Genomic DNA, 72,089 nt, shown 5'->3' with positions numbered 1-72,089 from the left:
TTTTATGTTTTACATTTTCTAAGTTTTGTTTTTATTGGTTAAGGATCACAGCCCTCTTTCAATTTATTATCTGTTCATTTTTGCATCTGATAGTTCTGAAAGTTAGGATTTGAATGATTTTTTTTATGTCCTATACAGGCTTAATGCCAGACATGTCAAACAACCAATTACTCCAAAAGCTTAAGCTGTTGGAGATGGCGTTATTTAATCTTTGATTCTTTAAGAAGACATGCCAAAATTCTTCTATTTTTTGTAATCTTAACAGAAATTAGGAGAGTTTTTTCACATTTCTTGCCTGCCAAACTCCACAGATCTTTTTGGTGTAGACCTCAGATGCTTGCGAGAAAAAATTCAAGAGTTTGAAAAAATGGGGATATCTGTTTCCTATCCTGGAGCTGATTGTGATGATATGGATGAGGAATCTGATGCTCTTATTGTGAGATCCATTGGTTTCAATGGAGACGATGTGAAAACGACATATCGATCAGTCAGTTTTAATGGCCGAGATTGTGAAGCCACCATACTAGAATCTTCTGGGTCTGGAAAGATGGTCATAGAAGGATCTGGGAGTTTTAAAAGAAGGAAGTTGGATCCCCTCCATTTGAAATCCATGATTTCCACAAAGACTCCTTTGTCCAAAGAATGTGCAATGAGATCTGATAGCCTCAATGACCGAGAAATCAGCAATCGGTTTAAGAGATCCAACAGTTTAATCGAGGGCATCCCGGGATCACCCACATTGGGCTTGAACAGCCCAAAACATGAAGCTGCAGTGAAGTTGCAGAAAGTGTACAAAAGCTTTAGAACAAGAAGAAAGCTCGCAGATTGTGCTGTTCTTGCAGAGGAGTGCTGGTATGTTTCTCCGTGTTAAATTGTAAAAAATTAAATAACGCCCTCTCCAATGGCTTAAGCTTTTGGAGTAATTGTTGTTTTACATGGTATCAGAGCAATTGGCCTAGGTTCAAACTCTTTAATATTAAAAATCCACATGTGATGGTCAACCACAAAAAAAAGAGGGCCACACGTGAGGGGGAGTGTTAAAGTATAAAAGATTAAATAACACCATCTCCAATGGCTTAAGCTTTTAGAGTAATTGGTTGTTTTACACTTTGGATCTCCTGTTTATAGTTATCCCGCTCCTTTTGTTCTTCAACATTTTAAATGATATACTTTTAATGCCCTATTGTAGGTGGAAGTTGTTAGATTTCGCAGCACTCAAAAGAAGTTCTGTGTCATTTTTTGACATCGGTAAACCAGAGTCGGCTCATTCTCGCTGGTCAAGGGCAATAACCAGGACTGCCAAGGTAACTCTTGATGTGCTTTCTGTCGTTGAAAGAATTTGACATGTGCTTTTATCATATATTTCTTAATTTATTCCTAGAGTGTAAGCTTTTCTGCTCTTCTATTGCAGGTTGGGAAAGGTTTATCCAAGGATGACAAGGCTCGGAAACTTGCTTTACAACATTGGCTTGAAGCGGTATGTCTTGGATTTAAAGACTTTAACGTGCTTTTGTACATATTTGTAAGTTTGTATTAATGTAGATTGTCTAAGTGTAATGTTTTGGCTTTTTTCTTCTGTACTTAGATTGATCCTCGCCATCGCTATGGGCATAATCTCCATTTCTATTATGATAGTTGGCTACACTGCGAGAGCAGGCAACCTTTCTTCTATTGGTAAGTTGAACACAATCCCCATCAGTACATTTCGAAAAAAAAAAAAAGGAAAAAAATCTGTACGCAGGTGTGTGCCACTAGTCATTCAATTGAATCTTAAAATTTGTGACTCGTGGAAATGAATTCTGTATTTTTCAGGCTGGATGTGGGAGAAGGGAAAGAGTTCAATCTCGACCAATGCCCTCGAGCAAAGCTTCAACAACAGTGTATCAAATATCTTGGTCCGGTGAGTCGTCTTTCGTAAGTCCAATATTCTTGTAGTAGAATTGGAAACAATTTGTTGAATGTAAGTGACTTGGATCAAGTCTCTTAATGTATTAAGGTTTTGGGTCCTTATATAACTTACTATAAAGTTTTGGCTCATATTGCAGAAAGAAAGGGAAGCCTATGAAGTTATTGTGGAAGATGGAAAGTTTCTCCACAAGCAGGGCAGGAAGCCCCTTGATACATCCGAAGGATCCGAAGATACAAAGTGGATCTTTGTTCTCAGTACATCCAGGGCATTATATGTGGGGCAGGTGAATTTCTTTTCTCCACACAACCACACAAATATGTTTGAATGGTTTGCAAGTTTATTTCATCTGTTTATCTTCTACATCTTGCAGAAAAAGAAAGGCGGGTTTCAACATTCAAGCTTTTTGGCTGGTGGAGCAACATCTGCAGCTGGGAGATTAGTAGTTGAAAATGGAATCTTAAAGGTATAAATTCCTAAGCCAATTTTCATAGATATTCACAGCTTTATGGGTAATGAATAAGAATACAGAATACTCATTTCACATCTTTGAACAGGCTGTCTGGCCACACAGCGGACATTATCGCCCAACCATAGAAAATTTTAAGGACTTCGTTACGTTTCTCAAGGAAAACAAAGTGGACCTCACTGATGTCAAGGTTATAATATTAACTTAGCTGCCTTTAATTTCAAGGGCAAAATATACATCAACTAATTCATTTCCTCCTTTTCCATAATATTCAGAATAGTCCAACAGATGAAGGGGACAATTCGTCAAACAAACTTGGGAGTCTTAGAAGGAGCTCGTCTGAACAAGACTTGCTTGGAGAGTTGACTGAGATGTCAAGCGATAACCCCAATGAGGAACAAGAACGTGAGTTAAAGCAACTTCATACCACACAGACACAGATTACTAACATTGCAATACCAAAAAAGATGAATTTATTTGAGTGTTCAGAGAGTGAATCTCAATCGGGCGCTGATGAAATAGTAGAAGAATCATCTAATCATGAACAACCTTACATGTCCCACAAGTTGAATTTATTTGAGGATGAGGATGAGGTTGTACCAAACGAATCGATCCTCCGTAGGATCAATTCGAAGAAAGGAATGAATTCATATCAGCTGGGGAGGCAGTTGTCTTTCAAATGGACAACTGGAGCTGGACCTCGGATTGGGTGTGTGAGGGACTACCCTACAGAGATTCAGTTCCGTACTTTAGAGCAAGTTAACTTGTCTCCAAGAAGTGTTGGGAACCCAAGAGCTTTCTCCCCTCGAAGCATGGCAATGCCCAGTCCGAGGGGGTTTGCGTCATCTTTGTCAAAAGAAACCAATATCAGCAGAAACAGCAGCAGCAGCAGCAATTGTTAGATAAAGGACCTCACCTTTGATTCATATATTCATTTGTGTGAATAGTGAAGATAGATAATTTCATTCTTATTTGTTTTTGTAGATCCTGTTGTGAATATGGGCATTAAATTTGTATAGTATTGGTGGGTCTCATGGCCCTTTTAATAATAAAATACATTTCATTTTGAATATGGACATGAAATTAATTTCTTAAGTAATCGCTGTTCGTTTGTGTAAGCGCCAAGTCTTAAAGATCGGGTCGCATTGCCTTTACGAGTGAAGCATGTCACCATATCACATATTCAAAGGAAGAATTGACATTTATAATGGTACTAATTAAGAAATAAGATTAGATCAATGTACTTAGTTTTCCACATTTCTTCATGGGTACGCTTGGATCAAGAATAAGTCTCCATGATAAGGATGGTGATGGTGATACCTAGCATTCAACATTTGATTGGGATTTGTTGGCAAAGCCTTATTCTGTCTTGTACTCTCATTGGATCTTTTCTTGGGGACCAAGTCTAAGAAAAACTAGCTTTGTTTTATCATACTATCAGGTCATTGAACTTTGGCCTTGAAAAAGAATTCCTCTACAGAGGAATTCTAAGTCTTTTTTCTCTTGTTTTGACCATGGGGAAAAGATGGTTTTCTATAACAAATCAGCATTACATAAAAAATGAAAAAAAAAAAACCTAGTACTTCCATGGTCAAACACCAAACACAAGGTACCATTTTCACCGCACCATGCTGAAGTAGAGATACTACAATCCAACTATATATTGGAGTTAGCAGCTTTCAAATATATATGAAAATGAGGCAGTGATTCTGTGTAGCTCAGATCTCAATGAGAAAAATATCATAATCTCCTTAAAGACAAGGAGTGACCATAATGTCAGATATAAAAAAACTTTAAATATTCTTCTTGAGGGTCAATGTTCAATCCATGACACAAAAATTATAGAAATGCCCATGTTTTTTTTTTTTTGGGTAGGTAATCAGGGCTTAAACCCACAATCTTGTGGTTGCAACACAGAACACCTTCCAACTGAGATATTGTCCCAAGCCTTATGCCCATCTTGTTGTATACAGTAAAACAGAAAGATATAGAGTACAGGAAAACGATGCCCCTCTTGTTTACAACCTGATGGGGTGCGACAACGCAGCAGCCTGTTAGCTTCCAACACGTGGCTAGAGGAGGGCCCACCGCAGGACCCTCGCCAGCAGGGGTAGTTTGGTAATTCCCTCGGGGTAGGTGAACCTGAACCTATAGCTGGTCGACACCTGCGTTGGAGGCATTAACTCCTTACCTACCCCAAACCTTCCTTATAAAAAGGCTCAAAGCTCATAAATCGGGTATTGAATTCTCACCCACCACTCTTAAAATACCCTCTTCACTCCGGCTCATACTGACTTGAGTGTCGAAGGGCCTGTCCGGAGTACACTCCGGGTCGGTCATTCTGACCTCGTTTGCTCCTGTGCAGGACACAGATCATCCGGACTCTACATCCCTCCAGCTCGGCTCTTACGTCACTGCCATATCTGTTAACCGATTTTGGGCCTAACAGATTGGCGCCATCCGTGGGACTCCTGAACTAAAGGCTGTTCCAACCACTTCACAAAAATGGCAGGACGCAAGAGTGCGCGGGTGCCAACCGCACGGACCACCCGAGCCGTGCTACCTGACAGGACTCGAAGTGAGCGACTCGCCTCGCTGGTAGTTGCAGCCTCCGCCACGGCTGAACAGAACCAGCCTCGCTCCGTAAACCTTAACCCCATGCCGACTCCAGAGCAAGTCCAAGCTCTCTTTCAACAGATGACCGCTCTCGTTGGTCAGTACCAGCAGCTGCTCCAGGCGCCTCCCCAACCTCCTCCGGAAGCTCCACAACCTGTCCTAGAAAGGCCAGAAATCCACAGGGGAGGGTCGTCGCGCCGTAGTGAAGACCGGACTCACCATTCCCCCAGACAAGTCCGTCACCCCATAGCCAGGCATGCGCAGACAGAGCCGCACCACCGTCGGAGGTCTAGGTCTCGCTCTGCGCAAAGGCGCCGAGCTCATGAAGAGCACGCGCCGCAGGCAAAATCAGGGTCCCATCGTCGAAGTCCGGAGAGCCACTCCGGCTCCGCAGCAGGCCAATCCGCGGGGAGAAACAGGTCATCAGAACATAAAGACGACCCGGTGATGCGAAGGATAGAAGAGATGGGCCATAGAATTGAAGAGCTGGCTAAGGATCAAAGCCGGCCTATGTCTAGGGCGTTCTCGAGCAGAACGCAGTTCACCGACGATGTGATGGGCGCCCCTGCGCCAAGGGGGTTTAAAATGCCAGCTATCCCGCAGTACGATGGGACCACGGACCCCGTCGACCACTTGGAGACGTTCCGGACATTGATGCTCCTCCACGGTGCGTCAGACGGTTTCCTCTGTAGAGCATTCCCGACGACCCTCACAGGTGCAGCTAGGGATTGGTACTCAAGGATCCGATCGAACTCCATCAACAACTTCGATGACTTCGGGGAAGACCTGGTCCGCCACTTCATGAGCAGCCGCAGGCCAAGGAAAACAGCAGCATCCCTGATGACCTTGCGGCAGGAGGATAATGAACCTCTCAAAGCCTTCGTCAGCCGCTTCAACAGGGAGGCACTCCAAGTGCCAGATTTGGACCCCTCGGCCGCTACGAACGCGCTTCTCGCGGGTGCTAGATCAAACGATTTCCGCCGAGCAGTGGCCCGCCGGAATCCTCACTCCCTGGCAGACCTAATGTCCGGGGCGGAGGAGTACATATCTGTAGAAGAGACACTGGCAGCTCTGGATTTGAGTCAGAGGAGAACCTCTGATGACAGGAACCAAGACAGGCCCCATGCTAAGCAGCGCAGGGACGATAAGGTCGTCAGAAGGGACAAATCCCCGCACAGGAGGGAGGAAAACTTCACCCCTCTCAACACCTCCCGAAGGCATATCCTGGCAGCCATCAGCGGAGAAGAGTTCATAAAATGGCCAACTCCAATGATCTCCAAAGGAAACAGGAGAGACAAATCGAAGTACTGCCGGTTCCACAGGGACCACGGACACGATACAGACGATTGCCGACAGCTGAAGGAGGAGATCGAGCAATTAATCAGCCGGGGCTACTTGAAGAAATATGTCCGGAGTGACACCCGCGGGAGTGACCCCAAGGAGAAGGGTCCCCAGGGCCGAAGCCCTCGGCGGTCTCAACCGCCCCCAGTCCGAAGAAAATCTCCATCGCCGCCCAGTCCACCGCCAAAAGCACAAGGCTCCCAATCAAGAGGAGTCATCAGCACGATCATGGGCGGCCCGGCGGCTGGAGGCACCTCCTCCGCTGCTTGGAAAGCATATGCACGCTGAGTCAATGCCGTGCACGCATGCAGTAAGAAAGCGAAGACGGAGAATGAGATCTCCTTCTCGGACGCGGACCTTGACGGCCTGATATTACCACATGACGACACCCTAGTCCTGACTATGCTCGTCGCAAACTGGGAGCTGAGGAAAATCCTGGTAGACAACGGGAGCTCAGCCGACATTCTGTACTATCACGCCTTCGAAAGAATGATGATAGGTGACGACCGCTTAAAGCCCGCGAACTCAGATCTTTTCGGCTTTTCAGGAGAAGTAGTCAAGGTTGAGGGACAAATCGAGCTTCCTGTCCTCGTCGGAGAGCCGCCCTGCCAAGCCTTCGCCATGGTCAACTTCCTAGTAGTGAGGGCAACCTCGGTCTATAACGCTATTTTAGGACGGCCTGGCCAGAACATGATCCGCGCCGTCGCGTCTGCTTATCACCAGAAGATGAAGTTCATAACGCCCAATGGCGTGGGAGAAGTTCGAGGAGACCAGCCGCAATCTCGGGAATGTTATGCAATGGCGCTTAAAGGCAGAAATGCGACGGAGTCGTTGCCAATCGAGCTACTGGACCTGAGGGACGAAGCTCAGGGAACTCAGCCCGCCGAAGACCTTGTCCCCGTCCCCCTATGCGAGAATGATGATGAAAAGGTAGTCCAGATCGGCTCCTCTCTGGACGACGGCGCCCGGCGCAACCTCACCCAGTTCCTCCAGAACAATGCGGATGTCTTCGCATGGGCCCCCACGGACATGCCCGGCATCAATCCGGAGGTCAGTTCGCACAGACTAGGTGTCGACCCGACCTGCAGGCCGGTGAAGCAGAATAAGAGACACTTCGCCCTCGAAAGGCAGATGGCGATCAGAGAAGAGGTGGAGAGACTCCTAAGAGCGGACTTCATCCGAGAAATCCAATACCCAGACTGGCTGGCAAACGTAGTCCTGGTGAAAAAGGCCAATGGGAAATGGAAAACCTGCGTCGACTTCACGGATTTGAATAAAGCCTGTCCCAAGGACAGCTACCCGCTCCCAAAAATCGATCAGCTCATCGATGCCACCGCAGGTCACGAATTGCTCAGTTTCATGGACGCCTTCTCTGGATATAACCAGATCAGAATGTATGAGTCAGATATCCCGAAGACCTCCTTCGTAACGGATCAGGGGACCTACTGCTACCGTGTCATGCCCTTTGGCCTGAAAAATGCCGGGGCCACGTATCAGAGGCTTGTAAACAAACTCTTCCGGAATCAGATTGGCCGCAACATGGAAGTATACGTCGACGACATGCTGGTGAAAAGCCTAAGCTCGCAAGATCATGTCTCCGATCTAGAAGAAACGTTTCAAGTCCTGAGAGACAATAAGATGAAACTCAATCCCACCAAGTGCACTTTTGGGGTCAGCTCGGGAAAGTTTCTGGGGTTTATGGTCAGCCAGAGAGGGATAGAGGCCAATCCAGAAAAAATCAAGGCCGTGGTGGAGCTCGCTCCGCCGAAAACCATCAGAGAAGTGCAGCGACTGACAGGGATGATAGCCGCGCTGGGGCGCTTTGTCTCAAAATCTGCAGAGAGGTGTCTCCCTTTTTTCAACGCAGTCAAAGGCCTCAAAACCTCGCCCTGGACAGAGGAATGCCAAACCTCCTTCGAGGAGCTGAAGTAATATTTGTCCTCTCCACCACTATTGACAAAACCGGAGCCCGGTGAAGAGCTAATCTTGTATCTATCTATAAGCCCCCTGGCTCTGGCTGCGGTCCTAGTCCGTGAAGAGCGCAGCCAACAAAAATCGGTCTACTACGTTAGCAAAGCCTTGCACGACGCCGAAATAAGGTACCAGCGGGTCGAGAAATTGGCTTACACGCTGGTAATGGCGGCCAGGAAGTTGAGACCGTATTTCCAAGCTCACATGATAAAGGTCCTAACTGACCAGCCGCTTAGACAAGTCCTCCACAAGCCAGATACTTCAGGACGATTGGTTAAATGGGCCGTGGAATTGAGTGAATTTGACATCCGGTACATGCCCAGGCCCGCGATCAAGGCTCAAGTATTGGCAGATTTCGTAGCTGAATGCTCCATCCCCTAGCAGATCGCCGAACCTAAAATCGCCCAAGCCCCAGCAGCGAAAGGTGCTACTACAGCCGGAGAACCAGCAGAAGATGGAGCCAGAGCAGGAACCATCCCCCTGCCACCAGTTGAGCATGATCCTTCAATCGCCGAAGCACTTTGGGAAGTGCACGTGGATGGATCCTCAAACAAGGCTGGTTGCGGAGCCGGTCTGGTTTTAACCGGGCCGGACGGTTTCGCACTAGACTACGCCTTGAGGTTCGGCTTTCGCGCTTCCAACAATGAGGCTGAGTATGAAGCACTCCTCGCCGGAATGAATCTTGCAGTCCAGACCGGAGCCCAGAGATTGAAAGCTTACTGTGACTGCCAGTTGGTCGCCAACCAAATCCAAGGTATATACGAAGCCCGCGACGAGCGAATGATTAAATACCTCTCCCAGGTCCGGCAACTATCCTCCAAGTTCAGAAGTTTTGAGGTTGTCAGAATCCCCAGAACGGACAACACAAAGGCAGATGTACTGTCCAAGCTGGCCGCATCCGGATACACGACTCTCGGGAATATATGCATGGAGTTCCTACAGGCCTCCAGTATCGAAAGAAAGGCTGCTGAGATAATGCAGGTGGAACACGAGCCCTGCTGGATGGATGAGATCGTCGACTACCTGCGTAGTGGGAAACTGCCTGAGGACAAGAGAGAAGCGCGCAAGGTGATCCAAAGAGCAGCCCGTTTTTCACTTGATGGCGAGAACTTGTTCAAAAGATCCTATACTCTCCCATACTTAAAGTGTCTCCGGCCCAGCGACGCCACGTATGCCCTGCAGGAGACACACGAAGGTATTTGCGGGGAGCACCTGGGGAGCAAAGCCCTGGCGATCAAAGTCCTCCTTAGAGGTCTGTACTGGCCGACGTTGAGACAAGACGCGCTGACCCTGGTAAAGAGATGCGAGAAATGCCAAAAGTTCTCCCCCACCATTCATCAGCCCGCTGTATCTATGGCCCCAATTGTCAGCCCGCTACCCTTCGCTATTTGGGGGATGGATATCTTGGGCCCCTTCCCACCGGCCTCCGGAAGGCGCACCTTCGTAGTGGTGGCTATTGATTACTTTACCAAATGGGTGGAGGCTGAACCTCTAGCCCAGATCACCGAACAGAATGTGCAGAACTTCTTCTGGAAATCAGTAGTCTGCAGATTCGGGATTCCTCGCGCCCTGATAATAGACAACGGCAAACAGTTCGACTGCCGAAACTTTCGGAAGTTTTGCTCCGACCTGAAAATTGAGCAGAGGTTCACCTCCGTAGCACACCCACAGACCAACGGGCAGACAGAAGTCACAAACCGAATCCTGCTGCAAGGGATCAAGAAAAGACTGGACAAAAAAGTTGGTCGATGGGCAGATGAGCTGTATCACGTCCTATGGGCCTATCGCACCACCCCGCGCACACCAACGGGTGAGTCCCCATTCAACCTGTCCTTCGGAACAGAGGCGGTAATACCTGTCGATGTAGGCACCCCGTCCGCTAGAATTTCCAACTTCAACGAACGGCTCAACGGTGACGGGCTCCGCGCGAATCTTGACTTATTAGAGGAGGCCAGAGAAGAATCCCGAATAAGAGTCGCCGCCTACAAGCAGAAAGTATCTCGCTACCATGACTCGAAGATACGCCCTAGAGAGTTTCGAGTTAGAGATCTTGTCTTAAGGAAAGCTGCTATCTCCCAACCCAAGAAGGCCGGAAAGCTTTCCCCAACCTGGGAGGGGCCTTACCGAGTAAAAGAGGTGATTCGCCCGGGAAGTTATAGACTGGAAACACTCGAGGAACAACTATTACCACATGCCTGGAACTCGAAGAACCTTCGCAAATATCATCAGTAGCAAAGTAGCCGACACACACAAAAAAAAAACTTTGTAAATATCTCCTGAATGTGAATGAAAGAACCTTTTCTTTTTGCAAATGCCTTCGTGTCCGTCAGATTTCGAAACCCAGTTCACTAAAACTAGGGTACTCAACGTTTGGTTCGCCACGGCTCGTCTCCAAAAAGACCGGGAGCTCACTCCTGGTCCGGAACCAGCCCGGATGCAAAAACCAAAGCTCCTTCGAAACCCAGTTCACTAAAACTAGGGTACTCAACGTTTGGTTCGCCACGGCTCGTCTCCGCAAAGACCGGGAGCCCACTCCTGGTCCGGAACCAGCCCGGATGCAAAAACCAAAGCTCCTTCGAAACCCAGTTCACTAAAACTAGGGTACTCAACGTTTGGTTCGCCACGGCTCGTCTCCGTAAAGACCGGGAGCCCACTCCTGGTCAGGAACCAGCCCGGATGCAAAAAACCAAAGCTCCTTCGAAACCCAGTTCACTAAAACTAGGGTACTCGACGTTTGGTTCGCCACGGTTCGTCTCCGCAAAGAATCGGGAGTCCACTCCTAAGTCCATGACTCCTACCTGGAGCGATAGTTACGCATCATACAAAAAAGCAGTATAAACTAGAGACGGACAAGCATAGAAGAGTTAGACAAACAAAAGTTCTTTCCATTCATATGTTGGGGCCTCAGAGGACCATTACAAAAAGGGAGTTGGGCCTCCAAGGGGCCATTACAAAAAGGAATCAAGAAGTCGCCAAAAAAAAAAAAGGAAAGAAAAAGAACTCAGGGCGCCTCATCGCCCCCATCCCGCGCTGAATCTGCCCCCGGGGGCAAAAGTGCGTCAGCTGCGGCCGGCTCCTCGCCAGTGAGCGTCGGTGGATCAGGTATAACCATCCTCGACAGGTCAACGCCCGGATTGGAATCCTTGACCTGCCCAAGACAGTCAAAGAACCCTATCTTGTAGGCCTCACTGGATAGAAGAAGGAGTTCGTCCTCCTTCTCCTGAACGGCAGTCGCCTGCCTCGATAAGGCTCTCTCCCTCTGAGCGTTGAGGGCTTCCGTCGCTTCCTCCTTCTGCGCGGCCAGCTGAGCGGCAAAATCTTCTCTCAGCCGCTTGATCTCGTCGGCAGATTTTTCAACGAACTTCTTCAGCTCCTTCGCCTCCTTTTTCAGCTTCCCATTCTCCTCCTCAGACTTGGTTATAGCATCGGAGAATTTCTTACTCTTCCCCCGCAGATCGTTGAAGTACACTCCGATCTATAAAATACAGAGGAGCAAGTGTTAACACAAGCAAACAAAACAGAAGGCGAACAAAGAGTAAGCGTACTCGTCAGCCATCTTACCTGATAAAGAGAAGAAAATACGGCCTCTTCGGCCGTAGCTGGCGGCTCGTGGAGAACCTGTTGCTTGTCTTTGTCAAGAATACATTTAGTTTGAATCTCTACAGCCACCCGGCTATCTCCAAGGCCGGAATCAGTCTTTTGGATGGCCCAGTTCGGCCGAAAAACGTTATCACCGGGCCTCGTCGGGGGCGGGAGGGTGCCAGCAGATGTCGCCACGGTCCTCGAGGACCCCGCGCCCTGGCCGGATGAACTCACCAGTTTCACCGAACTCTTGACCTTGGGCGGGGGCGGCGCGTCCTGAGTCGGAGCCGGACTCGCCGTCTCTGGGGCCTTCCTTTTCTGGCCCTGACGGACCGTCCCGAAGGCCCCCTTCCTCATCTTATCCACTAACGACTGTTGCTGCATCTCTGAAAGATAGACGAAAACAAAACCAGTCAGAGACAAAAAAAAAAGAAAAGAAAAGAAAAGCGGAGAGACGAATTTTAAAGGAGGCTATCTACGTACGTGCCCGGGTCGCAGTACTAAGGCCCAACCCAACCAAAACCTCTTCCCCTTGGAAGTCTGAACAATTAACAGGCCCCTCCCGGTCCAGCACCTCCCGAAGTAGAGCGAGGGTTCTCGCATCTTCACCCTCAAGGAACGGTTTGCGACTCATCGCGACTGTATCCGGGGTTCCCCATTTCAAAGGGACCGGCCAAGGCTCGCTGGACTCCGCGTCCTCGACATAAAAGAACCTGTTCCTCCACAGGTGTATGGAGGTGGGAATGCCAGTGATCATTTTTATCTCCGGACGCTGGCTAATGTAAATCCAACCACCACCCTTGTGCTTCTTCAATTGCGCACATGCGCGGAACAACGGTACTGACAAGTCCCTCTGAAGCCGGCCCCGAATGAGGTATACAAACCCCGTGAGCAGCCTCCATGAGTTCGGCGCCACTTGGGCCGGAGCTAGCCCGTAATGCTGAAGCACCAAAGCGAAGAAGGGGTGTAGAGGAAATCGGAGTCCGGCCCTCAATGACTCGTCATATATGCAAATATCGGAGCTTTCGTTACAGGCTCTATCTCCCTCCGTCGCCTCCCTCAGTCCAAACCTGGATGGGATGCAGTACTTATCCCTAATCACTGCCATGGCGGACTCATCCAGGTAGTTCTCCTCATTGAGAGCCTGTATGTTGTAGGTAGGGTTGGCATCCATACGGGCCCGTGCCACGACCTCAACGGCCCGGCCCGGGTGAAACGTTGTGGACGCCTCGCCGGCGTCACTACCAACACTCCCCCCTTGTGGGACGTAACTATCCGTTAGAAGCGGAGCGGTGTTCAGGTCTAATATCGCCTCGTCCTCCCCCTCCTCATCACTACCTATAACAGTCACACTCGCCGTTTTCGGGGCCGGTGACCAGGTAGGCCTATCCTCGATCCTAATCAACGATCTAGACCCTGAACTACTAGAAGACGACTCCCCCGAGCCGGACTCAGAACTAGAGCTACTAGACATGAAAGCAGGAAAAGAAATGAATGAGACGCGCTCAAGAAAAATTATCGGATCACACTGAATGCTCCCGAATCCACCGCCGTTCACAAAAACTACACAACCCGAACTGAGCTTCGCCGAACCGACAGAGAAAAAAGAGGAGGAGAAGGAGGAGAAGGAGGAGAAGTAAAAAGTGAAAGTGAGGAGGTAAAACCCACTCTTATATAGATTCTCTGAGGCGGTGTGCATTAAATGAAGGGCACACGTCTCGAGGACGCCCGAGGGATGCCACGTGTCTTGTATTAATGGCGGGCACAAACTTCGAGACGAGTTCCAAGCAGTCCGGCCCAAGCCGGACTGGATATGACGCGCTTCGCAAAACGACAAAAAGCAGTCCGGCCCAAGCCGGACTGGGTCGCTAAACGACAAAAAGCAGTCCGGCCCAAGCCGGACTGGATCGCTAAACGACAAAAGGGAGTTCGGCCCAAGCCGAACTGGATATGACGCGTTTCGTAAAACGACAAAAAGCAGTCCGGCCCAAGCCGGACTGGGTCGCTAAACGACAAAAAGCAGTCCGGCCCAAGCCGGACTGGATATGACGCGTTTCGCAAAACAACAAAAAGCAGTCCGGCCCAAGCCGGACTGGATCGCTAAACGACAAAAAGCAGTCCGGTCCAAGCCGGACTGGATATGACGCGTTTCGCAAAACGACAAAAATCAGTCCGGCCCAAGCCGGACTGGGTCGTTAAACGACAAAAGGCAGTCCGGCGCAAGCCGGACTGACGAAAATCCGGACTGCTTCCAATTTCTGGACTGCCCCAATTTCCGGACTGCTCCAAAACCCGGACTGCCCCAAAATCCGGACTGGCTCCAAAATCCGGACTGCCCGAATTTCCGGACTGCTCCAGATTCCGGACTGCCCCCAATTTCCGGACTGTTCCAGAATCCGGACTGCCTCCAGATTCCGGACTGCCCCAAAATCCGGACTGCCTCCAAAATCCGGACTGCCCGAATTTCCGGACTGCTTCAGATTCCGGACTGCCTCCAATTTCCGGACTGTTCCAGAATCCGGACTGCCTCCAGATTCCGGACTGCTCCAAAATCCGGACTGCCCGAATTTCCGGACTGCTCCAGATTCCGGACTGCCTCCAATTTCCGGACTGTTCCAATTTCCGGACTGCTTCATATTCAGGACTGCCACATGACAAGCCTCGTATTTCCCCAAGTCACCATAATAACTTGGAGAACTTGGGGGCAACTGATGGGGTGCGACAACGCAGCAGCCTGTTAGCTTCCAACACGTGGCTAGAGGAGGGCCCACCGCAGGACCCTCGCCAGCAGGGGTAGTTTGGTAATTCCCTCGGGGTAGGTGAACCTGAACCTATAGCTGGTCGACACCTGCGTTGGAGGCATTAACTCCTTACCTACCCCAAACCTTCCTTATAAAAAGGCTTCCAAAGCTCATAAATCGGGTATTGAATTCTCACCCACCACTCTTAAAATACCCTCTTCACTCCGGCTCATACTGACTTGAGTGTCGAAGGGCCTGTCCGGAGTACACTCCGGGTCGGTCATTCTGACCTCGTTTGCTCCTGTGCAGGACACAGATCATCCGGACTCTACATTCCTCCAGCTCGGCTCTTACGTCACTGCCATATCTGTTAACCGATTTTGGGCCTAACACAACCCAACCCAAGCTCTATATGAAGAGTTTGTAAATTAGAAACTGATGCCACAAAGAGGTTAGAGTAACCAAATATGTTACAATATAGAGATCTGTTGTCTATTGATCTTGGTGGAGATAAAATGGTTGCATCACAGCAGGACTGAACTTTGTCGTGTTTCATGTGCTTTCATAATGGTTGCGATAACCTCACAAAAGAGGTAAACTAACCTAATTGACATACTTTTACACTTGTGCAAATAAGTGTATACAAGTCTTATACAATATATCCAACTCTATGACTTAATATACAGCACTTAATGGTGTATACAGTACGTGTATACATGTCTTACACAATATATAATTCTCTAGATTATATATGCCACTTAATGGTGTATATAACTGAAATAAAGTATATTTTTTCACATTGTAATCATAATGTTGTTAACATAAACCTACAAAACAACAATCTCTAAGAAAGATTATCCAAAAAAAATGGAACGGAACGGAACTTTGTATGATATGTGGAAACAACCTCTGAATATTTGAAACCAAGCTCGTGGAGTTTGCTTGAATGGAACTTCACTTTGTATGACATGTATAAACAACCACTCTGAATTTTTGAAACCAAGCTCGTGGAGTTTGCTTGAGACTAAAGAGTGCTTCAAGTCAACCACCTAATGATGCTTCTACTTTTTCACACTCGCAAGAGATACCAGATTTCGAATCATAGTCATCGCCTCATATAGGGGTGTACATTCGGTTATAACCAACCGAATAGACCGAAATTTGATAACTGAAATAATTTCGGTTATCAAATTTCGATAACCGAAACCGAACCTAAATTTCCAAAAACCGAACCGATTAAAAATTCGGTTATTCAGTTATTTAGTTATAACCGAATAGTGGGATAAAAAGAGGAAAAAAAAGTAAAATCTTAGTTTCGATCGGAGGGCTAGGATCATCCTATCGAAATGATTGATCAATCAAATGGACGGTTTTGATCATCCTACGGAGTGCCCATATAGCACTTTTTTGGAAAAATAAGGTTTTTATCCATAATTTCGGTTATTCGGTTAACCAAATTTTTTTTGAGATAACCGAGCCTGAACCCGAATAGCCAAATTTCCAAAAAAAAAAACCGAAATCGAACCAAAAAGAAAAAAACCGAAACCGAACCGACCAAACCAGTTCGCGGTTCGGTTTGGTTATTCGGTTATAACCGAATAATGAACACCCCTAGTGCCCTCATAATCAACACTCTCTTGTAAACAACCCTTCGCAATTGCTTAAGATTTATAGTTAGCTACTGACCCATTGTTTTGATTGTGTGCAACAGAGGGGGGGAGATTTATGGGATCTTATGCCTGATTTTGATAAAGGGATACAATCTCCTCGATCCCCATTTCTTGCTAACAACAAGCCTAGGAAGTGGAAGAAACTTTGTCTTATGACTAAGGAACTTGTTGTGGGTGGATAGTTGAAACAAAGGTATTAATGGAATTGAAGTAGCAGGAATAGTTAACAAACCATGCCATGTGGAGGGCCTATGTTTGTAGTTTTATTTGATATAACAAGTCGTACATTGTGACAAATAAAGAGATATTAGTTTAAGCGTTAAGTAGCACATCTAAAAAATGGAAATGGTATCCACACACACACATCTTTTAATGATGACACTCCTCTCTTTATTTTAATTCTCCACATAAAATATGTTTTTTATCCATGAATTTACCTCTGGAGAATTATCTGGTAAATGTGGAATGTTCCCAGATAGAGAATTATTTCTTAAAGTTATTCAAGAAATAAGGATAGAGCTCTTAAACATAGGATTGCACCAAGAATTGAATTTAGTCATGCCCAGATGAGGATAGCACCTGTTAACTATTTATTTCTTGGTATAATATTGTTAATCAAAGCCTTACACATCACTATTCATTGTTACATACACAGACATGCATACATCTTCCATGCGTATGCCCAAATTTCCAGGGTGGATGTATTAGTTCTAAGACACTGAATCTAAAAAATAATCAAATATACTGGGGAATATTTTTTTTATTTCATTTTTTTCCTCAAATTGAAGTTTCAGGGAATATCTTTCTGCATGAACATACTAGAAGTAACAGAACATTACATGAAACTCAAGTTAAAAAAAACATGTACATAGTAGAACATCACCATTAATCAAGTAGACAAAAAGTGTTAAAGTCTAGGAGAGAAATACCTCATTTGAAGCTCCTCCAAGCCAAGGACTGCTCAAAGGTCACCAAAGAAAATACTCACGTGAACATCCTCTTGTATGTTTTTAATTCTAGAGAAATTATATGAGGCCTTAGAACAGTAGACGCTTCGTTTCTTTTCTACACCTTTTCTTTTCCGAATTCTTCAGTTACTCTGGCTTTTTATACATAATATATCCCTCGTGTCTGTCTTGCTTTTTCTCCAATCCAAACTGTTTGAGACTTGGGCATTAATGAAATGACGGTAATGAATTTTGACTGTTCCATTTGAGACCACTAATTAAATGGCTAGGATCGTCTGATGAGTGAATTTTCTTCTCTCTGTTTTTTTCTTTCTGTATTCCATCCCATGAGGGGGCGAGGTTTCCAAGCTTTAGCTTAGCTTATCTGAACAAGCCACTATAAATACACCGCCTCCCTAACAAACCATCCCATACAATCATCCTAACCATTCAATTTGTTCAAATACAAAATGGACCCATTTTCAAGACGTCCTTTTTAAACCTCCACAAATCAACGCTGACCATAATCTTATTGAGATGATTTCTTAGGGACACCCTATCTATATTAGGTCCTACAGAATCAACATGTAACATAACCCAAACAACATAGCTATCTACCTTATTTATATGAGCTTGCTCAGATAAGCTATCGGAGGTATCGCTCATAAACCTTTATCTGATATGAGTATAATCGTGCCGTCCGTACGGTGAGATTAAGACATACGATTACGATTGATAGCTGGGGTCATTAGTCTTTTATCGGTTTTTTGTTTGGGCATAGAGATCTGGAACGTCCAAAAGTGATCCACCGATTCAAGAATTAGAAACATTATGTGATTGGTAAAATAGTGGTTATTGGACCATTGTATTTGTTTTCCATCTCATTTTAGTGGATCAATAGAAAATGAAAACTTTACTTTGAAAAGTTTATCATGTAAAAGTTTTACTCAATAAATTATTTTATTAACGACTTTACTGCAATTAGAACGTACCGGATCAATAGGGATTCCATGAAATCTTGTTTTTGCCAAACGTGGCCAAATTGTTTGCCTGTTTGGGATATTTTTCAATGGAAAAACAAATCCAGGGACTGAAAACAGGAAAAAAATTTCGATTCGGAAAAAAGGAGTTACAAAAAGCTGGAACACTCATTTTCCATGGATAAAACTTTCCTTGTAAATTTTTTATCAATCCTTATATAAAAACCCAAAACTAGGGTTTTATTGTCTCTGTCGTATCTCTCAAGATCAGTTGCGGAGAGGTCGTCTTCTCTAATCTCTACTGATTGCAGGTACGTAACGATTCTTCAGTTTCTCAATTCATCTCTTTGTTAGGGTTTGTTTTGTCTTATTCTAAAATCTTTTTAGTTTTTCTTATCTTTGATGCTTTGGTTAAGTAATGGTAGATTTGGAGTTTTGTTTTGGGTTCTCTATGTTTAACAGGTCTTGAACTAGGCTGACACGATTATGTTTGTGTCTTAGGTTAATGGGATGGTTTTAACTTAGGTTAATGAGAAAAACTTGGTAAATAGGAGAAAGTAGATGCAAGAGAAACTTGTAGGGGGGATGAAAAGTAGAAAATAGAAATAGTATGAGAGAACATTTTTTTTTTTTAAAAAGAGAGAAATAGTATTAGAGAAACATCAAGGATTCTGATACTTGTTGATCTTGAATTTCAGTAATACCAGTTCTAGAGAGAATGGAAAAGGAGAATGACGAAGGAAAAGGATAGAGAAAGGAAATTGATTATGTCATTTCATTACCCTCGTCCAGAATGTTCAGTACATTTATGCTATAGCTGAATGTGTTACAACCATTAACTAACTACAGTCATCACAATGATTACCAACTAACTATAGTTCTAACTACTTTTCTAACTACTTTACAATTGTATTAACCTCCTTGAAAGTGGCCTTTCTACTTCTTGATTACATAGTCAGACATCCACTTGGGCTGACCCCTGTCCCTTTGAGGCTTGGCTCTGTTTGGTGTGTTGATTTCCTGATCAACTGACTCTGATTCTCGATTCAGAAGTGTATCATTGCCACCCCCATTAACAACCACCTTGTCCTCAAGGTGAAGAGAAGGAAATAAACCGTGAAATTCATCAGCATCTTCCCATGAAGCTTCTTCCAAGGGTAACTGGTTCCATTGAACCAACCATTGTTGAATCCATTTGTCTTGTCTTAAAACCCGCCTCTCACCCACAATGGCCAACGGTTCAATAACTGGGCGATTGTCAATGCTTACCAACTGCAGTGTAAGTGGGAACTTACTAAAGTGGGATCTCCTCGAAATGGTTTCAAAACAGATACATGAAAAACAGGGTGAATTTGCGAACCCTCAGGTAGCTGAAGTTTATATGCAACCAATCCAATCTTTTTGAGAATTTGAAATGGACCAAAAAACTTTTTTCGAAGCTTATCAGTAGGTTTGTGTCCACAGTTATCTGGCGATATGGTTGTAATTTTAATAAGACCCAATCCCCTTCCTGAAATCGTAATTCTGTTCTGTGCGCATCTGCTTTAGCTTTCATTCGAGATTGAGCTGCAGTGAGATTGATTTTGAGATGATGTAAGATCTCATCCCTGGTGGCCAAATCTTGGTCTGAGGCTTCTAATTTGGAACTACCCCTACAATAAGCTGGAATGTTAGGAGGAAGTCGTCCAATGATTGCTTCAAACGGAGATCTGCCCAATGACGAATGAAAAGCCGTATTATAATGGTATTCTGCCCAGCCCAAAAATTTGGGCCATTTGGTAGGATACTCAGATGTGAATGCCCTGAGATATTGTTCTAAGCAACGATTAACGACTTCCGTTTGTCCATCAGTTTGAGAGTGATATGCAGAGCTCATCCGTAACTCCGTACCTTGTAATCGAAACAAGGTTTGCCAAAATTGACTAAAAAAAACAGAGTCTCTATCACTAACTAGTGATCTGGGAATACCATGATGCTTGCAGACTACGTCTATATACAAGGAAGCAACCTTACTAGCCTTATAATGTGTAGGCAAAGCTCCAAAATGGGCACCTTTAGAAAATCTGTCGACGACCACCAAGATAACAGAAAATCCTTGAGAAATTGGTAAATGAGTAATGAAATCCAAACTTAAATCTTCCCAAACTTGTTCAGGAATAGTCAACGGTTGAAGAAGACCATAAGAAGGAACATTAGGGCTTTTAATTTGTTGACAAGTAACACAATGAAGAACAAACTTATGAACATCTGCCCTCATTGATTTCCAAAAGAAATTTGTAGCTAAACGAATATAGGTTCTGTGAATACCCGCATGGCCGCCTGTAGGTGTGGAATGAAATTCATGAATCAAACGGTCCTTGAGAGTGGAATTAGCAGGTAAATAAAGTTTCCCCTTAAGGTAAAGTAAACCATCCCTTGCAGACCAGTGAAGACATTCGTCAGGTTGCTGTTGCAACTTCTTGAACAGGGCTTGCGAGTCATTATCACTCTCCAATTCACGCTTGAGAATATTAAGGAAGGCAAATTGAAGAATAGAAATTGCCATGAATTCCATTGGCACAGAAGTGAAATCGATCTCCGGTAATCTGGATAAGGCATCAGCTGCATTATTCTGCTTACCAGGTTTATAAACAATTTCGTAGCGGTATCCCAACAGTTTAGTTAGGTAATGCTGCTGTTCTGGAGTTTGAATTACTTGATCCATAAGGCTCCGAAGACTTTTCTGATCAGTGTGAATAAAAAATTTGTTGTCTAACAAGTATTGACGCCATTTAGCGACTGCAGATACAATTCTCGTATATAAGTCGAAGCTCTTCTCATTTGAGGACATAATTTCTTGCTAAAGTATGCAGGAGGATGCCCATTTTGCATCAACACAGCGCCAATTCCATGGCCAGAAGCGTCTGTTTCCAAGTAGAAAGGTAGAGAAAAATCTGGTAAGGCTAGAACTGGAGCCTTTGTCATTGCTTGTTTCAAATTATCAAAAGGCAGCTGAATCATTCCATGAAAATCCATTTTTTTTAACAGGTCAGTTAAAGGAGCTGCAATGGTAGCATACACTTTAATGAATTTTCGGTAATATCCTGTTAGACCCAAAAACCATCGTAGTTGCTTCAAAGTCGATGGCACAGGCCATTGCAACATAGTGTCAATCTTCCTATGATCAGGTTGAAACTCCCCTTTCCGAAATAAAATGACCCAAATATTCAATGGAACATTGACCAAATGTGCACTTACTAAGCTTAGCGTATAACGAATGATGCTGTAGGGTTTTTAAAACGTGTGAAAGATGAATGATATGATCCTCCATGGATTTGCTAAACACCAAAATGTCGTCAAGGGAAATAATGATGAATTTTCGTAGAAAGGGTTTAAAAATATGATTCATAGTGGCCTGGAAAGTGGAAGAAGCGTTGGATAAACCAAAAGGCATGACAAGGAATTCAAAATGGCCATCATGAGTTCTAAAAGCAGTTTTATGATTATCAGAAGGAACCACTCGAATTTGGTGATAACCAGCTCGTAAATCCAGTTTAGAAAACACTGTAGCACCATGTAACTCATCCAATAATTCATCCACTGTAGGAATCGGAAACCTATCCTCCACAGTGATAGCATACAACCCCCAATAATCCACACAAAACCGCCAGCTACCATCCTTTTTTTTTACCAATAAAACAGGGGAACTAAAAGGACTAGTACTAGGTTGAATAACTCCCGAATCAAGCATCTCTTTAACAAGTTTTTCAATTTCAGATTTTTGAAAATGTGGATAGCGATAGGGCTTAACATTCACCGGTTTTGAATTTGGTTCTAACAAAATGTGATGATCAGTAAGTCGAAAAGGAGGTAAGGAAGAAGGTTCAGCAAATACCTCTGCAAATTGATGAAGGAGCGCTTGTAAAGCTGGGGCTATGTCATGATATTGATCACCAGCTGATTGTGCAGTCATGGTACTGAGTGTAGCAGGTAATAACATGAAACAGGATGCTAAACCCCCGTTATCTGCCAATTTATGCAACTTTGTTGGCGAGATAATAGTCGAGTGCTTATCTTGAAGCCCTTGGAAATGAACATGTTTCCCGTGCCATATAAATTCCATGGTTAAGGCATTATAATCGGTGGTGACAGGGCCTAACCGCCTAACTCCTGTAACCACTGAACGCCCAAAATCACGTCCGCCCCTTGTAAAGAAATAACGAAAAGATCTGTAACGAAGGAATGGTCTTGGATGTGAATTGTAATGTTGGAACACATTCCTTGGCAAGTCAGAAATTGGCCATTTCCCACTTGAACCTTAAAATGCGGTGAGTGATTAACAGATAATCCCAAAAATTTAGCAACTCTTTCTTGAATGAAGCTATGAGTACCACCTCCATCAACTAATACTTGAACGATATGATTTGTAGCAACACCTTCTAGCCGCCGCAGCGTTTTTGACACATTGAGGCCCATTAAAGCATGGAAACTAATAGCAAGTTCTGAAGAACCATTTACAGATTCTGATTGGAGTTCTAAATCTATCGAATTAAAAAAAATCTCATCATCATTTTCACTTTCTAAAAGTAATAAGGACATCTGATTTGTACACTTGTGACCCGAATGAAATCTTTCATCACAATTAAAACAGAGCCCTTTTTCACGCCTTAATTGCATTTCCGCATAGGACAGTTTCTTGATTGGAATTTTGGAAGTAGTTGGGTTGACAGCAGAAGTAGAGGGTTTGGAATTGGAGGTAGGAAAAGAAGAATTGCTGAAGTTTTTCGGATTGTAAGGTGAAGGCATAGGACCTAATACGGAGGGTTGAGGTCCCAATTTAGCATTCCATTGTCTAATAGCCCCACAAGATTCAACAATTTTTTCTCCTTGTAAACGAGCAAGACCGAATGCTTGATGTACTCCATAGGGTTGATGTGCTACTACTTCCCAGCGAATTTCAGGTTTAAACCCTGAGATAAAACAGCTTTTCAAGAATTGATCAGAAAGACCATAAACTTTATTTGACAAGTCTTCAAATTCAGCTTGATATTCAAGAACAGATCCCTTTTGAGTTAATTTCGATAACGCACCTTGTGGATCGTCGAAAAGAGAAGGACCAAAACAATACTTGAGTGCGGATTCGAATTCATGCCAAGAACGTAGTTGATTGCTATTGGACATCCATTGAAACCAACTAGAAGCAGATCCTTCCATATGAAAGGAGACCATTGGAAATTTTTGATTCTCCGGTATGCGATGAAAAGCAAAGAATTGGGCTACCTTGAAAAGCCAAGCAGAGGGATCGCCTCCACTAAATTTTGGAAAATCCAGCTTTACGTGTTTCGGTGGAATCCCGGCAATAGGATTAGATTGTAACTCTTCTTGATTTGAGAAAGAAGTCGAATAGAACTGTGCGCTTGATTTTTTATGTTTTCAAAATCAGAAGATAATTTGTCCAACTTCTGTTGCATAGGAAGAAGGATGGCCATGAAATCATCACGCATTTGTTTCTGGAATTGAACCAGTTGAGGTGTGAGTTTATCTGATGGAACATCAGATTGGGAATTTTGACGAGATCGAGTGCCGTCTGCCATTTGTTCAGAACAATGCAAGCACCAAATGATACTTCTTGATCTTGAATTTCAGTAATACTAGTTCTAGAGAGAATGGAAAAGGAGAATGAAGAAGGAGAAGGATAGAGAAAGGAAATTGATTATGTCATTTCATTACCCTCTTCCAGAATGTTCAGTACATTTATGCTATAGCTGAATGTGTTACAACCACTAACTAACTACAGTCATCACAATGATTACCAACTAACTATAGTTCTAACTACTTTACAGCTGTATTAACCTCCTTGAAAGTGACCTTTCTACTTCTTGATTACATAGTCAGACATCCACTTGGGCTGACCCCTGTCCCTTTGAGGCTTAGCTCTGTTTGGTGTGTTGATTTCCTGGTCAACTGACTCTGATTCTCGATTCAGAGGTGTATCAGATTCACAGTAGGTTGGTCAGATTGTGGTGATTGGGGTTTTTTTAAGTATATGGTATTTGCTTGTGATTGCGGGGTTTTAAGTGTATGGTATATGCTTCCTTGAATTTTGCTAAGGAAATATAATTGTATGCGAGTGAATAAATTTCTGTGATAGATGATTGACGATAAAATGAGGCATGGATGGCCAAAGTCGTTTACGAGTTGTATTTTTTATTGAAAGATAGAATTTCTTAGATTTGCGTGGTTGTTATTGGTGTCAATGTTAGTTCTATCATATTGATAGGATAGTTGAAATGAAATTGCAGGTCTTGATGAAGATTTATTTCTTTGAAATATATGATTCTCCTGCATTCTTTACATGATTATTACCATATAGAGATGGAAATGGCAACTTCTTTTTTTGTCCGCATCTTTTGGTATCTATACATTGAATGATTGAATCAAAGTGTAATGGAACATGTCGACATGGTTTTAAATTTCGGTCGAAATTTTGGATTTTTGTTGGGACCGACACTGAAACCACCTAAATCCGAAATTTTGGAAATATAATTTTTTTTTCCAAATTTTGGCACAATAATGAAATATGTTTTTTTTACCGAATTTCGGCTGAAGTTTCGGTTTCGGCTATGTCTGAAACATAAACCGAAACCAAAATTTTAAACCTTGCCTGTCAACAGTGGTAGCACTAGGAACGACTATTTACTACCACTATCGGCAGTGTACTGGCTTATTTCCATTCATATGAATTATCACTTCAAAGTTCACCCTCGACATTGAATTTCACACACATTTTCTTTTTACCTGTTCATGGATTGAAAAATGAAGAAGTAACATGACTGCTCCCTACATGTGCATCATTTTAATGCTTCGTGTTTTGGTGTTTTCAAAAGCGCCTAATTTATTTATGGTACTAAAATTTCAGATCTTAAGGCAATCTTACAATATCTTTTGTGTGCCAATTTGTGTAACAGTTAAGGTTTTTGTGGTCTTTTCTTATTGGTTTTAGTTTTCCTTAATCAATTTAAAATCTAGTGAAAGAATTTGCCCAACTAGGACAATGCTTTAGTTACGTGTCCTTGCTAGATAACATCATTATGCGTAGGCGACCACTATGGATGGGCTTGAGACTTGGGAGCGTATATCACAATATTAGATTCAGAGTTTGTCAATATAACCTTAAGTTCTGACATGGACTCATAACAGGTAGTCACTGTAGGCAGTAGGCAATAAACTGGGACTGAGAGGTCATATCTTAATAAGAAATATCAGAGGTTGTAACAATAGAAAAATCCCTACTCGTGATTCAGAATCTTCTCAGTGAAGAGTCTTCACTATAAATGAGGTCACTAGTGGAGACTCAGTCCCTTCCTTGGCCAATCAATGTCAGATATCATGAACCACTGTTTTTAATACTTTCTGAGTAAATCATTCACTCGCTCGGGTTAATGAAAAATTAACTGCATCAGTCAATAACTTGCTTGCGTCAACTAGGTTTTTACCCTGCTTGAGTTCTTGTCCGAGTCTGAGTTCTTAAGTACGGCTATGAACCATTGCTGTACTAGCGGGGATTCGGTTTCAGTGTTGTGAATCCATCTTGAAGAGCGCGGCACTAGTCTAAGAGCTCAAAGTCAAGAATCCTTTTCCACAGCTTTTTGTCACATTGCTACTAGGAAATAGCTTCCCATCACAGATTCCACAGATGCCTATGTTTCTCACTTCCAGATTCCGTCCTCTGGTTATTTGCGTCTGGGTAATACTGTTCTAAAATTGATATTTCTCTCCGTTATTTCTCTCATTGTTACTATGGTTTCTCATATCTGATTCTCTCTACTCATCATTGAAAATTGTTCTTTTCTTTGCGTGGAGCATTGGTAGAGGTTCCTGAAGCAGTTTTTTGTTCCTCAATCCTCATTGCTATGGTATAAAACTATAAACCACTGAAAACTCTGAGTCAATCATCGACTCGCCCGATTCAAAGGAGTTATGATTACACTACCATAATCAGAACTCCTATTGACTCGCTTGAGTTAATGAGAAATTGACTGCCTCAATTATTGACTCAATTGAGTTGACTCCCTTTTATCTTAGTCGAGTTTTCAAGAGACTGAGTTTTGAAACTCGTTTCACGATTCCATCAGAATAAATTAGTTTGCTTGACTCTCTCTTAATCGGTAAGAATTAAAAGATTTCTCTTATGGGAAACTTCATGCATAGTCCGTAATGATCTATTTGGTTGCTTTACTTCATGGTGAAACCTAGGTAAAGTTGTGGTTTTTTAACCCCTGGCAGGCTAGCATTTGGTTGTTTGGTGCCAAGTAAATCTTAAGTGAAGCTGATCTTATCTTTTCTTGTCTCCTCAGTGGGAAAGTGTAGTACATCAAGAAATCTTTTGAAATGGAGGGGAAGTCATATATTCACCAATTCACCCTGTTTTCTTCCCTGGGCCAAGCCCTTTCACTGTATTAATGACTATTTTTACACTACAAGGAGTGGCCTGGGAATAAAAGAGGGTGAATATATCATTTCCCACTTTGAGGCAAAATTCAGATAAAGCTGTACTTCATGTATCTTTGTTTTTCTTTTTTCTGCTAGGAGGTTTGAAATTGACACTAATTTATGCTTCTTGTTTTGATAGGGGCACCTAATTTTTCAGCACTCTACTTTTTGACAGCTAAACAGCCAACGATACACTTCCTATCCACTCTAGTTCTACCTCACGATAACTTATAACTTCACTATGACAGTTGACAACACTTATCTCTCCTACCAAATAAAACAATCAAACAGTAGCTTATATTTCCATGAGAAATGTTTGACAACCATTTGATTCATAAGACATGTATTTTTGTTTTTTGATTCATGAGATGTAGTATGGTAGCCATTCCAAAAAAAAGAAGAAAAAGATGTATGGTATGGTACGATTATATGCCAAAAGATCTAAAGTGTTGTACTTGCCTTTCCTGTGCAATATTATTACCCGAATATTGTTCCATATCTCTCATTCTGTTCTGGAGTGCACATAAAAGTGAGTAGAGGTGACTTGCCTACTTTGTGCCTACCAGTAATTGTGTTGCCTATACTTGCTGACAGCACCTCGTTGAAATTTCATGCTCATATTATGAAAATTTTCTACCCTTACATTACCTGTAAATCAGTCCTCCCTCCTAAAAAATGCTCATTCCATGCACTCCTCTTCTATCTTTAAATTAATAATCATGCCGCCCTCATTTCTGTTTGCATTCAATCGGATTTCTGACTAACAAGCTATATTGTGTGGAACCAGCCCACAGAAATGGATGCTCAAGTGAAGCTTGCCGTGGTGGTTAAGGTGATGGGCCGAACGGGATCAAGAGGACAAGTGACTCAGGTCAGAGTCAAGTTCCTGGACGACCAGAATCGACTCATCATGCGGAATGTGAAAGGCCCTGTTAGGGAAGGTGATATCCTTACCCTGCTCGAGTCTGAAAGAGAAGCTAGGAGGTTGCGTTGAGAGTGGTGTGTTTCTCCTTCTAGGATTTTGTTAAGTTTGTTTTGTTGCAAATATTAATCTTCCTCATGAATTGCATTAAGTTTGTGTTTGCATGAGACCTATTTCATGAAAAGCTTAGGAATTAGGGAGGCAGACTATTTGAGAGGGATTTACTGTTGGTTTTGCTTTTCATCTTTACTATGATTGAGAACTCACGTTTCCTCAAATGTTTATTGTGGCTTATAAAGATTTTGCTTTAAGGAATTACTTTATTGAGTTGTTACAGCATATCCCTTTTTTAGTTCCTGTCCTGTACGCTCGATTTAGAACTACCGTTAAAAACTTTACAGAAGTATCACTTAGAATGAGATCTAAAATCTTTACAGAAGTATCACTTAGAATGAGATCTGGTTAGATTATTGATAGCCCTGCCTTGAGTCATCTCACCGTGGATTAAGATTTCTCTCAATGTCACTAGATGGTTGGATGGCTCGTGACATGTGACCTCTTCCATTGAGGGTTGAGGTTTATAGAATTCTTTGTTGAGATCCAAGATTGTTTGGATGGCTTTCGATTTCATCATGTGCTTATTCCATCATATACAGAGATCGGCTAATGGAGAGGCATATTACCTTGGTTCAGAGTTATTTGGATGGGTTTGGAGACTTTTAAGTCTCTCCCTCTTAGCCTTGTAGTCCCTTTGTTGGAGCCCCGAGCTATCCTGATGACTGGAAACCAAAGCTGTCATTTTCTAATGACTGGAAACCAAAGCTCTCATTTTTCTGTGGAGTAGTAGTTCGCATAAGTCTTGAATGAGCCCCTAGAAAGGTTGATGCAAATAATCAAATTTTTGTTCGACGTCTCTGAGCTATATATCCTCGCTAACTCTGGTCATTGAGTCAAATGAAACTTTGAAAAACTAAATGATTTGTTTTCTTTCAGTCATTCTTCCCCCCCCCCTCTGATGGGACACAAATACGGCTTTGTTCCCAAATATCGCCACGTGTCATCTATGCACGACCAGAGCCCAATCATCATGAAGAAAGACGTTGGAAAATGGCAAAGACCACACAATCATGACACATGCCCTCTCGCCGCCCAGGCCTCATCATCACAAATCATGGAAGGAAATGGCCGCCAAAGCCATGCGCGCCGGCGAAGCAGGGGGACGGCCCAATGCTGCAAAAGAAGGTTTTCTCTCCATAATGATGAAAATGGCCGCGCCTCCCTTTAAAAGGGAGGAAAAGGAAGAAGGGAAGAGGAGGCTTTTCCGCGGAAAAAAGGACTTCACCCATTCTCCACTCAGGACACAGGGAAAAGAGGCGAGGCAACAACAAAAGAGGCTAGGAACTCAATCCTACTCTCCCTGCTAGTCCCCTCCAACCCACTCACTCACGCACTCAGAAAAGATTCCGCACGCTGCCCCTGGTAACCCTGATCGAAACCCCTTCCCCTTCTCGCTGTTCTTTATATTGATTGGTCGAAGGATCTGACTTGGGTGTCGAAGTGGTCGTCCGGGACCCACCCCGGACCCCCTGACCCCCTTTGTTTGTGATTGCAGACCCCGCGGAGGCCCTCTACCGACCGCGCAATCGCAGACCCGGATTCAGACGCCATCACCCTCCTAGTTTATTAATAACAAAACGGATTCTTCCAATGTATAAAATACAAATTCCAATGTCTTTTGCTACTGTGACCTTGCCAACCACAATTTGCCTGTGAAAATAGTATCACCTAAAAGAGAACGCGTTTCATACTTGTTAGTGAGAGAAATTTTTACTGGCTGTTAAGGAACACCGTCTTTCAAGGCATGGAGGTCAATGGCCTTTAGGTTAAGGAGGAGAGCAATGGCTACTGATTAATCTCAATGTGAATAAGTCTATTTGATCAAAAGAGAATAGTACTACACATGTGAAATAATGGATTACAACCCAAGATCAAGTAAATCAGCTGTCCAAATCAATGCCTACGGGAGCTCTACACATGAATACACGGTTTTGAAGGTGCTGCATCTATCAACATCTCCATCTTCCATGGGTTCGGTTTTGAGTTTTCAGTGTCCAAAAAGAGATCTAATATAGGGAGAACGGTGGTTTTCGGCCTGAAATGTCCGGGTTCTTATACAGAGAGGCTCAGCGCCTCGGCTTAGTAGCTCGATCAATGCTCAAGGGAAGAAGTACTATTAGTTCGTTCCACCCAAGGAGGAGCAGTAGGAATATCTCTTCCTAGAAGTCAGATTGGAAATGTGCAGGCTGTGGTTATAAGAATCTTGGGAGTCGCAATCTGTGCCGGAAATACCCTGTGCAACGAAAGGAAGGAGCAATAGGTAAGACTCCCAAAGAAGGTAAGGATGATTCCTCAGAAAAATGAAACTAATAGTGGTCCACCGGAGATTGGCATACTGCTGGGGCAGATTGAGTAGCGTGCAATTAAAAGATGTTTGGTGGGTTGGATGAGAAATAGCTCATGGACCCTAGAAGAGGTATGGTCATGGGCAAAGAGATCTTGGGATCTACCTGATTAGCAAAACCGTTTTACATTAGCCCAACGTTGATCCTTTTCAATTTGGAATCGAAATTTCAAGCAGAAGGGATCCTTAGTAGAGGACATGAAGCTTTTGGTGGATTTCTTACTTCACTGCAGACTTGGAATCCATTGTTCAACACTGGTAAATCCATATGGATCAGATTTTATGACATCCCGTTGCATGCATGACTTTCTCAACTATAGAGGCTTTGGGGAAGTACTTTGGGCAGGTGATTGAGGTCCAGCTCACGGGGAATCACGACCATTGCATGGCTTTCGCCTCAGCAAAGGTTCTCACCTCAGACTGGAAATACCAGATTCCATTTATTAGCCTTAAGGTAGAAACAAAGAACTACCTGGTAAGAATAAAGGCGATAGATGTGGACATGAATACTAACGAAAAGCAGCACGTTGGAGAAAGTGATCAAAGCAAAGGAAATCAACAGGCTTCGAGAGGAAACTGACAAACAGAAGTCCGGCATGCCATTGCTGAAGGAAAAGCTAATCCGAGATAGGAAAGGAAAAAATTTCTTGACAAAGGAAAGGAAAAGGAAAAAGAGTCGTTGAAAGATCCAGCTCTCGAATTTGAATTAAAGAGATTACCCCTAAATGAATCACAGGTGTCAATGATTAGAATAACGAGCCATCAAAGTAAAGAAGGAAGACTTGTCGTGAAGGATAAACAGATTGCATTACTATTAAGGACAAATGGCACACAAGGGAAGGCCAACAGAAATCGAGCAGGTAAAAAAAAGATACAAAGTTGGCAGTAGTCTTGACGGACCCTCGAAAAATTAATGATAGGTACAAAAAAGGATTTTGGGAAATCTAAAAGGGATGAAGCTGACAGAAATTATAATCTAAGGAAACGTGTCAAATCAGCCCAGAAGCCGAAAAGTTTCTGCATAGGAAAAGCTTCTTTCATGCGAGGTGGCCTCAAAACTGAGGGTCATAATTTTTTCAATCCGTCGACTCTTCAGGCTACTAAAGGAGGTCTATTCTTCTTTAAAAGAAAACTACAGGGCTGCTTAATAAGTGAAGAAAAAGGAAAAAAAAAAACTTGCTCTGAATTCGAAAGTGATGAGAATTTTTGATAAGCGAAGCGACTCTTCCTCAAGAGGAGAACCTGAGGGAGTGGATAGAAAAGGCAAATGGAAAGTAGAATGGGAAGATGATTCAGTCGAAGAAAGTAAAAATGTGCCCAAGGACAAGGAGAAGAGGACATATGAAGGCCCACCAACGCCCAAGGAGAGAGAGATAGAGATTTTAAAGCAAGAGTGGAAGGAATTCAAAAAGGCTGCTAGAGAGAATGCAGAGGAGTTCTTCCGCTTGACAGGAAAGAGAGATGTTAAAGAAGCTTATTTCCCAGTTTACAAACTCCCGCACTTAAAAAGGCATTGGAAGAGAGCGGAAGGAAAGGAGGCTGCGCTGGGAGTCAGAACAGAAGGACGTGAGAGACCAGGGACTTCTCTTTTGAAATGGTCACTTGCATCTCATCCATCAACCTACAAGAAACGCTACCTTCTCGTCCGCGATAACAATATCGTCGCCGAGAAGCGCATAGTCCCAGAACTGACGTCCGGGGTGTACCTCCCATGCTGTTCAAATCCGGAAAAGGAATTGCTAGGGTGGGTCGGAGTGGTAAGATCAGAAGTGGTTCTAACAAGGGAAAAGAGGAAAGTGAGAAGGATGAAATGGTAAAGCTAAAGGAGATCAGGTCTTTTCAGACTAGGGAGGAAGCCAAAGCCTCTGATGAGATTGATGAAATGTTAGCTATAAGAGATGTTTTTGGGATAGGATTTGAAGAGGAATCAGTGGAGGAGAAGAAGAGGTGCTTGGAAATGGAGACAAGAGATCCGAGTGAGAAAAAGGAAAATAGAAAGAGTCAGGGTCGAGGGAAGGGAGAGCCTATCGCTCCCAGGAAATTAGGGGTGGTTATTCGGTTTTAACCAAACCGAATAGACCGAAATTTGGTAACCGAAATAATTTCGGTTACCAAATTTCGGTAACCAAAACCGAACCGAAATTCGCCAAAACCAAACCTATTCGGTTATAACCGAATAACCGAATTGTGGGAGAAAAAGAGGGAAAAATCAAAACTCGGTTTGGATCGGAGGGCTAGGATAATCCGATCGAAATGATTTTTTATGCACAACCTAATTAAGTTGTGATCAATCAAATGGACCGTTTTGATCATCCTACCGAGTGCACATATCGCACTTTTTTTTTTTGGAAAAAATGGTTTTCATCCATAATTTCGGGTTAACCGAATTTTTTTTTTGAGAAAACCGAAACCGAAACTGAATTTCAAAAAAAAAAAACCGAAACCGAACCGAAAAGAAAAAAACCGAACCGAACCGACCAATTCGATTCGATTCGGTTATTCGGTTTTAACCGAATAATGCTCACCCCTACAGGAAATAGAGCGATTTCCTCCTTTATAGATAGTGTTTTTGGATTAGGGGCTTTTGGGTCTTTCTTTTTCTTTTCTTTTATCGAGTCTGGGTCTCCGGGTAAAGTCTTTAGTTTTGAAGTTAGGAGGAAGAGGGCCCCGTCAGCAGCAGCTTGGTGCTTGGAAGGTTTTTAGGTAAGTTGGATCTATGATTGGAAGAGTCTGTACTTGGTTTTAAAAGAGAAAGGTTCGTAGAAGTGGTTGTCATTTCATCATCGGAGTGTTTTGAAAATGGTGGTGCATGTGGTTAGTATATTGTTCCCTGGTTGGAGATTAGAGATTGGGTTGTTGTTTTCTTTCTTAATTATGGTGTAATTTTTTTATGAGAGATGTCATTGTTGTCTTTTCCATCGCAAAGGTTAAGGAGTAGGTTCATTGTGTGGATCCCTTGAGGAAGCACAAACCCTAGTCCTTTCTCAGATGATGAGATCTTATGTGATCTAGGTGGCGAGTAGCAATGAAGTAGATCCTCAATAGCTTGAGAGACCACAGTCTTTTGCTTTGTGAGGCATGTTTGCCTGGATGTTTTTGCATCTATTTTTGTGATGGAGGTTTAGAGTTTCTAGAAAAAGGAGTGAAGTTTTGGATTGAGAAGCTAATGGTCAATTATTCTGTATGATCGTAGTGGAGGACAGATCTGTACGGTATTGATAAGGGTTTCTTGTTTGACTTGGCGGCAATGCAAGGCCTGTTACGACAGCTTGGTGCAGGATGGGCGACACAAACTTTTTTTCTTTTTACTTATCTACTCCTAGTCTCCCTGGCCCAGGAGTATGCTCTTGGCCAGGCGTACTTGATACTATGTAATGCAAGTCATTATGTGTTTAATAGGCTGTGACACAAATAAACAAAATAAAAAGGAAGAATAGGGAAGATGATGGTTGATTCGAGGCAACTGGGACCTCCTAACGGCTCAGTTCGAGAGGAGCCATTACTCTCCTAGAAACATAATTTCTATTTTACTATAAAGTCTCTTCTTCTTTTATTAATGATAAACATGCCATTTAAATACACCATCTTCACCCACACATATACACGGTTTAGAGATACGTGGAAAATAGCAATACTAAAATGATAACTAGGAATCAGAGAGAAATCAAGAAACTAACAATCACAATCCTAAAAGCAACCACAACTAAGGTAAATCAACTTAAAAAGCCTAAAAATTAGGGATTTATTTGTGCACGCATCATTCCTTCCTCCTCGAAACAACTTTGTCCTCAAGGTTGAATTCCTCACTGGAGAAAATACTTCAATCCACCGGGATCCCAAATCCTATAAGGCATAGTTGATATTAGCCTTTTAGATTCTTCAAATATAGTGGCCAGGATCATTCGAATCCCGCCTTTAAAATCCGATGTGATCGAAGTTGGGAAGAAATACGAATTTTCATGGAGTCGCATCGAAATGACAGAATGATCGAATTGTTGAGCAAAATAACTATGCTCTTCAGTAATTTCTTCAACTAACCGAGCCTTGTCGTCATAAATTCTTGCACTTTTCTCGAAGTGAATATCAATATCTTCAAGTTTCTTCATTTCTTCTTCTCAACGCAATTCTTCAATCATTGTGCTAATTTGGTCTAAGCCTTCTGCAAACCGTCTATGCCTTTCCATCATTTTCAATACGAGTTAGAATAAATAAAACCCTCTTAAATTAACATAAGATTAACATAAGGGATCCATAATGCCCGCGAAAATGAAATTGAGTAAAATATCTAGAATGGCATTGAAAGAAAACGCAGGGAAAAGATGCTAATAAAATATTTCTCTGAAAACCAATATAAAGGAAGGTATAAGGAACTAAAAACCAATGTAAAAGAGGCTATAAAGAACATTGCGTCCATGCTAGTGGAATCAGATCAACTGAATTTATGGGCCCCTTCAATCTCCACCGTAGATCTGCTCAGTGGATTGAAAACAGAATTCTTGGAAAAAAATATAGTGCCTATTTGGATGATCCAAGCTATTCCTTTGTTAGATAGGACAACTGAAATGGGGGTTCCCTTCAATCTCTGCTGATAAAAAATAGAATGATCAGGAAAAAGTAGAATGGGGCCTACCTATTTGGATGATTGGATGATCTAAGACATTAATTTGTTAGACAGATCGAAGGTAAAAATGAGTAATGAGATGTGATCCATTGCCCATGTTTAATCTTGATCGGTTGATCATATTATGATTTGGATCATTAGATCGATCTGGACATAAATTTAAATGATCCAATGGTGTGGCTCAATTGTAGAAAGCTCCTTAATTTTGCAAGACAACTGAAATGGTGGGCCCCTTCAATCTCCACCGTAGATGTGATTAATGTATATCAACATTGAATGCTTAGAAAAAGTAGAGTGGGGACCACCTATTTGGATGATTAAGCCATCATTTGTAAGTAAAATCTGTTTGTTGAAATTTGCTTTGTTAAAATGGTATTAAGAGATATTAAGATAGTTGGCAAAATTGTGCAAGAGAGAGGGAAGAGATATTAAGATAGTTAGCAAAATTGTGTAAGAGAGAGATGTAGAATAAGAATTGCCTGTTGAATTCGTTTTTTGGAAACAATGCATATTAAATTCTTTCTAAGAGAGATTGCCGTACGAAGGAATGAAATATGCGACCACAAAATAGTTCAGATATTGTTTTTGGAGAGAGAGAGAGACTTAATAGCAATAAAAATAAGAAACCGAGATTTTACGTTTTTAAGGTTGTAATCAACATTCAACTCAACCTAAATTTTCTAGAAATTTGCAAAGAGAGGAGATATTTATGGAGGGAGAGATATTTACTCAAGAGGGAAGAGAGATTTAATTTCTAAAAATTAGGAAAGAGGAGATATTTATGGAGCAAGAGAGAGGGAATTGATTCTTGATAGAAGCCTCTCTCTTATTGAGAAGGATGCAACGTAGAGAAGGCAATTCCGCAGCGGATTACCTCTCCAAACCTGCTTGCTGCTGTTTAGGGGAGGATATCCCTACTAATCTAATGCCCCAGGAGCTTGCAAATGTTGTAGCTCTTGATGCTGCAAGTCATAGCTACTTGAGATTGTAGCTCCCCTCCGTCCAGTCCTCTTCGTCGCTAGTATTTAGCTATGAGGATTTGTAATTTTTGTTTGTATTTTTCAATCTGTATGCCTTTTAAGGGCCCCCCATGTGCTTTGGCTTTCGTCTTGTTGGGTGTATGTGCCCTTTTTGCTCGCTTTTGAGCCTCCCTGATATATCTCTTTTTATAATTTTTTAATGAATCTGGTAGGGGTCTTGCCTAACCCCAGCTTACCCATCAAAAAAATAAGGAAAGAGGATGCCGCGTAGATCTCAAGCCGGACGGGGGACTGTCCACGTCAGCCTGAACAGTGAAACCCCCATCCTGCTATATATATATATATATATATATATATATATATAGAGAGAGAGAGAGAGAGAGAGAGAGAGAGAGAGAGAGAGAGAGAGAGAGAGAGAGAACTGAATTCCATTTTTTTCTTCGATTTACCCTTAAAACACCTCGTAATTTACCTTTTTTGGGTAAAACCAAAGCGTATTTACGAAATTATGGTAATTCCCTCTACTCGTGACAAAAACTGCTCAAAGGGGATATAGGGGTAATTTGCCAATTTTATGAGGTAAATAAAAGAAAATCAGTTGTCACTTACAAGCAATTTGGCCCCGCAGAAACTGGCTTGTGTTTCCCGAACTCGCTCGTCTTCTTCGAACTCTTCATTCCATTGAAGCCTTTCCTGCCCTCACAAGAACATAAAAATAAAAAGTACTCAATCCTTACTATACTAAAAGCGAGAATCCTATATTTTTCAGCACGTTCTTTCCTACTATTGCCATATGAGTCCTGCCTTAATTTCCTTCAAAAGTTCTACGTATGTCCTTTTTCACACTTTTTTTCTTCGTAATTTCCGCTTTTCATATGCCATTGTACATGAGTTAAAAAAGACCCCCAGCTGTCTCCTTTTTATCCCTCTTTGCCCATGATTGTCATAATTTTTTACTTTTCTTTGTACTTTTCCTGTAATTGTCATATTTTATTACACTCTTTCGGTACTTTCTTCGTAATATTGCTTGCTTCCATTTTCTCGTAATTTTTCATTTAAAACTTTAGTACTGCATCATTATTATTTATTACTATTATGTATTGCTAGCCACCTTTGCACCAATCGTACTTCTGCCAATCTTTGCAGCAAAAGGATGGGCGACAAGCATACAAGTAGCTCGTGGAAGGTGGCTAGGATAATAAAAATTTTCGGGTGATTTTGACCCGGCCCATTTTACCCGTTTCCCCATGATTTAGAGCGCAATGATGTCATTATGAGAGTTTTTATATAGTGTTAGTCCTCATAGTGAGTATTTTTTTTTGAAAAAGTATTGTATGGCTTACATCGTAGGATGATCCAAACCGTCCATTTCATGGGCCACAATGTAAGTAGGCATAGGATAATTACAACCCTCCACCAAATAAATGTTTCCTAAATATGCCATTCCTCTATAGACTGCAGGGCTACGATCATCGCATGGAAATGTGTTTTTTGGGAACACCCTATTTACGATGTGGCCCATCAATTGGACGGTTTGGATCATCCTATGGTGTAAGTTATACAGTACTATTTTTTTAAAATAGGGAGTAAGAAATATGTTTTTGGTTTGCAGGTTTTGTCACAAAATTCTTTTTAGAATATATATGGGGTAAGCCCATGTAGTAAAGTATTTTTTAATAAGCCGGTAGGGGTCCTCGCAAAACCCCAACTTACCTATCAAAAAGAAAAAATTATACTGAATATTTTATGGCCTACATCATAGGATGATCCAAACCGTCCATTTAATGGGCCGCAATATAAATTGATTGTTCCCAAAAAATAATTTACAGATGATAATCTTGTTCATGTGCGTTTTTACTAGTTCTAAAAAAACCGACAAAAATATTCAATGAATTATGATATTCGCACCCCTATTCATTTGTTTACAATGGTGTAGAGCCTTAATAAAGAACTTTTTTGGGGAAATGATATCAGCATGACCATATTTGAATAATTGCACTAACTCATCTTATCTTCTATTATTTAAAGCGCTGTTGCACTTCCCAAAATGCTCTCACAAGCCAATTACATAAAAAACGCAAGCTGAATTTGTGCAGTTATTAAAATATGGTTGTGCTGATATCATTTCTCTCTTTTTTTGGCTACTGATATTGACACTACCATATTTTAATAATTTCACAAACCCAGCTTGGATTTTTCTTTTTTCTTTTTTAAATTTGATTGGCTTCTATTTTAATAACCTTTGGGAGCTGTTTAAATAATAAAAGACAAGATGAGTTCGTGCAATTATCAAAACGCGGTAGTCCAACATCAGTAACCTTTTTTTTTTATCTCTTCTTTTTAGTTCTTTCCTTTTACCTGGCACTCTGCTGAAGTTTCCAAGCCCCACCCAAAATCCTCTCTGACCCACCCAAAGCCTCCCCCTTACAAATCTGTCTTCTCTCCATTTGTGTCTTCTTTTCCTTCTTTATAAGCATCTCGTTAGTCTCAGCCCCGCGCCGAATGTTAGAAGGTTCCGGAGCAAAGGTCATCTCAAATGGCTCTTTCTCCTCAAGAAAGAAGACGAATTTTTACCCTTCTCTTCCTTCTTGTTCTTCAAACCCCCCAATGAAGAAGAAGACGATGATGAAGAAGAAGAAGAATTCCCCCCTTTTTCCCTATCTTCCTTTAACAAAGACTCCCTCTCTGTATGCTTCTCTTCCTCTTCGATTTTGAAAGCTACCGTCTTCGTCTTCTTGCTCACATCTTGAGCCTCGACCTTTATTTCTGCCGAAATATTGGTTTTAGTTTCTGTTGGAGAAATAATTTGTATCTAAACAGTAACCAGTTTGCTTCAAGGCGCGAAATCGCTTTCCTTAAGACAGATTTCGCCCCCACTAGAAGTGTGCAAAGGGGATCCGCGAACTGCCTCCAAGATACAATGAAGCCAGTAGGAATGTCCTACTAATTTGACGACGCTATGCACAAGCGGAGTCAAATCCGAAATGCCCTTAGAATCTTACAAGCCTGAGAGAATCAGTCTAATTTCTGTTACTGCAGTATAACAGTAATTAGATAAACAATAAGAAAATAGTTTAGTAAAACGAATTTTGGTGGGAGCAAGAAAGAGAGTATAATGCACTGGAAGTCTTAAGAATTTTTCCAGAAATGGGTAAATTCGATTCTGTTTTGAAATGGCTGGGTTCTGCAACTTTTATAGAGCCTCTGGTGACTTTTCAGTGTGAAAAGCACCCCTGTATAGAGTCTTTCCAGATCGGTTTGAATTCTGGCCGTTAGATCGCGCCCATACGCGATTCAACGAACCAGATCAATCCTAGAGAGACTGTTGGGATATTTAAATTCCCGTCATCCCATCTAACCGTTAGATGATCCATCTATGGTACAGATCGCACCTCTTAGATCCTTGACCGTTGGGGAAGGGACACAACCCAATGGATCGCACCCACTGACCGTTGGAGCACTGGGCCCGCTGGGCCGACCGTTGTGCTCGAATCAAAGCCCAACCCAATCGAACTATTCGACACTGGGCTTGGGCTTGATGGGCCTATGAACTATTCGGCCCACCCACTAGACCGATCCACAATCGTCTAGATCCAACGGTCCAGATCAAATCTGGAAAAATTAAAGGCTCCAATCGCTCCTCGCTACGATGCAAAGTGCAAAGTGCGCCTAAAAAAGCGCCAATAAAGCGCCCTATAGCCCATTGCCCACGCCGCGCGTGCGTGTGCGCGGACGGTGCGTTGCACCGTCCCGCGGTTCGACCCACGGCTAAGACCCCATGTGCACATAAACAAATAAGAAGAAAGAGTGAAGCTTTATAAGCTCAACTCTTTCTTTCTTACGAGTCGGTACGGGACTATCTTTTCCCTCTACTTTACACTCTTCTCTTTCTCTTGCAAAAAGTAACTATTTCCAAAGAAAAGTTTTTCCTTTTCCAAAACACACAAAAAGAAAATTGTTTTGACCAAAAACACTTGATTTTGAAAAATCTTTAACAGTTTCGGTTTTCGTTGGAAACTTTTCGGGTGCAAATTGATATACCTTGTCTTCGACAGGATTGGGATTTCGGATCGGATCGGCTGATTTCTCAATGAAAGAGTAAGGATCTGTCGGGGGATTTAAATCAAATTAATTAACTCTAATAGAGATTTTGACTAATTTGCTTGTTGAGTTTTTTATGGTGTGTGGCCGTATAGTCCAATATTTTCAAATGATCTTTCATCCTCGAGATGCGAACTTATTCTGAAATATCCAATGAGACAGACAAAAACATAACATTATTTGAAATGTGCGGTTTTACCTTTTTGATGAGAACCGAAAGACAATTTTTCCCTCTACTAAAATAAAGCACAACAACCTTCTCATCTCCTCTCTCTTTTTTTCACATATTTTCATCTCTGTAATACAAAGAAGATGACGAAGAAGAGGAAGAGGAGGAAAAGGAAGAGGAAGAAGAAGAGGAAGAGGAGGAATAAAAAGATAAGGAAGAGAAGACGTCGAAAAAAATGGAAGGCATCTGAAAAATTGAAAAATGAAGAGGAAGAAGCAAAAAAGAATGTGTGTCGGAAAAAATGAAAATCATCGGAAAAATAGAAGGCGTCGGAAAAAATGAAAAGAATAGGAAGAAGGAAAAAGGAATGGGCACAGGAAAAAATGAAAGTAGGGGTTACCAAGTTTAGAATCAGAGTTCTTTGGTCTGAATTAGGGTTATCGAGCTCAGAATCGGGGTTATGTCTTCTGAATCAGGGTTATGTGGTTCAGAATCGGGGTTATTTGGTCTAAATCGGGGTTATTTGGTTCAGAATCGGGATTCAAGTGACTTTCATTTTTTTCGGCATCCATTCTTTTTTTCCTACTTTTTACTATTCTTCTTTTCCATTTTTTCAGGAGCCTTACATTTTATCCGGCGCCTATTATTTTTTTCCTTCTCTCTCTTCTTTTTCATATTTTCCGGTGACTTCCATTTTTTTCAATGCCTTCTTCTTGTCTTCCTCTTCTTCTTTTTATTCCTCCTCTTTGTTTTCTTCTTCCTCTTCCCTTTCCTCCCCTTCCTCCTCTTCTTTGTGTTGCAGATATGAAAAATGGTTTAAAAAGAGAGGAGACAAGAAAGGTGATGTACTTTATTTGAGTATCGGGCAAAATCGTCTTTTGGTTCTCACAGAAAGGGAAAAATGTGCCTTAAATTTTTGTTTGTCCGATATTTCAGAATAAGTTTGCTTCGTGAGGATAAAAGATCCTTTTTCGAAAATATTGTAGGGCCACTCCACGTACGATGATCCAAAAACGTCCATTTGTTAGGCCACAATGTGAAAAGGTTGTGGCCTACACATATAGATCAAGGGGTTAATCCTATTGAAATGATTTTTGAGGCACAATCTATATATGTTTTGGCCTAACAAATGGATGGTTTGGACCTGGATTATGCGGCCACACACCATTTAAAGTCTCTGATGTTAGGAATATGGCGGAGATTATCGAATTTAATGGCTTACCAAAAGGGAAAACGGTGATATCAGAGCCTTTGAGTACGTATTCATTATCAGAGATTGGCGTGATAAGGTCGTCATCCGGCAAATCTTGCCAAACATAACCCTTCTTATACCTCCGCAAAGATTACAAGGAAAACCAGGACCATGCAAAATGAAGAAAATACGCCTAATTAATCCTAAAACCAAAGAATTTCGATTGTGTACGTAATTCAATTTTCGAACCTCTTATAAGACCAAGCAAAAGAATCTGGCATATCTTTTCCTCTCAAATCTGATAGCCATCTCTTCACATCTAATACATAAAGAAAATGGTAAATGTTAAATATATGAAAATGAGAGTTTTTTCTTTCTTTCTTTTTCTTCATTTGATTGATAAATTTTCAGAACTCGCAAACAAACACCATTTTGATTCAAGTGATTGATTCAGATTAGATGTGAGTGTTCAATCCTTCCCATCCGACTTAGAAAATATACTACATGGATTCTTCTCACCTCTCCTCCTTTTGCTTCCATTTTCCTGCAACACAGAACAACATCCCATATTGTTCTCAAGCCCATGGCCATAGATTTTTTTCATCTTTTGAGAATGAAAAATAAATAAATAAATAAGAGAGTAAGAAAGAAGGATTCCAATTCGAATCTTGTGCCTACTCTAAATGCATAAAAAGCCGAATTGGAATAGAACCCATAATTCATAATTACAGGATTTGATCTTCATGGATTAAAAAACAAAATAACACTGTTCAATGCTTAAAAAATAAAAATAAAAATTGGGAAACCGTATAGCTGCGTTGAAAATCGAGAATACCTATATTCTTCTCGTTTTCTTTCTTTTTTTCTTCCTGTGATGAGTTTTTTTGGATACAGAACTTAAAAAAGGCAAATGGAGAACGAATTCGGAGCTATTTATAGACGTGTCTTCCCGGAATATTTTGTAAAAAAAAAAACACTTCAACTTTTGAAAATGAATGAATTATCCCTGTATGTTCATCGAATGCATTGTAGACTCAACTACTTCTTAAGTTGACATTTCAAAATGAGTGCCGAGGGTATTCTTGTCATTTTATCAGCTTGAGGGTTTTGTACATTTCCCCTACATTTGGAGCTATTAGGAAAAATAATTGAATTTAGAGGGTGTTTGGACTTTGGATTAGAGAAAAAATTATGGAATTAAATTTTCATCACGTGGGTTTGCAATTTTCCATGAAAAACACTAAAGTTATGAGTTTACCAAATGATGGAAAATTCATTTTACATGCAAGAAACATCCCCAGAAAACCAACTAAAACACCATGATTTTTCCACAATATACTTATATATGGGGTCGTAAATAAAATTACCGAAATGGCCTTTTTCACCTTCCCATAAATAACTACTCATCTTAAAGAATCTTGGGCACTGTTGTAACTTAAAAAGATTATCATTATCAATTGGGGGTACGAAAGGATAGGCTCCGAGTCCCTAATATTTTGCTATTCCAAAGTTTCCTAATCCTACATTGATTCTCTAAAGCGAATTGACGATAAACACCCCAAACTTATGTAAGTCAACGGAAAAGAATCAAGGGTGCTTCGGTCATTAAAAAGAGTGTCACTATAGATAGCGATATTCGATAAAATCTGAGGAGAGAATCATCAAACTGCTACGAAATTTTGCGGGAAGTTATTTAGCGACTACATTTTGCAGGAGAGAGAACAGCTATGCAGGTTCACTTTATATCAGATCTTGTCTTATTCATTTAATTCATGAGTACTTGTTCTCTCTTGCAAAAGTAAGCCGAGGAATAGCTTTCCACTAAATTGCCTAGCAAATCCCCAAAATTTATTTCGATTACGATCGGAACGAAAGGTAAACTACCAAAGCCGTGAATCAGCGATAAATTGCTTTTTCACCTTTTCAGGGGACTAATATTTATGCCCCTTCTTTTGATAGGTACACCTTCACATTGTTTCTGGAAAAGGTTCATAGGGCTGGCAATTTCACCCAAGAAAGCAGGGATCCGCCCCGCCCCACGCCGCTTGAGGCGGGGATTCCCTGATTTGAGTGGGGAGCGGGAAGGGGACGGGGGTTAAAAAAATTCCCCAGTGCGGGAACAAGGAGGGGAAGGGGATGTAGTTGTCCCCGCCCCAGCCCAGCCCCATTAATCAATATTATTTATTTTAGTATATTTTAAGAGTTTTCTTTTTTGTTTTTTTGGTGAGAACTTTCTTGGGAATATAATATCAAACATTTCATTTTGGTAAGTGATTTTGGAACCACCAAATTTTGATAATTGCACAAACAAAGTCTAATTAAAAATTAAAACTTAACAGAAAATAAGACAAGATGAGTTAGGTGAAGATATCAAAACATGGGAGTGCCAACATCATCTTAGGGCTTTTTAACTTTACCTTTTAAGTTTTATAGCTAACAAATAACAAGGGATTGTGTTTTTACATTTTAGCTCTTGAGAGTCACTACTTTGTGCTATGTCACTTGCTTAATATGCGGCATTGCATTATTTTCTGAACTTTTTTACTGTATTGGAAACTCTCCTTTTGTATCATTGATGTTCATGCATCTCATGGTTATGTTTTCACTTAAATTTCATTTGTTGGATTAGGGAGAGAAACATCCATAGATTAGGGACACCCAGTAGCAATGTCTAAGGGAAGTGATATACCCGCCCCTTTTGATTAGGGACACCCAATAGTAGTGTATCAGTGACTAAAGAGGGGCTGAAGTTCGGTAGGGGGAGGGGCTGATGTTGGGTCAGGGGGAGGGGATTTTGTTCCTGAAGGATGCGGGGCGGGGAAAGGAAGGGGATGGGGATTAGATATTCCCTGCGGGGAGGGGAGGGGGATTCCCCACCATCCCCGCAGTGAGGTGGGGGCGGGGAGGGGGAAAATCCCCCGAAGTGGGGAAGGGGTCGGGGACCCCAATATCCGCCCCGCCCCGTCCCGTCCCGTCCCGTCCCGTTGCCAGCCCTAAAGGTTCATTAGCTATAACTTATAAGTTGCAAGTTAACTGTCAACAATCATTAAATGGAGACGATATACACACTCCCTAGTTTCGGTAATAGCACTTCTCTTTTTTACACATCTCTGATTTGCTCTTGACAGAATTTCTTAATAATTTGCCATAACTAAGGGGTTTTTGCATAAATAGTCTCCAACCATGACGTTTTTTTGTAAAAAGGACTTCTGTTTGCTAATTTGCAAATCTGTCATGTCATTTTGCCATGTTATACAGAAAACATCGCTTTTGCAGAAAACAAACAGCAATCCATTTTAAATTAAAAAAAAAGAAAGAAGTGAAGTAGCATTATTCCCAACCTTCAAAACAAACACATTTGCTTACCAAGTATAAAGACGCGAAGAGGGAGTTAGCTTGAGAAGATGATCATTCTCTTCAAGATCAACAGCCTTGATCTCACATTCACGCCCCCATACCCTTTGTAAGACTCGAAAACTGTCCTTTGTCATTGATCATAAAAATGACTTTTTGTGTAGTCAGGGGCGGAGGCACATATAGGTTGAGGGGGGCCATGGCCCCCTCATGACTTGCAAAATTCCTTTATATGGTGCATGGCTACACATGCATCCCAAGCTAGTTTAGTGGCCATGGCCCCCCAATGACCAATGCAGACAAGTGTAAATTAATTTGGCCCCCCAACCGTAAATTCCTGGCTCCACCCCTGTGTGTAGTCGAAGTTAATTAATCCAAAACTTGGTCGAGTTTTAGAAACCCAAGCTGGGTTTGCATGAGATCAACTTACATAACCCATCATCTAGCTCACAGCATATTCCAACGGACAAATACAAACCCGGCCTATTATCATTGGTCCCGCCTTTATCAGGCAATCCCACACCCTTAGGGGCCATTTGGATACGCGGATTTTAGAATCCAGGTTTTTAGTTTGAAAACAGTGTAAAACAAGTTTCATGATCAAGCTGTTGTATGCTGTCTTGACAGCGTTTTTTGAATTTTAAGTGAGAAATTCAGGTCTGAAAAATCTCTTCTGCCTCATGAGATTTCTAAAACCTAGAAATATGAGAGGATTTGCTACTCTCTTGTTCACGGAAATAAAGGCGAGAAGTAAAAAACGAGTCAAGAATAACGGCTGGTCCACTTCTTCTCTTGTCTCTTAGCTATAATTTCGAAGAAATCCCAGATTCTAAAATCCGCGTATCCAAACGGCCCCTTAATTTTAGTAGGGTTTAATGCTTTGTCCATTTGGCATTTGAAGAGGACCATGCGATGCGCCTTGTCATAGTTCATCATATCAAGTAGTGCATATTAAACACACGTTTCATGTGGGACCCGATGACGATCATTAGGATTCAACCCTATACGTGCCGTCCATTTGTATATAATGCTCAGAACTAAACAACATGTTACTATGTGGGAGGCCATTATTTTACAAAAATTGAACGGCCCAAATCATTTCATCTCAAGATATATGAATTTACAAGCAAGGCCCATCTTCACAATGGTCAAGATACTTGCCAAATGTACATCCTAGATGGCCACCCTAACTGCATTCTACGTGTATAGTACCTTAACCTTCCTCCTAATAGAACATCTTACTAAAAACTAGAAGAAAAGGTATTTTTGTCTTTTAACAAATAAAAGGCATTCTTGTCTTTTTATAATTAAAAACGTCTCGTATTTGTTAGGAAAGGTCTTTTGCACAACATAGCCAGATGACACCGCTTCATTTTCAAATTATGAAACTGGATGGCTCTCTTTGCAAAATCGTCATAGTTGGGTACTCTTTTTGCAAAAAGAAAAATGGCCAATGGAGGACATCAGAATACGAGAATTGCCAACGGGGGATGCATTTTTGAAAAATTGTTAAAGAGGGTTGATAACCCCCTTTCGAGAGTTTGATAAGTTGATAAGCCCATTTAGAGGGTTGATAACCCCCATTTAGAGACTTGATAGCCCCATTTTGTCCCTCTCTAACAATTTTTCAAAAGTGTATCCCCCATTGGCAATTCTCATATTTTGATGTCTCACATTGGCAATTTTTCCTTTGCATAAACCCTCAACTAGAATTTCGATCATTGACTTTCTTAATTATTTGCAGCTCCTAATGCATTTGACTCCACTTTTAAGTCTTATTTCTAACCTTTTGTATATTTGAAGTGATATATTCTCCCGTTTTCCACTTGGGACGGCCCATCTAGTGTATTCACGACTACTCTTTTGGGGGCTGCCCAAGTAAAAAAATGGGCGAATATATCATTTCCCTTCGTATATTTCCAGTTGAACTGGGTTTGTGCTGAGGTCCCTTATTTTTCAAGAACTAAGGGATTATAAGGGCTTACACAGTATAAAATCTCGTGCCTTGAGACTACGTAAAAGTAATGATGATTTGATTAACCCTCAACTAGGCAGGTAGGATTGATTAAGCAATTAGAATTGATTTGGATAATAGTTAAACTAGGTTAATCTTTATTTAGTTATTTACATTCTTATCACAAAATGTTTCTATGTTTATCCTTGTGTTTTATATAAATACTCAATTACTTCTCAAGAAGAATTTTATCCTATAAATCGTGTCTTTGATATAATCAATCTTTGAATACTACTATCTTTACTCTCCTAGTTTTGCCAATGACACTTATTTTACTCTATTAAACACCCTTCTTTACTCTCTTTGTTTTTCAATGTTTTTGTCTAACGTCTAGGAATAAATGTCTTATTCTGATTAGTCAGATGTTGTACCACCTCCTTGGGTTGCTTCTTTTTCGGCACAAAGAAAGCTACTCATGGGCCTCTCCTCTCCTGCCTTTTCTCTATCTCTATCCTGTTTTACCTTTCTTTTCTTCTTCAAACTTTACTTTCTCTGTCTCTATCCCACATAGTTTACACCCCAGAAATGGACCCAAGGCTCAAAATAGCATGTGCGAGAGGCGATGTAACGGGTATAGTCAACCTCTTTAAAGAAAACAACAACATTATTTCACAGACGACCGTTCTGTCAAACACGGCACTACACTTGGCTTCTCGATTATGCCATTTTGATTTAGCGAAGAAGATTATTGAGTTAAAACCCATGTTGGTCTTGGCTGAGAACATATACAAGGAGACTCCATTGTACGAAGCATGTCGAGAAGGGCACGAGAAAATTGTAATTCTATTGTTGCAGGCTGATGATTCTATTGCTTATAAGCTTAACTGTGATAAGGAGATCGTGCTCTTTGTGGGTTGCAGTCTTGGCCACTTGGACGTGGTCAAGGTTCTCTTGAAATGGACAAATGTTCACAGGGAAAGCACAAATTACTTTCATGTTGCTGCGTCAAATGGATTTACAGGTATTTTTGCCATTTCTTTGACAACCATATTCATGGGCTCTATTTAATACAAGCGTGATGTGGATTGATTTTAACTCCAAAACTGATTATTGGACTCAAAATTATGTTTAATTTTGAGTCCAATAATCAGTTCTAAAATAAAAAAAACCTGGACTCAAAATCAGTTCTCAGAATCCAAAACCTTTCACTCTAGCCATCAAAACCACATATCTAACATTTCACCAACTTAGATGTAACCCATCTGATTAGTTGTAGTATAGTTGCCATATTGAGAAGTGAGGATTGAGAAGGGTGCTTGAAAGAGAAAATGTGGTAAGTGATGAAAACATGAATCATTCTGATATGTGCATGTTAGTGGTGTATATGGGATTAGCTAGTACATAGTTGTGGGTATGTGTTTTAGAGTTATGGGTGTGTCTAGGGTAGTAGATGTTAGTTGTTGATGATGTGTCTTGTGAGTGGGAAGTGTGTCTAGGGTAGGGTACTAGCCTAGTAGGTGTTAGTTGTTGTTGGTGTGTCTTGTGAGTGGGAAAATGGATAATTCATGTGTTTGTATTTTAGTAGTTGTATTTCAATGAAAATGAGTAAGAGAATTTTATAGTAACAGAGGAAACTTTGTTTAAGGAGAGTCATGGTTCCTGGTTTGCCTAGAATCAACCACTCTCCGCCTCTTTTTTCTATCTGTTCTTTTGTTCATTTACGTTACGACCCATTAGGCATGTAGCACATTCATCCATTCTTGGTATTTGTAGTGGGGAGAATCATTAATTGTCTATGAAGTACTTCCCTCTGGATCGTTTCTTGCCCGCCATGTCTACTGCGACTGTGAAAATGTGTGGAGGAAGTTTTCATAGGCCTCTTCCACAGTTTTAAATTTCCCTAAATTTTTTCCAAAATCACTGAAATATTTCTGTTTTCATCCACACATAAACGAGATCTCAATGAATTCCTTCCGCGTCATTATTTGCCTAAAATTTCGACCGAAATGGTTGGAGGAAAGACAAAAAATGTAAAGATGTTATGATCTGTATTTCATTTCATTTCTTTATTGTATAGAATGATGCTTGAAGGGGAGACTGTTCATTATACTTTCTTATTTCTTTATTGACTATAGTTCCAAACATGTGCGACAACGCATGCCACTTGGTGTTCGTTGTGATTAAGTTGTGATGCATGGCTTTCTTGCTTATGTGATGGTTTCTAAGTATGTATTTGTGCTTATTCTAGCATTTTCCAAAGTTTTATCTTAGAATTTTATCATTTGCATGTGTTCTAACTTCCAATACGTTTTCATGATTTTACAGGATTTCCACCAAAACCGAAATGTTTCTGTTTCCGTGCTGCCCGAAATCAAAACTGAAATTTGAAACGTTGGCATCTTCTTCATCCACTTCTCTTCTCGGAGAGGAACCTTTCCGAAGAGTTATCATCTTCGTCTTCTATATATACGTAATTCATGACTGCGTCAAGTTCAGATGGAACCTTCGTATTTGGTTAAGGATCACACAAGAACGTTGTGCAAATGGAACCACATTTTCAATGAAAATGTGGAAAGTGATGAACATATGTGTGAAACAACCCATTACTCCAAAAGATTAAGCTGTTAGAGTAATTGGTTGTTTTCACTTGGTATAAGAGCTATTGCTTCATGATAGGTCCTTGGTTCAAAACCCAACAACTCCTTGTCCTTGATATTAAAAATCTATGTATATAACCAACCCAAAAAAAGAGGGTCCACATGTGAGGGGGACTGTTGAAGTATAAATGATTAAATAACACCAACTATGACAGCATAAGGCTTTTGGAGTGATTGGTTATTTCACAGCATGAAGCATGTAGCAAGCTTAATTGGAAGTGAACATAGAAATAGAGTTATAGTATGTTAGAAATAGAGTTATAGAATGCTAGGGATGAAGTGTTAATGTGTGTTAGGATTATAAGTAATAAAGATGATTTCTTGCTTTATTAAAATTAAAGGTTTTAGTGATTTATAATTTTACATGTTTTATTCGTATACATTTAATATTAAAATTTTGGAAGTTTCATATGAGTTATATTTGAAACTTAAGATGAGCTTTTTATGTTTTAAATACACTCTCTTTCCAAATACATGTAGGAAGTGCACTCCCTTTAAATTTAGGCAGGAAGACGAATTTAGTTTTCAGAGGGAGCTTCCTAGTTCCCACACAGCTAAGAAGCTTTCAGTAACTATGGTCTACACTACAACCAAATTATAAATATGAAGTTCATACTCTTGATAGCTTTTATCCTATCGACGGGTCAGGAGGTCACCCAAACAGGACTTTGATTTTTTAAGAGTCTAAATTCCAGTTATTATTTCTAAAATTCAATCTTGGTCGCAGGTATTGTTCAAGAAATATTAAGAAAGCAACCAAGATTGGCATTGAGAAGGGACGAAAATGGATTTTCTCCATTGCACATAGCTTCAAGTAAAGGGCATTTGGAGACTACAAGAATGCTCCTCGAGGCTAACTCACATCATTCTTTCCTAAGACACAACAATGGAAGAACACCTCTCCATTTGGCGGCAATCAGGGGTCATGTTGATGTCATCAACGAGATTATATCGTCAAGCCCCAAATCTGCTCCGATGCAAATCCAACAAGGAGAAACTGTCCTACATTTGAGCGTCAAGCACAATCAATACAAGGCCGTCAAGTGCTTAGTGGAGAAGCTCTGCATCATCAACATCATAAATTTGCCTGATAACAACGGCAACACTGCTCTACATTATGCCGCCATTGGAAAGCTCTTCGATGTAAGTATTTTTTTATTTTTATTTTCTACGGTAGGTTAACAGAGAACTTGACCTTGGATAGGATAGAATGGAAGAAAATGATCCACGTAGAAGAACCTGACTAGAACCAGGATTAGATCTGGGTAGATTCCTTTTACGTTCTTCATGAAATTTTTCTAAAGGATTCATTTAGCCGACCCCAACTAGTTTGGGACAAAGGCTTTGTTGAGTTGAGTTGAGTTGAGTGTGGTAGGTTAACTAAAAAGTTCAATAATCAAGGATAGATGAAAAATCATCATGCCAAACAAACCTAGAATGAGTCACTCATCTTAGTCAATACATTCTAGTAAATTGGAAGAGTATAGCACACTGCAGGAGAGAAATGATATGGCAACATCCCTTGTGGGAAGCCCTCTTAGGATGATTCACTCATAGTTTCAAAACTCCCACGCGTCCTCATGGACTCCCCCAAGTCGACTCCCTTTTACCTTGGCCGAATTCTTGTCCGAGTGTGTTTTGTCCTACTAAGTCAATCAAAACTCCTTCGACTCTCGAGTTATGACCACACCAACTGAGTACTCAGTCGCGTCAACCGAATACTCAACCACATCATGCCAAGTCGGCTATGTTTTCCTTTGGCCACGTTTTGACCCATATCCACTTTTTGAACATTGGATTTACTACAAACTTGTAGCTTCCCCATTGTTCTTGTTCTTCTGCCAATAGCTATTACAAGCATACAAAGTGTGAGATCCCACATCGGAAAGGGAGGAAAAGTTGCTGCGCTATATATGTAGATTCCCCATCTCCCTGTGTAGACGCATTTTCAACATCTCCAAGGGGCGGGCCCCGCGGAGGGGGTTGGTCACTGTTAGTGCTGTTGGAAAACAAAACCGGGGAGGGTAGATGACCCAGAACCGGACAATATCTACACAGTGGGGTCGGGGCGTGACACAAAGCACAGGCACATTTGGATCAAGAGAATAACAGCTCCCATGCGGTTTAATCTCTTGACAATTAGCACCTCCTCCACAAGCAAAATCCGTGGCTGGTTGCAATGTCTATGTAGAAACACTAGGCTTGGCTACACACCACATCCCCATCTCCTCCCCTCCTTCTGCAGTAGGTGGGAGGTGGCGCCGCAACACAAGGGGGCACAACAGAAACATCCATTGGGCTTGCTGGGGGTGGTGGGGGGGTCATCTAGTGCAAAGTAGAAGGATTCTGCAGGTGGAGTTGCAATTGCGGTAGATGAGGGAAGTGAGTTTTTCTCTACATATGTAGGAACAGAGAGAATTTTTTTGGTGATGTGTGAGCTATGGTAATGGTGTTGGCCTACTCGGAAATTGTTCTACAAACTTACATAAATATAGTTCCTTGGTCTACTAGCTTCTCAATAGTGATCTGAGTTATGGGTTTTGTCTATGCTCCATTTTTTTTTTCCAGTTGGTCTTAGGCCTTGTAATATCAGAGATGGGTCATTTCTTCAACAAGGAAAAAAAAAGATTTCAGAACCAGAGACCCATGGGTATGGATTGTTATAAGATAATTGTCGATTCTCTTTCCTCATTAGAGTATGTTCGTCCATTCCACTTTTCAAGTCTACATTGAAACCAATTCTTTACTTGTATATATTTTGATTGGTATCTATCTTTAGGTAGTTGCCAATCATAATCTTGTAATTTTTTTTTAATGAAAATCCTGCAACCCAAGGGAGTAAGCTACTTTACATGAAAGGCAAATTGAGTCACTTGGCTTCTTACATGGTATTAGAGGCAATCAATTCCTTTGATTGTATCATCCCTCTTCCCACCCTATGTCTTATCTCCGCTTAGCATCACAACTTCCATACTTTCTCAAATGGCCTCCTCACCGCTCAATCTCTATGCTCCAATATCGATAACCTTCTGATCTTTATCATTCACTCCCTCTGCCATGGCCGTCTCCCTCCCTTTCTCTCGGATATCATCCATCTAGTTTTTGCATATTTTTCGGAGTTGTGACCTCTTAGAAATGGTGGACAACTCAATCCCACCACCATCATGTATTCTTCATTCCACAAATGATTCCTCTCCTCTTTCGAATTAAGTCTTTCTCCTTCGAAGAGGTTCATTAAACCCTCCTCAGTTGGTTCAATGCCACCATGACAAAATCGATTCTCTCCCAGATGGTTAACCATGAGACAACACACGAAGTATGGAGTGTTTTTTAACCTGGAATTTCTCTAGGAACCTGGGGCGGCACCTTAAATTTTATTGACAAGAAAAAAATTAGATACAAGAGGAGGACACAGAACCTTGCCTCTAACCCATCAAGATACAAGAAGAGGAAAAATAAAAAACCCTTTACAAAGAAAACAAGCAATATTTATTTAATGAGAATACAAGGGATACATAATTGGTCGCATCCAACAGCCCTCTAGTTTTTGGTGAGAGTAACCCAATCCCTTTAAACTACATTAATGTTGGTAGGTGACTATTAGAATTGCTCCTCTAGAGTTTTTGGGGAGAGTAGCCCAATTGCATCTGACATAGAACCTTGCCAAGTTGTCCGCAACTAGATTACCTTCCCTTTCGGTAGATGACTATTAGAATTGCATCCAATATATTTCCGTTGCCCTTATGTCCCCATCACGTGTGGTCCCTCTTTTTTGAGGTTGACCATACACGTGGATTTTAAATATCAAGGAATTGTTGGGTTTTGAACCTAGGACCTACCGTGAGGCAATAGCTCTGATATCATGTGAAACAACCAATTACCCCAAAAGCTTAAGCTGTTAGAGTTGACGTTATTTAATCATTTATACTTCAACAATATTGATACCAAAATGAAATGTGTCCCTTTTAAATATTGTAAACTTCATGCGTGGCTTATTACATTTTAGAAAACAAAGCTTCTTTTGAGCAAAAATAGAGCAGATGTGAATGCTATCAACAAAAACGGTTTAACAGCTTTGGATATCTTCAACCAGGGTCAAAGTGATGCAGAACTAACAGTGATCATCAAGATGCTTATGCCTGATAAAAATGAGTAATAACTCAGTGCTCCAAATGTCTGACGAGTCACACTAAAAAAACTCATCTTTTAAGCCTGGTAATTGTGAAAATTATTGTCAGTGTCAGTCATGGCCAACTGATGATCCATTTTGGGATGGATAAGAAGAAGAAAGGCAAGGAAAACAGTCAGCATTGAAGATTTGTGTGCTAATTCTAGAGTCATATAATGAATATTTCAGTTTACATTTGACACTACCTACATACATGCTTATTTTAGTGGTTTATGTCTGAGAAATGGAAAAGGAGTATTTTCATTTAATTTAATGCTACCTTATATTAAGGATGTGTTCTTTGAACGCTTCTGATTCTTCTTTCTCCCTAGCAGGCAAAATGGGTGGAATGGAATTGTGCAGAACAATGCCGCAAGCGGGATTTCAAGGAGATCTTGAGAAACGGGCGGAACATGCCATTCTCCATTTTTTCATCCTTTGTTTTGATGGGTAAGCTGGGGTTTGGCGGTCCCCTACCAGAGCATTAAGTAATGAAAATTTTACAAACGTTGATACATTGTATTTGAAGCATCTTTGCTAACAATACAAAATCTTTTTCATACTCCGGCAAAACATTTTTTTTCGTCCTTTTCATACTCCACAGAGAGAAAAGTATAGATGCCCTCAGGAGAAGGGTTAAAGAACACTGCCTTAACTAGTTGAAATGCCCATGAAAATGATGAGAGAAATTATACGATGAAAGGTCGTATAAACACGTAAAGGTGGTACGACAGTGTAAGGAATTTAACCAGGTCGAATTCACCCGTAAAAGCTAGCCATTAGAGGGAGGGTGCCCATTCCCTTATAACCCATCCACATCCACTAGTTTTTTCCTGTGTGAGATGGTTTGCTTTGGCGTGGAACCCCAACAATCTCCCCCTCCACGCGGAAGCAACATGGACAATCTTACCCCTCCACGCTGCGGCAACGTGGGGACCACGAGATACTACACCGGGCTATCTTAGATCTTCCCCGAGGGACGTTTCCGCCCTAAGAGGCAAACCGGGGTTACCAGGCCCTGTGCTCTGATACCATTTGTTGGGAATTTAACCGGGTAGAACTCACCCCTAAAAGCTAGCCGTTAGAGGGAGGGTGCCCATTCCCTTATAGCACATCCGCATCCACTCATTTTTCCAATGTGGGATGATTTGCTTTTGAGTGGACCCCAGCAGACAGAGGTATCACCCTTGATATTTGATATGGGTACGTGTTTATATGGCCCGTCGATCACCATATAATTTCTCGTGAATTTGTCCCCTTATATTTGGATTTTGAGACCTATATCCAAATATGAGATTTTGTCCCAGTAGGTTTTACTGTAGTTTATTTTAATTTTTTGGATTTGGAAAAGAAATGGACAATTATCATTTAGGCCAGGTTTGGATTGTATGAATTTTTTGGAAAAGAAAAACTTTTCCAAAATTTCATGTTTTTCCATTTCTTGATTTCACGTGAAAAAAAAGTGCCTTGGAGCCACTGCAGTTCAAGTTTTATTCACCGGCACTACGGCACCTACAATTCATATTGATATCCCTAAAAAATATTATTTCCATCTACATGCTTTCCAACTGAATAAGGGAATTGCAAGCGTCCATCGCAAAAGGCATTTCGCGGCCGGTCTGTTGAATGTCAGACCAGCCACCTCGTGAATGGAGAAAAAAGCTGTTGTCTTTATTCATGAGGTGGCTGGTCTGACATGCAACAGACCACCCGCAAAATGCCTTCTGCGATGGACCCTAGCAAATCCCTAAATATAATTATGAAATATTAGTGTTGGATTTGAAATTTAGGCTTGCATCTTCTTCCACAACAAATCATTTTACTTTCGCCATCGTTCTTTGTGTGTTTGGCATGTACATCGTAGATGGCCACCCTAACTGCATTCTACAGGTGTATAATACCTTAACCATCCTCCAAATTGTCATCGTACTAAAAACTATAACAAAAGGTATTGGGAAATGATTTCTGCCTCCAATGTTTTGATAAACATGCGCTCCACTTGTTTGTTGTGTAGTATTTAAAGGAATTTCAGAGGATATTACAGTTCTCAAAAAGCTCTTAAAACCCTTTAAATACTACACGACAAACAAGTGAGCGCATGTTTATCAAAACATTGGAGCGCTGAAATCATTACCCAAGGTATTTTTGTCTTTTAAAAAATAAAGGGCATTCTTGTCTTAATTAAAAACTTCTTGCATTCCCTTAGGTCCTGTTTTGATTGTGGGAATTTTGTTTGAAAAGTTTGGAAAACATTTCTAAATTTCCTTACCTTTTTAACGCATAAAAAAGATGAATTGAAACTATACGATTCAATTTTTACTTATAGGTACCTTCAATTTATGATAATATCCCTCTAAACAAGCCATAATCTATCATTTGCCTCAAATTATAGAAAGAAAACAAATTCTAAGAAAACAATTCCATCAGAAATATTTTTCTTGCAATCCAAACAGGGCCGTAGGAAAGGTCTCGACCTGACCCCTTTTGCATAACATGGCCAAATGGCATGACCTCAACTGCATATTAGCAAACCAGATGATTGTTTTTACAAAATCGTCATAGTTGGAGACTCATTTTGAAATTTCTGACACCCGTCCCACACTGATTTTTGAATCAGAACCTTTAAGAATATCTACAAGAGATCGAATACCCAAGACCTTTGGTAAGGACATTATGACCTACAATTTAGAGAATGATCCACCAACCTATAAGGAAGCGATGAGATCTAGGGACTCTTTGTTATGGGCAGAAGCCATTGATGATGAAATGAGCTCTCTGTTACAAAATCAAATCTGACAGCTAGTCGATTTGCCAAAAGGGGCTATGACTGTAGGCTGTAAATGGGTTTTAAAGAAGAAAATTAATCCCGACGGATCCATAGCTCGGTATAAAGCACGTTTAGTAGCTAAGGGTTATACTCAAGTAAGTGGGATAGACTACTTTGATGTTTACTCACCGGTCTGTCATTTGTCTAAGATAAGAATTCTTCTTGCTTTTGCATCTATTGAGCAGTATGTTGTGCATCAAATGGATGTAAAGACAACTTTCCTTAATAGAGACCTCACAGAGAAAATCTATATGAACCAACCTGACGGGTTTGTCATGGAAGGTTTGAAGAACAAAGTTTGTAAGTTAAACAAATCTTTGTATGGTCTTAAACAAGTACCTAAAATGTGACATCAAAAATTCGACAAGACAGTCAAGAGCTCTGGTTTTCAGACTAATTACTCTGATAAATACCTTTACTTTCGTTCTGTGTCGAATAAGGTTGCAATTATTTGCTTGTATATAGACGACATGTTGATTCTTAGTTCCGATCTCTCTGTAGTGAGTGACGTGAAATCAATGTTGGCTAAAGAATTCGACATGAAAGATCTTGGTGTGGAAGACACCATTCTTGGTATGAAAGTAAGTTTTGATAAGCAAGGGATCACTCTTAGCCAAGCCTTTACATTGAGAAACTACTTTCTACATGGGGATATAGTGAGTGTAAACTGATTGAGACACCATTTGATTATACCAAAAAGCTGAAACTTAATGAAGGAGCCAGCATGAATCAGTTGGCTTATTCTAAATTGATTGGTAGTCTCATATATGCGATGAGTTGTACTGGACCAGACATAGCCTTTACGATAGGCATGCTGAGTCGTTTCACTAGTAATCCTGGCCATGAGCACTGGAATGCCCTTATGAGGCTGATGTGATATCTTAAAGGTACTCTCGGTTATGCTCTATGTTATAGTTGACATCCTCTCCTATCTTGGAAGGATATTCTGATGCATCATGGGGCTCAGAATTAAGAGACAGTAAATCTACCAGTGGTTATATATTTACACTGGGTGGAGCAGCTGTTGCGTGGAAGTCAAAAGACAGACTTGCATTGCTCTGTCATCTATGGAATCAGAACTTTAAGCTCTAGCTTGTGCAGGAGATGAAGCAGAGTGGATAAGAAATCTGATCCTGGACATTCCACTAACCCATTTAAAGATTAACTCTTTAAGTTTGTTCTGTGATAATGTGGGACCCGATCCCGCAAGAGAGGAATGGCCCGCGAGCCTCCTCCCTCTCTCTTGGTCTCTAGTACCCACGCGATTGGCCCATGTCTTTTATTATTGATTTAATTCGTCCTTTCCGTGAACTTGGGATCAGTAAAGCAATCCGAACTTCATGCAAAAGAGAATGAAAGAGTCTCCACCTAGATAAGATATCTAGGACCCATAAATGACCAGAAATCTAAATTCGCTACCTGATTACAAGAATTGAAGGTATGGGAAATTACCACCATAAGCATCATTCATGCCTGATAATCCAGTCTTCAATTCCAAAAGTTAACTCTCTTGAATTTTCTTTAAATTACTCACTATTAATGTGCGAACTATGTGACATGCATCCTAAAATCTAATTTTAATGTATTTCCTAATTTGTATCTTGATTTTCTTAATTTATTTGGATTCAATCTAAGTGAATGTCCTCTTAAAATTCTAATTTGAGGGAAATCATATATATTTAGTTAAGAATTTATAAAAAACTAATATACAAAACCCCACCATTTGTGGTGGGCCGACTCGTGCTCGATATGTCTTTCAAAGCATCCAAAGCTGCCTACGTATCCAAGCCTCACTGGAATCAGAGTCGATCGTAGTTCGGTGCCTAAACTAAGCTATATGCCTAGACACCAATCTAGACTAGAAGGACTGTTTCAACAGTTTAAGAGAGATTATTTAGTTCAAGTTGAGTAGATTTTATTATCTTAAGACTCCATCTAAGATGCAATATGGTCCTATCTAAGTGCAAGACATCCCTTAGACTAATGCAGGTTGACCTACATCCTATGTAACTAGGCTTGTCTTATGAAAAAAAGGGGTAACTAGTGTAACTAGATCTATGACTCTTGCTAATAATAGCAATCGGTCGTGATGAGGCTGAATTCTCTAACTCTAGGACATCCTAAAACCTAGGACACAAGGCGACGTAAGTGTTCCTAATTGGTTCTAAAGGTCCTTACGAAGAGATACTGTTATCCAACAGTTCCAAAAGCATGGATCAAATGATCTTAATTTATTAAGTTAATGATTTTTAATTTTTTAAAGATTTTCGATTCCTAACATCTAAGGAATATCAAAGGCTCTAGGGCTTGATGAATTTCAGCCTTGAGTTGCATTCATGAAAGGGAATCGTGCTTTCCACCCTTGCATAATTTGACACGTAAGTTATAGTATGTTATTGCCTGGCATATTTCTCAGGATTTTCGTAGATAGTGGACCTTGGAGCCAACAACATACTATAATTTAAATGTTCAAATTATTAAGAATTGATCGCAATTAAGATACGATTATGAACGCAAGCTTGGCGATTAAACTATCATAGGCATTGCAAATCAGCAAAGAAAATCAATGACTCCTAAAGTTTCTATTTCAATAGTTTAAAGATTGAATACATGATAGAGCATTAGAATTATTTTAGAAAATTTTGATAACAATTCGAATTTATTTTAATTTTCTTAAGTATTTTAAAGAAATTCAGTTCAGATTAGTTATTTACATATCAACTTATAGTAAATCTATTTGGATTAAGTTGAAATTTTTACAGTAGATTTCTCTTGACCAAAGAAGATTACTGTAAAATTTTCATAGATTATAAATATGTTTTGCTATCAGTTTTCCAATGTTGAAGAGTTCTGTCCAGATTATAGATTTATACAGTAACTCATAACAAATCTAATCTAAATAAGTTCAAATTTTTACAGTAACTTGATCTTGACCAGAGAAGGTTTCTGTACAATTTTCATAAATTGTAAATGTGATTTACTATCAATTTTCCCATGTTGAAGATTTCTGTCCAGATTATAAATTTACACATAAACTCATAGAAAATCTAATCGAAATAAGATGAAAATTTTAAAGTAGATTTATCTAGACCAGAGACGATTACTGTAAAATTTTCATTAATTTTAAAGATGATTTACTATCAATTTTTTATTTTAAAAGTATCTGTCCAGATTATGAATTTACAAAGAAACACATATTAAATCGTATTCAAATCAATCCAAACTTCATGAAAACATGTAATTCCAGTAGTAAGTCTTAATAAAATATTTTTAAAATTTTTCATTGCAATTTACTATTTTTCCAGATTTAATATGGCATGCTTGATTTGACATAAAAAAACATAAATAAGTATCTAACAGAAACCAAAAATCTTGAAAAATTCATAGGAGATTATATTAAGTCTTTGTTACTTCTCATTCAAATTTCATCTATGGAAACTCTATATATTTTTCAAAAATTAGTTTTTTTTCAAAAATACCCCTAGGATTAAATAAATTTTTAAGCCCCTTAAATTAAATCCAAAATTCTTCAAAAACTTCGTACTGTTTCAAAACCTTAAAATTCTATTATGTTTAAATTTTTTTTGATTTTTGATCTGTTTTGACATATTTTTAAATTCTATCTTTGGAATTTTACCCATTTAAGGGTAAAGTTCAAAAGATCAAATCATGGTCAAAACGAGGTCAAAATTTTTGAAAATTCAAGATTTCTATGCTCTTTAATAGACAAAAGACTCAGAGATTGAAAAATTCAAGAAATTTCAAAGGTTTATTAAAGTTGCTTTGTAAAGTGGATTTAAACCATCTTAATTTCAAATTTTGGATTTTAATATTAAAAAATAGATTTTTCAAGAAAAATTTTAGATTATGAAATAACCTAAACCTGATCTCATCTCCTCAAAATTTTACATGCAAACAATTTTATCTTCATAGCTTTTCAAAGAAAATCACAAATTCAAGCCTAGCATGCTTCTAGTTTAAACTACATGAAAGAGGGTTTTGGAAGACCAACCTTGCTAGCTCTCCTTGTCTCTAGGGTAAGTAATCCATGGATAAGCTTTGATTTACCCTTTTAATCGCAAAAGAAACCCCAAAGAATCATAAACTAGCCTCCAATATGTTGAATGCATTGAATATGTGAAAGCACTTTGTGAAGAACTAAGTGGAAGAGATGAACACCAAAGCAACAAAAGAGAGGAATGAGTTCCAAGGAGGAAGAGATAGAGGGATGAATTTTCTAGAGAAAAGAGAAAGGTTGTGCTTGCTTTGTTTTTATAGAAAACGTTAGGGTTAGATTGGATTTGGAAGTTTCCAATGTGAGGACTCCTACCTTTAGTTAGTTTCCAATTCTCACATATAGCTTACTTTTCCCTTACCTTCTAAATCGGATTTACTTCTAATATTAATTTCTTGCAAGCCAAGCAATGCTAAATTACATAATGGAGATCCTTCAAGATCAATCTAGAAGCCTTCTCACATAGGAAACTAGCTTTTATGAATGATTTTCGTCCAAGAAGAGCTGTCCGATATTTGAGCTCGCTTTTGACCTATTTAGAGGCTGATTCAGGAAAAGTCATAAACTAGAAAGTTGTAGATTTTTTTAAGACGTTCGAAACAAGTATAAATTCAAATTTTTTAGAAGAGAAGATAAACAATTATGACCGTTTTAGTAACCTGACCATACAAGCCCTTTCTAATTATAACTCTTCATTTCTTTATTATTTTTTCAAAACAAATATGATGTCACCTACCACCTCATCCCATGTTGGACATTTTTGCATGTGACCTCCTCATGTGGGGCACCCACTTATGTGGCCGACCCACATGGACCCCCACCTTGTGGGCTTTAGCCCAATGGGCCTTATGACATGTATTTTGGGTTTTTTTTTTTAATGAAAATTCAATAAAATCCTTTAAATTTAAAATTTTTATTGATGAACCCAACCCATATGACATTTATGGTGCACCATCGACATATGGTCGAACCATCCCTTTAGAAAAAATAAATTTTCGGACCAAAATACCCCTATTCGACCATTACACATCCAAATGCGATCAAAATACCCTTAAATTGGATTGCCTTCGAAAAATGAAAGTTAAACATGGAAAGTCTTTGCGGTCAAACTTCAAAAATAGAAACTTCTAAAGTTTGGTCCTTTTGGTGAGCAATATCAAACATGATCATTTGGCATCCCCTGAAAATACCCAAAAATGTCCTTGACACATAAAATTTCCAAGTCAAGTAAAACCCGTGAGAAAGTCTAAATTTAGCAGATTTTTCAAAATTCATAAAATCATCTAAGATTCCTTAGATACACCCTAGAGGTCAAATGAAACACATTGGAAATGACCAAATTACCCCTGTAGTGCAAAAATGAGGGAAACTCGGAAAATTCTAAAAATAGCAGGTTTTTTCACTTGCTTCGAAACTTGAACTTTCATCTTCCAGATACCATTGGAACACTCTAGAAACCTTTAGGATTGCGAATCAACTTCCAAACACCTAAAATGAGATGAAATCTACCCTAGATGCATGGATGCCTAATCTATTGCAGAATATGGATTCAAGACTCGAAAGACCAACTAAATCTTTTGCTTCTTAAGGCGTAGCAAAATGGGAGTGTCTACAGATAATCAAGCTACAATTACGATTGTAAAGAACTTAGTCTTTGATGGTAAGAGGAGACATGTCAGGCTGAAACATGCCACGCTGAATTATCTCATCGAACGATCTCACATAAATAGCGAAGAATACCCACCAGACATGTAACTAGGTAAATTCCGGTGGCGTACCCTGCTGATTTTGGTTTGTTTGAATGGACGCTGGCGTGTAATACCTTACCGTTGGCGTATCGGTGGTGTACCGACTTCACTTTGTACAGACTGTGTCAGTGACTTATTATAGAAACGACGACGTTATGTTGTATTGAAACCGTAACCCTAACCTTGCGCCGGTTCATATACATATATATAAGGACTCCTTAAGGAAACCCTAGCGCAGTATTGGTGCGGCAGCTCTTCCTATCCTGACGGAGTTAGATTGGGAAGAGAACAAGGATAACTAATTTCTTTCTTTTCGATCACTAAGGTGTGCCTTGCTGTTAGGGTTTGTTCGATTCCCTTTAGCCAGTGACTATGAATCATGGCTATTTGATCCGAAAAATTATTTTCTTTGTTGATTTATCTGTACAGATACATTTTCACTAAATACCTTGGAAAATTATGGGGAGGAATAAGTACTATGTAGTTTTCAGGGGAAGGCAACAGGAAATCTTAACTTCGTGGCCTGAGTGTGAGCGCCATGTTAGAGGCTACAGTGGCACCGTCCATTATTCTTATAACATGCTGGAGGAGGGTGAACAACAATTAAGGGACTACAGGCTTCGCCAATTGCCATTGTCAGGACGAGGGGAAGAAGAGGATCGTGTGCACGTCCGACCTTCACCTACATGGGCCATTACTCTTCTGGTGTTGCTTCTTGTAGTGTTGTTATCTGTTATTGTAGCAAATTTCTTGTTAGTATAAGTGATGTTGGGGTGAAGAGGCGAGCCGATTCCCTCCGGGCAGAGAGGTAGTATCATTTACTCTTAAGGTCCAGGAAGAGTTTTTGGTGACCCATTGTTGGACAGTTGAAAGAATTAGTAGGAAGAAGGCATGTGGAAGCAGGAGTAGAATCTGTACGGCTCCTTATAAGGTTACTGTTTTCACTTTTCTGTTTCTTAATCAGTAACGTCATAAGTAGTTGTACACTCTCTACTCCTGCTTCCCCACCCGTTATTCCTACTAATGGTTTCAACCGTCCAACTTTAGTTCAACAAAAAACTACGGCTGCACCTTAAGAGTAAATGGTTACCTCTCTGCCCGAAGGGAATCTACTCGCCTCCTCACCACCAATATCGCTTATTCTAATAGGAAACTATTCGTGGGAATGACAATGTAACTGTGTGGAAAATATCAGTGAGAAATTACCATGCGTGTTGCACACCAGTAGGCTAAAGAGGGAATGCATCCACAAAAAACCTAATGCGGAGCTTCACCAAAAGCTACCCGGAAGTTCATCGCACCACCGGAATAAAATGGTACGCCACCGGTATTATATGTACACCACCATAAATGTTTAGGTATGCCACCAGTATTATATGTACGCCACCGTGAAATATTGGAACGCCACCAGTATTTTATGTACGCCACCGGTTATATGTATGCCACGGGAAAATATTGGTTCACCACCGGTATTTATTGAATCACTAGCGAAAAGAAAGAGTACGCCAGCTGAAATATTGAGTACGCCAGCGGACAAAGTGAACACCTCACCAAAATGATGGAGAATGCAGTTCTCTCAATTTCAGCTGCCATTCTCTCCCTAAATTCAGAAAGATAGAGGATAATTTACCAAGTTTTAAATATTGGCCTTGTGGGAATCTATTGCCACATTAGTAAAAAACCCATTGCCAATGAAACTAATAATAGAGATATTATTTAACACAATTAACTACTAACAGAGGTCCCAACATACCATTAGTGGTCAAGAGCGTACTCATGCTCGTACAGATGAAACAAATTAGAAACTACTCTTAATTACAACATTAAAAGGAGCATTAGTTCAGGGGAACTTCATTAATTTAACAGTCACCCTCTCACTGAGCACAATCAAATCTTCTTCTGCCACAACCAAACCAAGATAATTGTTTAGAATGAAACCTTTCTCATGTCGATTGCAGTTGGTTAGATACTGTCTTTTCTAATGAGCTCATACACATAGTGCCTTCTGAGGTAAGGTATATCTTTTTGATAGGAAGGAAATATACTGTAAGATACAGGATATAATAAATATAACCTCCTACAGAAGAAAAGGAAAACCATGGAGAATAAGTTTACCTGCCCGAAGTCCATACCCTTAAAAATAGAGAGACGGTCAATGTATCGCATCACGAAAATACCGCAATCGGTTCTGCATCGATTGTTATATCATAAACTAAGCATCAGATGCTTTCTATACATATATACATTTATTGAACAATGAAAGTGACCAACAACTTACTTATTCTCTTGCTGCGGACAATCTGATACCTCTGTGGTAGGCCAATTATCAACATCATGACCACCCAAACCATAAAACGTCTTACAATATCCAGCTGCGGACAAAACATAATAAAATTAAATTACGGAGAACATATAAATAATTCTAGGCTATGAGAACAATGATTAACCGATACTTACAGTTCTGCAAACCGGTCCACTTTCTGTCTGTCTTCGTTATACATTGAGTTGTATATAATGAACATCTTTCTTTCGACATCGGCAAGCAAAAATATGTAATGTCCTGAGGGCCAATAGCTGTGCTTTCTTGGGGTTGGCTTTTCAGCCGTGATTGCTTCTCACGGGCCAGTCTCCTTTCATTGATAGCAGAAATGCATGATGGTTTATTATCAATTGTGGTTGGAGCCACATCTGCACCCTTCCCGACCGCAACTTCCTTATTCTTATTCGCTACAGATAAATCTTTTTCCCCTCTTAGGAACCTTATCATCTTTCTTCGTCGTCTCCTCCTCTACGGAGAAGACTGAACCATCCTTCTTCCGTAATTTCAGATTCAACGCTGATATGTCACCGCGGAGCAGTTTGTTTTCTGCCCGCAATTCATCTAGCTTCTTAAGGTCAGCCTCTAGCTTCCTCAAATCAACTTCCTTTCTTTTCAATATCTCGTCCTTCTCAGCAAGAAGTGTTTCCTTGCTAATTACATCTTTCTCTCTCAAACTCAAAGCAAGTTCCCTGCTCTGAAAATCAACTTCCCTATGTAAACACCCCATTTTGACTGAACCTTAAATCATCATGTTTTACTAAAAACTTTTTTTCAAATTAGTGAATTAGTGTCCTAAATTTCACCCTAAGGTAGATTAGGGTCCCAAGTAGGTCTCCGCAAAATTTCAAGAAAATTAGGCCAAAATTACCTAATATGACGAGCCTGGTGTTTGTGATTTAAAATAACCGTAAGTGCATGGATCATGTAAATACGGGTCGAACTCAGAGAGGAGAAATCTAGTTGTCAATCCTATTCTTATACCGATTAGAATACTAGCTATGATATAATGTTGCCTGGCAAAATCTCAGGATTTTCGTGGACTTGACCTCGGAGCCAACACTATATATAAGCTTATATTCTATTCAATCTAAGAATCAAATTCAACTAAGATCTTTTTTATTTAAAATCCTAATTTAGGCAAAGTGTACCAAATATTAATGATCTCTATTGACTACTTATGTAATTTAATTAGAAAATTAAATTCTAAGGGCTTAAGCAAATTGGAAAATTGTAAAAGTAATTTGAAATATTGTAAAAATCTTAGTTTAATATAAAAGAGTACTTAGGGTTAGAATCCACCATGAGTTTGGATAAAATTGATTAATTAAAACAACTCTTGAATTGGGTTGAAAATTCGATTAACTAGTCAATAAGGAATAAGATCAAAGGGATGTCATTCCTTATAAGTAATTAATCAAATCCACTCTCCAATTTACGTTAATTATATAGAACTTTATATTTGTTAATCAACAATCATTCATACGAAAGGGGAAAGCCAATGGCATGAATGATTGGGATTTTTCAAACACAAAATCCTACATAATTTTTCAATTGAGTAGATTGATTTAATTATAAATATTCTCCTTCCCATGGCTTCAACTAAACCCTAAGTAATTAGGATTTAGTTATTCATGAAGAAGTGAAGAAAAACAAAAAATAAAAGAGATAGATGGGAGAAGAATTGCCATATAGAACTTGAAAGGAAATGAAACAAAATCAAATTACTCCACTAATTTGAATTGAAATAAAAGTACATCAACTTGAACTTGAAAATAAATAACAAAAATAAAAAAGAACTTATTCTTTTTCTCCTCCAATCTTTGGTTGAATCTTCCTCCTTCAAGCTTTAATGTCACCTTGAGTTTGAATGGTGGATGATGATGCCTTGGATTGAGAGTTGAAAAGGAAAAGAAAAAGAAAAAGAAAAAGAACTTTGAAAGGAAGCAAGAAAGAACAAGAGATTAAAGAGAGAGTAGAGAGAGGTAGAGAATGAGAGAATCTAGAGACAAAGGGAGAGTATAGTGTAAGAAGGTATGTAGGGGTAAGAAAATTAAAGAGAATTTTGCACAAAGATTAGGAGAAAATGGAGTATTGGAAGAAATTTCAAGAGAGGGAGAGAAAAAAAAAACGTGGAGAGACCCTTGGCATGAGAGTTGAAAAGAACTTGAAAATGAGCAAGAGAGAACAAGAAAACCCAAGAGAGAGAGAGCTTGAGAGTGGTAGAGAGAAAAGAGAGAATGAGTCTCTTTTTGTCATCCTTTTATTTCAATACATAGAGGAAATCCCATTATATTTTCAGCTCCAAAGAAATTTACAAAAATAATAAACTTGGCATCTTTGCATTTTTCACCTTTCCCCTTGTCTTTGTAATTTCAGCAACTTTGACCTTGGGTGAGTAATTTCATCAACTTGTAGCAACAACTTGGGCAATTTTTTTCTTTTTGACGTGAGAATGAATGGCAATTTTTTTTTTTTTTTTTGGAACAAGACAAAAGGAATGGTATGTATGCATATCATGCCATATATATGAGGGAGAGTAATCTTAGCAAATGGGTCCCACATATATTGCATGATATAGAAAGTAGCCCAAGAGGTGAGAACCGTCCATCACTATATTCCAAAAGTGAGACTATTTTGGCCTCTTCCCTTGACCTAGACCTGGCAAACCGGTGGGTCGGGCCGGGTCAACCCGCGGGTGATGCGGGTGTGGGTCCAACGGTCGGGTGAGGAAATGACCCGCATTTTTGCGGGTCAGAATTTAGGTGACCTGCGCGGCCCGCAGGTGGGACGGGTCAACCCGCAAATATGACGATTGTAATAATTCTCTTGATTTGACCGCATCTGTTTTTTCCGTAATTGTCATAACTTTCTATATTTATTGGTATTTTTTCGTAATTTTACAACTTTATAACCATTTCTAGGTAATTTTCCATTTAAAACTTTATAACTTTAGCCATTTTACTTTTTTTGTGTAATGATTACTTTTTTTGGTTTGCTAGCAACATTTGCCATGTGCACATCTTTGCACACGATGGCCACGTGCTGAGAAGTTGCCAAAGGAGAAGTTTGGTAGCAAATTCTTATAAAATAAAAAACAGAAGGAAATGTTATCAACACTACTGTTTCTTATGAGCGCACTCTCACTTTATTAAAAGTATGGTATGGCCCACACCATAGGATGATCCAAACCGTCCATTAGATGGGCCATAGCCTAAATAGGTTATGCTCCAAAAATCATTTCCATAGGATGATCCTAACCCTCCAATCTGAATGTTAGAGGGTTGATCCTAACCCTCTATAGATCGGAGGGTGAATCAACCAATGGAAATAATTTTGGGGCATAACCTATTTAGGCTATGGCCCATCTAATGGACGGTTTGGATAATCCTATGGTGCGGGCCATACCGTACTTTTTATAAAGCGAGGAGTTCCCTCATAAAAAACAGTAGTGCTGATAACATTCTAAAAAAAAAATTAAAAATACGGTAAAAATGCGGGTGCCCGCGGGTTGACCCGACCCGACCTGTGTTTTTACGGGTTGGGTCACCCGCGGGTTAGATTTTGACGGGTCACTAAAACTTAGACTCGTGCCCGCAAATTTGCGGGTGGGTCGGGTCAACCCGCGGGCACGGGTCGCTTTTGCCAGGTGTACCTCGACCAATAGGAAATTGCTATTTGTAACTCATCTTGTGATCATCCTACAACACATGGCAAGCACAAGGTGGGCCCACATGAAACATAAATAGAATGAGAAAGAGAGTCGGCTAAAAAGGGGAAGAGAGAAAATCGGTTGGTACTCTTCCTTGCTTTGGCAATTATAAATCAATCCCATATTATTTGCTTTGGATGATCTCGACCGTCCAATTGATGGCCATCATGTAAATTGGTTGTTTTCCAAAAATCCTCCACGGAATAGCAAGGATAGAGAGAGAGAGAGAATGGCAACCCAACCATGTGATGTTGATAAAGAAACTTTCAAAAAAAAAGAAAAAAAATCTCGCGGCCCTTTATAGCCCTTTTTTTTCGTATGTGATTCCAACACTACTCAAAGTGATATTGGCACCACCCTCTTAGATTAGAAATATAGAAAAAAGGAAAGGATGGGTCCCACTTCTAAATAGTCTAACATAGGCTTTGAATGGAATTCTCGTTGGCACCACCCTCTTCCAACAGCAGCTTAAAAAAAAATTGGAATTGCATGATGTCTTGCCCAACTTGCATACGTGTAATTGTTGCCGCTAACACAACCGAATCCCATATTTAGCAATGGCCTTTGGTGAAAATAATGGCAAAATTGCCCCTCCATGCATTAGACTTTACCTCCTTAGATCATTCAAGGGATGATCTCAACCCTCCAAATTGTGGGCTGATTTGTAAGAGGACACTTGCATGCTTCAATTCCATGTGGGTCCCACGGATATGGTAAAAATAATAATAATTAGGAACTACTATTTCTATGCATGCTGGACGTTCAAGCAAGATGCCAAAATTGAGAGATGTTACTTGCCATGCATATACATGCATACATACCCTTTTTTCTAGAAACAATATCATTCTCTTTCCTGCCTTGGATAGTGGGTCCCATGTGCAGATTACTTGGACGGGAATAACAAAGTGCCGAAATTGCTTGCCTTCTTCTCTCCAACAGAAACCGTTGGTAGGCCCAAATAAAAGCTAACCCGACCATAGGATGGTCAAACCGTCCTTTTGATAAGCCTCATATTAACGCATTGATGCCCATATTACTATTGATCTAAGCCGTCCAATCAATTAACCACGCTCCCTCCTCTAAACCTCTAAATTGCTTCCGTAGATCAATCCGAGCCATCCACTTAATTGGATCATAACATAAAATAAATTGTGTCCTGTAAATCATTTTCATGGCTGATCCTAATTGTCCATTTAATGGGCCAGCTAGTCATGGCATAAACGATTTGTGTGCCCAAATTATTTCCTTGGGACAAGCCAGACCGTACAAGTGATGGGCTGCAATAATGTAAATTGGTTCGCCTTTAATCCAAATTGGTTGCACCCCTTAATCACTTCCGATAAGATAATCCGAACCGTCCAATTAATTGGGCATCCAAAATTGGCTTTGTATTGTATTGGAGCTTATAATCTTGACCATTGAAATACAAGCATCCAACTCATCCGTTCTCACACTTGAATTTTCTTTGGAATTTTATTGCTTTTAGCTCCATTTTCTGGGAAAATCCAGAAATAATCCTGAAACACCAAAAATAACACAAATACCTTAGTAGTACCGCTCTAAACAATAAAATATGTATGCTTTTCCTACCTACAATTAACATATAAATGTGCTCGTCACCTAGTAAGAATTGTAGTGCAATAGGGGTGTGCATTAGCCAATTACCCAGCTACCTAGTTAATAGTTAATATATATTAAAGCAGAAAGGAGGGTGTCCAAGGAGAAAAGAAGGTGAATATGTCATTTATATGAGGTCAGGTTACCTGGACCACCCTTTAAAGCAGGGATGTTCAATGAAATACACTAAACGGGGGGTGTCTACTAGCAAATAGAGGGATGCAGATATATCATTTTCCTATAACTAAGGGTCGAGAGCACTATTTAGGGGATCCTTTTCATTTGAAAATTTGACAGAGGGGGGACAAATAAAAGAAATAATATCAGAGGGGTGAAGTGTATGCTGGAAATGACAGAAGGGGGTCAAAATTTGGTTTTCAAAATTTTCAATGACGAGAATGCCCCTCTGGCAGAAACAGGTGATATGACTTTTAAAAATAAAAAAGCATTTCAGTTTTTGACTTTTTTCCCTCTGTTTCTCTTCCCTCTTCTCTCCTCCCGTCTGCGTTTTTTTTTTTCTGTCCTCTCCTCCGGCGATCTCTACGGCAATCTCTCAGGCAATCTGTCCGGCGATCTCGACGAAGGTGAAGCACGTATCAAACCTCGCATTTGAAGGAAACCCTACCTGGTATGTCGTTTCGTTCCCTTCCTTTATTCAATCTCTTATTTTTTGAAATTTTAAAAGGAAAATCAGGTTGAGAGAGATGCAAAAGGGGGGGGGGAAATCATTTTTCAACCGTTTTCTATGGCATTTGAGTTCATATAGATGTCAGTTACTGCATTTCCTCCTACAGAGTAAAAGTAGTTGTAAATGCTTGTAAATGCTGTTTGTTGTTGCTAGGGTTTTCTGTTTTAATTTGTGAAATGGAGAAACGTTCTGCTGTTTTTTTATTCTAGGGTTTTCTTTTGTACATTAATTTGTGAAATGGAGAGATGGAATTTCATTTCATATATGCGTATCCACCTACAGAGTAAAATAGAGTTGCATGCTATGGTATTTGTTGATGCTAGGGTTTTATTTTTTTACATTAATTTCTAGAATGGAGAAATACGATTTCATTTCATGTACATATCACTTACCGCATTTCCACCTACAGAGTAAAATAAATGCAAATGCTCGTCTGCTATTTGTTTATGCTAGGCTTTTATTTTTTCAATTTCTGGAGTGGAGAAATGGGATTTCAAAAACACCTTCTTCAAAAACCCCTATATTGCCCTTCAAAACCGTCTTTAGGTACTACCTCGGTAGCTGAAAACCCATGAGAAGCCCCCCTTAGGTACTAGTAACCCCATTTATGTAGCTGAAAACCCCTGAGTTTGAATTTGAGGACCATCTTCTGGATTCGATGGACCCTCCATGGATTCTTCTGCTACCCCATGCACAGGTCCCCTATATTGCCCATGAGAAGCCCCCCTTAGGTACTAGTAACCCCATTTTTGTAGCTGAAAACCCATGACTTTGATTTTAAGGACCATCTTCTGGATTTATGCTAGGGTTTTATTTTTTTACGTTAATTTGTGGAATGGAGAAATGCGATTTCATTTCATGTACATATCACTTACCGCATTTCCACCTACAGAGTAAAATAAATGCAAATGCTCGACTGCTATTTGTTTATGCTCGGCTTTTATTTTTTCAATTTCTGGAGTGGAGAAATGGGATTTCAAAAACACCTTCTTCAAAAACCCCTATATTGCCCTTCAAAACCCTCTTTAGGTACTAGTAACCCCACCTCGGTAGCTGAAAACCCATGAGAAGCCCCCCTTGGGTACTAGTAACCCCATTTATGTAGCTGAAAACCCCTGAGTTTGAATTTGAGGACCATCTTCTGGATTCGATGGACCCTCCATGGATTCTTCTGCTACCCCATGCACAGGTCCCCTATATTGCCCATGAGAAGCCCCCCTTAGGTACTAGTAACCCCATTTTTGTAGCTGAAAACCCATGACTTTGATCTTAAGGACCATCTTCTGAAAATTTCGAACGGGGTCAAAATTTGACATAAGGGGGACAAATAAAAGGCATAATATCAGAGGGGTCAAGTGTTTGTTGAAAATGACCGAAGGGGGTCAAAATTTGGTTTTGAAAATTTCGGATGACGAGAATGCCCCTCTGGCAGAAACCGAGTGAAATGACGTAGAGAAATAAAAAAAGCTTTTAAGTTTTCTGTCTTCCCTCTTCTCTCCTCTCGTCGGCGATCTCGACCATCTGTTTTTCGTCCTCTCCTCCGGCGATCTTTACGGCAATCACTCCGGCGATCTCGACGGCGATCTCGACCAAGGGGAAGCACGTATCAAACCTCGCATTTGAAGGAAACCCTACCTGGTACGTCGTTTTCTTCCCTTACTTTATTCAATCTCATTTTTATTTACTTTTTAAAAGGAAAATGAGGTTGAGAGAGATGCAAAAGGGGGGGGGGAATCATGCAATATGTTTTTAATTTTTTTCAGTTCATATACATGTCAGTTACTGCATTTCCTCCTACAGAGTAAAATAGTTGTAAATGCTTGTAAATGTTGTTTATTGCTGCTAGGGTTTTATGTTTGACATTAATTTGTGAAATGGAGAAACGTTCTGC

At 40.4% G+C, this 72,089-nt stretch overlaps 3 protein-coding genes and 1 pseudogene across 5 annotated transcripts in view; all 4 read left to right on the top strand.

Moving 5' to 3' along the window:
• The window catches only part of LOC143845465 (IQ domain-containing protein IQM2-like), a 4,414-nt gene extending 963 nt beyond the window's left edge, over window positions 1–3,451 (top strand). Inside the window, exons 2-10 of the mRNA XM_077353824.1 lie at window positions 312–852; window positions 1,190–1,304; window positions 1,412–1,477; window positions 1,586–1,674; window positions 1,813–1,900; window positions 2,046–2,192; window positions 2,280–2,372; window positions 2,464–2,565; window positions 2,651–3,451. Coding sequence (XP_077209939.1) covers window positions 368–852; window positions 1,190–1,304; window positions 1,412–1,477; window positions 1,586–1,674; window positions 1,813–1,900; window positions 2,046–2,192; window positions 2,280–2,372; window positions 2,464–2,565; window positions 2,651–3,277 — 1,812 coding nt within the window. The 5' untranslated portion in view covers window positions 312–367 and the 3' untranslated portion in view covers window positions 3,278–3,451. The remainder of the gene's footprint in view (window positions 1–311; window positions 853–1,189; window positions 1,305–1,411; window positions 1,478–1,585; window positions 1,675–1,812; window positions 1,901–2,045; window positions 2,193–2,279; window positions 2,373–2,463; window positions 2,566–2,650) is intronic.
• Window positions 3,452–7,130: 3,679 nt separating this feature from the next.
• Window positions 7,131–10,535, top strand: LOC143891714 (uncharacterized). Its single transcript, XM_077396252.1, has 3 exons — window positions 7,131–7,382; window positions 8,688–9,596; window positions 9,975–10,535. The coding sequence occupies exons 1-3, from the start codon at window positions 7,131–7,133 to the stop codon at window positions 10,533–10,535; spliced, it is 1,722 nt and encodes a 573-aa protein (XP_077252367.1).
• Window positions 10,536–18,392: 7,857 nt separating this feature from the next.
• Window positions 18,393–27,935, top strand: LOC143845546 (small ribosomal subunit protein eS28 pseudogene; annotated as a pseudogene). Of its 2 annotated transcripts, none has more exons than XR_013234473.1 (2): window positions 18,393–18,534; window positions 27,483–27,935. The product of XR_013234473.1 is annotated as a small ribosomal subunit protein eS28 pseudogene, transcript variant X1 (transcript). The 2 variants fall into 2 exon arrangements; XR_013234474.1 differs by having other exon boundaries at window positions 18,404–18,534; window positions 27,490–27,935.
• Window positions 27,936–47,034: 19,099 nt separating this feature from the next.
• On the top strand, window positions 47,035–53,262 carry LOC143891712 (uncharacterized). Its single transcript, XM_077396251.1, has 3 exons — window positions 47,035–47,470; window positions 49,834–50,249; window positions 53,113–53,262. Exons 1-3 carry the CDS (start codon window positions 47,035–47,037, stop codon window positions 53,260–53,262), a joined length of 1,002 nt encoding a protein of 333 aa, XP_077252366.1.
• Window positions 53,263–72,089: the final 18,827 nt, after the last annotated feature.

This window comes from Tasmannia lanceolata, unplaced genomic scaffold (assembly GCF_043159265.1).
Source record: "Tasmannia lanceolata isolate RefF3 unplaced genomic scaffold, GAP_Taslan_0.1 ptg000015l, whole genome shotgun sequence".
NCBI classification, from domain to species: Eukaryota; Viridiplantae; Streptophyta; class Magnoliopsida; order Canellales; family Winteraceae; genus Tasmannia; species Tasmannia lanceolata.
Note: the sequence above shows the minus strand (reverse complement) of the source record. Positions and strands in the feature narration are given on the sequence as shown.

Coding starts and splice junctions, on each gene's coding strand:
- LOC143891714 (XM_077396252.1), top strand. CDS start 7,131: ATGGCGCTTAAAGGCAGAAATGCGACGGAGTCGTTGCCAATCGAGCTA. Junction 7,383..8,687: donor TGCCCGGCATCAATCCGGAG/GTCAGTTCGCAC, acceptor ATCCCCTAGCAG/ATCGCCGAACCTAAAATCGC. Junction 9,597..9,974: donor GACAAGACGCGCTGACCCTG/GTAAAGAGATGC, acceptor GCACACCCACAG/ACCAACGGGCAGACAGAAGT.
- LOC143891712 (XM_077396251.1), top strand. CDS start 47,035: ATGGACCCAAGGCTCAAAATAGCATGTGCGAGAGGCGATGTAACGGGT. Junction 47,471..49,833: donor TGCGTCAAATGGATTTACAG/GTATTTTTGCCA, acceptor TCTTGGTCGCAG/GTATTGTTCAAGAAATATTA. Junction 50,250..53,112: donor CCATTGGAAAGCTCTTCGAT/GTAAGTATTTTT, acceptor ATTACATTTTAG/AAAACAAAGCTTCTTTTGAG.